General features: G+C 41.3%; 1 protein-coding gene, 1 long non-coding RNA gene, 1 other non-coding gene and 2 pseudogenes across 3 annotated transcripts; 3 read left to right on the top strand and 2 right to left on the bottom strand.

The window, feature by feature from the left end:
• Nucleotides 1–44,757: 44,757 nt before the first annotated feature.
• Nucleotides 44,758–49,533, bottom strand: LOC148927435 (uncharacterized; annotated as a pseudogene).
• LOC125197580 (small nucleolar RNA R71) lies at nucleotides 46,921–47,027 on the top strand. The gene has a single exon (XR_007172117.1). It is a non-coding gene; the product is annotated as a small nucleolar RNA R71 (small nucleolar RNA).
• Nucleotides 49,534–51,362: 1,829 nt separating the features above from the next.
• LOC125196017 (protein IRREGULAR XYLEM 15 pseudogene) lies at nucleotides 51,363–52,539 on the top strand (annotated as a pseudogene).
• Nucleotides 52,540–62,985: 10,446 nt separating this feature from the next.
• Nucleotides 62,986–64,304, top strand: LOC125198211 (uncharacterized). Its single transcript, XR_016137628.1, has 3 exons — nucleotides 62,986–63,095; nucleotides 63,188–63,345; nucleotides 64,156–64,304. It is a non-coding gene; the product is annotated as an uncharacterized LOC125198211 (long non-coding RNA).
• A 3,135-nt stretch (nucleotides 64,305–67,439) lies between these two features.
• On the bottom strand, nucleotides 67,440–69,020 carry LOC148927434 (uncharacterized). Its single transcript, XM_089056591.1, is given in 2 exon segments — nucleotides 67,440–68,928; nucleotides 68,974–69,020. A coding segment is annotated over 1 exon segment (1,392 nt). The 5' UTR covers nucleotides 68,832–68,928; nucleotides 68,974–69,020.
• Between the last annotated feature and the right edge of the window lie 3,069 nt (nucleotides 69,021–72,089).

Below are 72,089 nucleotides of genomic sequence, written 5' to 3'. Positions count from 1 at the left end.
ACCGGTCTAGGGGAATCGGAGAAGGGGAAGCGCACACTAAATGCAGAACCGTGGTTTGCTGATTTAGCCAACTACTTGGTCACGGGAGAGATGCCAAGTTCAGACGAAGTTTCCCGGGCCCAGAGGATGAAGATTAGAAGTGAAGCTAAATATTACTTTTGGGACGATCCTTACCTGTGGAAAATGTGCTCAGATGAAGTGATTAGACGCTGCATTCCTGAATGGGAACAAAGAGAGGTGTTAATTCATTGCCACACCTTAGCATGTGGAGGCCACTTTGGACCAAGGAAGACAACGAGGAAGGTCTTGGACAGCGGTTTTTATTGGCCGACGCTAAATAGGGATGCCTTTGATTTCTGCCAATGTTGCGAGAGGTGCCAGCAGACGGGGGGAATTTCAAGGAGAGACGAGATGCCTCAGGTCCCGGTGATCGTGTGCGAAATTTTTGATGTGTGGAGAATGGATTTTATGGGACCGTTCCCATCGTCTTGTGGGAACACGTATATATTGGTTGCAGTGGACTATGTGTCTAAGTGGATAGAAGCTAAGGCCACCACAACATGCGAATCGAAGGAGGTGGCAAAATTTTTGAAGGCCAATATTTTCAACAGATATGGAGTTCCTCGGGCCATCGTCTCGGATCAGGGAACTCATTTCTGTAATCGCACCATCGAGGCTTTGATGAAGAAATATGGTGTTCACCATAGAGTGTCGACTCCATACCATCCTCAGTCTAATGGCCAGGCGGAGATTTCTAATCGCGAGATCAAGGCGATATTGGAGAAAACAGTTAATCCATCAAGGAAGGACTGGAGCAAGAGGCTCGGAGACGCATTGTGGGCTTACAGAACTGCTTATAAAACGCCTATTGGAATGTCGCCTTACAGACTTGTGTTTGGCAAGATGTGTCACTTACCTGTTGGGATTGAGCACAAGGTGTACTGGGCAGTGAAAGAACTGAACATGAAACCGATAGCTTGCGAAGAAGAGCGGAAGTTACAATTGCAAGAATTTGGAGGAACTTCGGCTGGAGTCATTTGAGTCTGCCATGTTGTACAATGAAAGAACGAAGTTATGGCATGATAAGAATCTCCGGGTCAAGGAACTTCATGTGGGACAGAAGGTGCTCCTTTTCCAGTCCCGGCTCAAGCTAATGCCAGGAAAATTGAAGTCTAAATGGATCGGCCCATATACCATCTTCGGCATCCGAGCAAATGGAGCAGTGGAGATCCAGGGAAGTGCTCCGAACTCTGTCTCTTTCCTTGTTAATGGTCATAGAGTGAAAGTCTATAGGGATAATTCCGAGTTGTGTGTTGTGGACGAAGTTCCACTACATGCACTCCCTACTATTGCCTAAACAGACGAGGGGATATTCCCGATGAATTCCTGGATCAAGTAGTAGGTTAACAATTTTGAAAATACAAACTGAACCAGGGAATCTCGGGAATACTCTGAAAAATGTGTAAATAGTTTAATTACTTTTCAAACTTAGAAAATCCAAAAACATTTTCGAAGCACCAGACTCAAAAGGAAACCGATATTTTATACTCTAACCTTGACCTGGGAGTCTGGAACCTTCATTTTGTTTTTTTAGGACATGGTCAAGGGAATCAGCTAGAGAAGAACCTGAAGGGAGAAGTCAAGGGAAGCCTGGAGGAAGGGGTCAAGGAGGGAAAAAGATATTTTGAAATTCAAAATCTGGCCGATATTTATGGAAGTTGTACGGTTGCTTACATCATGCCTGCAACTGCACCATCTTTTCATCAGAAAAGCAACCGTCGTCTTTCTCTCTCCAATAATCCCGAATCGACGAAATCTGATTTACTCTACTTTCTCTCTACTTTCGTTGTGTCTCTCTAAAATAGAAACCCTAACCAAATTCGACCAGTTTTTCTCTCATTTTCAGATCTGCACCGATGGATTCAACCCAACGCACCGGAAGTTCACAAATCACGGTGTACGACCCAGCCTTGTTGGCGGAATTGACGCAGAAATTGGGGAGCGTCGAGAAAGCAAAAGAAGTGTATGTCCTGTTCGCCGCTAGCCTGATGCCGTCTGCGCCGGTCGTACCACCACTGACGATTCCGGCAGACTCGGCTGCACAACCGGCGAATCTTCATGAAGAAGGACCGCAAGATTCTACATCTCAACATGCAGAAACCGCTTCACAAAAGGCGGAGGAAGAGGAGGCAGTACACGAACGGCCGGAGGGTGACGGACCGACGAATGACGAAACCATGGTGGAGACAGAAAGGCAAGATACTGAGAATCCTAATCTTGAAAGTAGGGAAGTTTGTGAGGGGGATACCCCTGTTTTAGATGAAGTTGTGGAGAGGGTAACCCCTATTGTGGATAGTGTGATTGAGGGGGAAACCCCTGTTTTAGAGAATGTTGCTGAGGGGGAAACCCCTTTGGAAACTGGGGATGAGCCCCCAATTGATTTCAGGGGTGCAACCCCTGAGTTCGTGGAAGAGGGGGCGACCCCAAGCGGTGTCTGGGGGGAGAACCCCATCTATATTGAGGGGGCGACCCCGATAGTGGAACGCGAAGGAGAAACCTCGGAAAAGCTATTGGAAGAAGCAGATCTACTCACGACTGGAGTACCGGAGCCCGAGGGAGGACTGAAATTGATTGTGGACCTGGTGGGCGACCAGGATGAAGATGAACCTAAGATTGATGAGAAGGCAGAAAGGAGGCGCACCAGGAGGAGCCTCCTTGATGAAGTCGATGACTTAGTTCCTGATGCTGCAGAGGCAGAGGAGCGCCGCTTGGCCAAGGAAAGGGCGAGGAAAGGAAAGGCGGCGGCGACCTCATCTACCCGGTCTAGGAAAGCTCCCTTCGTCAAGGAGGTCGAGGACACCCTTTCCCCTATAACCGAGGAACCCTCTGTCGAGGAACAAGATGAGCCCATCCCTAAACCCATCTATGACTATGAAGAAGCTGAAGAGGAGCCGATTCCAGGATGTCCGGAAGTCTGGCTGACTAAAGAGTTGTTAGAAGAGATGAGGCAGTTCGACGACCAAAAGAGGATCGCAGTGTACAAGGAAAGATGTAGCGCCGGGAAGATGGCCAAATCTGGGAAGCAGTACAGCTCGAGGGAGCTTAAAATGATTGCCTGTGACAAGGAATTCCGCGCTTGTATCCATTCGATACGATTTGAGTGGTTATTACAGCACAGCCAGGAGAGGGTGCCCGTGGATCTAGCAAGGGAGTTTTTCTCCACCTTTCGTTTGAAGAACACCACTGATCTCGACGCGGATTCTATAACGTTCAGGCTTTTTAATGAAGAGTATGAGATGAGCATTCGGGAATGGTCTCTGCGGATGAGGTTGTTTACCCAAGCCGAGGATGAAGAGGGGGCGTGGAATGATAGGATGGTTGGAGTGCCGAAGAACACACCCGGTTTCAAGGTGCAAACGGCATGGGAACTGATCACGCACCCCAAGGCGGGGACGTTTAAGTCCAGCTACAACAAGGCCTCCCACATTGAAGACCGAATTCTCTGCTTTGCTCAGACGTTTGTCAGTTACAACTTGATGGGTACCACTAATTCAGCTCTCACAACTACCGACCTATACTTCACATGGTGCATGGCGAAAGGCGTGAAGGTGCACCTAGGATATTGACTGGCTCAGGCGTGCCACCAAATGACAAGCAACCCTGCGCGTCATATGTATACCTGCCACCTCATCGGCGCCTACCTCCAACGAAACATAGAGATTAAGATTGCTAAGGACGCTCCGTTGATAGTCATGTGCGAACCCCCAGAAGTGTTTAGGGTTTAGTGTTCAGTGTTGATTATTTTTTCAACAAGGGGTTTCTGTAGACTCACGGCACCAAGACTCTCTTCTACTCGTTGGGAGATAAGGTGAAAGCAGAGTCGGAGGAAGCCGAGGAAGCCATGCCAAGTGAAGAGATTGAAGAGCTACGCAAGGAAGTCCAGGACGTGAAGAAGGAAATGCAGTCAATGAGGAGGGAAATGATAAAGGAACTTGGTGGGATCAGGAAGGAGTTGAATGGGAATCGGGAGGAACTGAAGACCCTGAGGGGCAACATTGCAGATTTGGCGGTGAAGTGCGCCAAACAAAATGAGCGAATGACGGAAGCGGTAGAGCTTTCAATGAAAATGTTGAAGTGGATGCAGCAGACGCTCCCCTTGACCCAGTCGAAGGCAACTCCTGGGTCCAGCAGTGAAGTCAAGCAGCCCATTCAGAGCAGTCCCTTCGTCAGGCAACCGCAGCAATCGCTCAAGCAGTTGATCTCCCCGGCCGTTCCCAAACAAGTTCCAGCCCCATCTAAATCAAAATCTATAGTGAGGAAGCCAGTACTCGAACAAGCAGCACAGGAGGAGGAAGAGCTGGAGCAGCCAGCAAAGAAGAAAGTAAGAATGACCCGACCCGGAATTCCACCCCAGTCTGGCTCTCGAGGGAGCCAGCCCCAGAAGTGAATCACCATCCCATGACCAAGTAACTTTTAATTTTCATTCTTTTAATTTTTTTTTATTATTTATTTCTGTTACCTATGTGTGTTTTATAATTGTTTGTGTCTTCTCCCACTTAGCCCACTGCGTGGTCTAAGTGTGAGAAGATTGTATTTTCTGTTTTCTTGTGTTTTTCTCACATTTAGCCCAATGCTTGGTCTAAGTATGAGAAGTTTGTGTTTTTTGTTTTATTGTGTTTTTCTCCCACTTAGCCCAATGCTTGGTCTAAGTGTGAGAAGTTTTGTTTTGTTGTTTTGCATTGATCTCTCTGTTTCCCCCCTTCACGACGATGGCTTGGGGACAAGCTTGAGTGAAGTGGGAGGGGGAGAGGAGTCAATGCATTACTTTGTCTGCATGTTAAGAGTCTGTAGGTCTAAGTTTTGTCGCATGAGCCAGTGAATATAATACGGCATGATTCCCTTAGTGAAAGTAATTGAAGATAGGAGGCATTTCAACTTAGAAGCTTTTTCCTTAAATAAGCCAAGTCAATCTGAGTGAAGTGAGAACGATGGAGGATGCCCTTACTTACTTAGTTGTGAAGCCCTACTATAATAGTGAGTTATAAGCCTTAAATAACTTCGAGCTAACACATGATTAAGGGCCACCACTGAATGCTCAGGGAGAAGAGCTGTGAAGGAGAAAAAAATGGGAAATTGGGTTATGAAGGTATAAGCTAGACGAAGTCCAGAAGAGAGGAGGAATGGAGGAATGGAGGAATAAGCTGGACGAAGTCCAGGGAAAAAAAAAAAAAAAGAAAAATGAAAAAAGAAAAAAAAAGGGAGGAATAAGCTGGACGAAGTCCAGAGGGAAGTTGTCTAGAAGGCAGGAATGATAATAGCCTGACCCAGGAAAAAAAGGAACTCTCATAACCCGACGCTTCAGTGGTGTAGCATTAACTTAAGAGAGAATCGATCCTAACATCCCTGGTGAGGAATGAGTGATCGAGTGAATCCAACAATCGAGTAAGTAAAAGGCTATCTTGACAAGCTGACAGATTGGCTAGGTAAAGGAAGGGAAAGGGCCTATTTGGAGGAGTGCAACCTATTGAATTGACCTTAATCTTGTGGGGACGGATGCCTAAAGGTTGAAGCTAGCTCATGTATATGTGTTTATGTATTTGTATGTTTTTCTTAAACTTTTTAAGTTTTTAATTGTGTCTAGGTCTAGGAGTCGGTCAGGAGATAACCTTGCTTGAAATTCGCGTTATTATTTTTCTTTTCTTGTCTTTATACTTGAGGACAAGTATGGTTTAAGTGTGAGTAATTTGATAAGGAAATGGTCTAGCAAAGGAATGAAGTGAAGTGAGCGTTATAATTTGCTGAAAAGCGTTATATGGTGAAAAGCGTTATAATTTGCTGGGTCTAACACGTTTCCTAAGCCAGGTGTGTGAAAAAATCGCTAGATTGAGGAAATGCTGAAAGAAATGGTCTAGCAAAGGAATGAAGTGAAGTGAGCAGAATTCAAAGGAAAGAAGACGTGATGGAGGGAGTCAGTAGCTGAGGGCAACAAAGTCTATCTATACCTCGCTGGACCCCACTCCAACGCCTATAAATAGAAGAGCATGCAACGCACAAGGAGGAACTTTTTTTTACTCTCTTTTAGCTCACACACATAACACACACTTGGGAATGGGAGATCTGGGGTAGTTCGGGGTTACGAAGGGTTCATTTCTTTAGAAGGTCTCAGTTGCAACATCGTCCGCGTGTGGACGAAGATACAATCTCTTTTTAATTTCGGCTGTTTTGCACTTTTGCGTCGAACTTCACTTTCGAGAGTCGACTTGGCTGTTGATGTTACTCGTTATCTTTTCGCTTCTGTTGGTTGCGTTTAGTTGTGATATTTCGAGTTGATTTACGTAGATCTTGCTGCTGAGAGTTTATTTAAACAAGTTTTATGTCGATCTCTGTTTTATTTTGATGTTGTGGTACTCGATCTGGGAATTTGGTGATAGATCTGTGGTTTATTGACTGATTGGAGGTTATTGTTTAAATCTGAAGTGATGAAGTGTTTCTGTTGGGAGGAGTTTGCGTCGGACGCTTGGATCCGGAGTGGATTTAGCGTCTGAGGTTGGATCCGAAGTGAGAAAAGGAAATTGTTAGATGGATTTGAGTTTTCTGCTTGTTTCCAGTTGTACTTCGTCTAGCATCCGTAGATCCGTTCAGTTCTTCATTGTTATGCATCAATTTGATTTAGATTTAGTTTGCTCTGCACTGATTTCGTTCATGTTGTTTTCCTTATGAGTTTTTTTTACGCAATTTGGTTGAAGAAGATGATGTCGTTGGTATACTGAAAAGCATGTTTCGAGCAAGTTTCGCTCGAATAGAATCTTGCTTGTATACGTAAAACTCTATAATCCACTTTTAACCCGATTCAGTATTTATTCGAGCAGTCTCGCACGAATAGAATCACTATTATTATTATATTGTGTTTGCTTGTGCATTTATAAGATGTTTTACAAACATTTAAATGTATAAGAAGTAAACAAAGTCTAAGTCTTTTGCTTAGTAGACCGGTTGTGGGCGTCGTCCACTTTAAGGTAACACGGTCAGATCTATGCAATGCTTTGCAAAAGAAAAAGAAGAATTTCACAACCTAGATAGGCTTTGGCTACCTATCGTGAAAGGTTGCAATGTCAGTCCGCATATTTCTAAGCCTTACTGAAATAAGATGACATTGGTGTGGTATAGCACTGAACGGATCTAACAGCAAGACGTGTCTTTATGCTATCTACTGAAAGACTAGGTCTTGATAAAATATTATTTCTTAATCTACATATGTTAGTATTGAGCATACGGTATTGATTATGCACTACTTTGACTTATCAAATGGTGCGGGTTTTTCGCAACCCAATAATCCTGATATATTGGGTAGTGGTGATTAATATCTAGCGGTGCTAGGATTGCTATTATGTTGAATCGTGCACGAGGTGAGTCTCGTTTGATAATGTCCTCAAGAGGAGCTCAAACAAGGTTTTATTATTCAGAAAACTGGCCAGTTGGAGTTTTATCGCTCTATGAATAATAAATAAATGTTTCTTGCTAAGATATTAATTAATTAAGTCCATAGCAGGCATTAATTAATTAATGGACATTTATATCTTAAGCGCGGGAAATAAATAATAAAAGTGGAAACCCGGATTACTTGTAATTTCGGATTTGGATGGGGAGAGTTCAATATTACTTCTGTAGTGGCTGCTCGTAATATTCCAATTATAACTTATATTAAATTGTGGGTTCAATTTAATTAGTAAAAAGTAAATTGGATGAGCCCATATCCAAAACCTTCCATAGATCCCTGTTTGGGCCCAAAAGGAACTTAATATAAATAGGAGAATAAAGGAGACAGAATTATCACAATTTTCATTCTCTAATTTTTCGAAAATTTCAAACTCTCCAGCTGAGGAGAATTTCGATTTCTACTCCTTTTCCCAAAAGGATTTCTTCTGTCTTCTTTATTCGAGTCCTAGTATTTTGATAAGATCAGCCCACCCTGATATCGAGATATAGTTCGGGAACCAGAGAGAAGATCCGTGGTCTAGTATTGAAGATCATCACGTGCAGAAGGCGCGAGCAATCGTCGATTCTTTGGAGAATCAAATCGGTAACTCTAAACCGTAGAAATCATGTTTAGGATTTATTTTCTATGAGCATGAATTATTTGCGTTCTAGCATGCAATTATCTGTTTAACATGTGAATAGATTAATCACATAATCGGTCAAATAGATCCGTGTCTGATTTATTTATTTTGTACAAGTCTTCCGCTGTGCAAGGGGCTCCAAACCCCAGCAGCGACCGCTACCCAAATCTGCAGAGGCATCGGACAATGCACAGCGACCGTTGGCAAAGGTGCAGCGGTCCGCTGCGAGAAGGCACTGCACGAATTTAATTAGATTTTCTCCAGATTTTACCAAGATTAGCCAATCTTTTCCTTTCCTCCATAGGATTCGACTTACTCCCTATATATACCCCTTAAACCTCTTCATTTAAGACAACCCTTTTTTACACTAATTGTCTCACAATTCTAGAGCAAAATATTTGAGAGTTCATCACTGTGCAAGAGCTTGAAGACGAAGTCAAGTGAAGATCAAGGCTACAGGATTTTACCTTTGGGATTTATCACTTTAGTTCTTATGTTTACATTGTTTTCCCTTCAAACTATGTTTTTAGATTATTCTATCATGTGTAACTAAATTCATAGGATTCTAGGGATGTGCTAGTAATATTCTTTTTGGTTTATACGAATTATGTTTTCTGTTTAATATCCGTTTTGTTTATACTTCATTTCTTACTTAAGTTGTTCCGTAATATTGCATGTCTAAGTGACACATTGATTCACTTGGATTTTACATGATTTTAGAGGGTAGTTTTACTTGAATTTGATCGTATATTGTGTATTTTGAGACATGGTTTATAGCTAGTTCTCTATGTTATTGGTATTTTGACCATTTTGTGAAGAATGTGTAGAAAAAGGGTCGAAAATGAGCTTAAATGGAGAAAGGTGGCAAAAGGATGAAATTGCAGCACGAGGCTGGCGAACTGCCAGCTTTGCATCAGTACCAACTTGGAGACTCGCCAGGTCCTTCGCCCAGAATTGCCGAGAGCAGCTGGCGACTCGCCAGCTTCACCGTACAACGAACCTGGCGACCCGCTAGGTTCGGCCGACAGATCCAAACAAGGAAATTTCGAGCCCTATTTAACCTAATGTGCATGGGACGCCTCCTACAACATTCTACACGCCTTCAACCCCAAAAATACTACTTTTTCACCTAGGAAGAAGAGAAGAACGAGCAGAGGACGAGTATTCATCGCAAGATTGAAGACGAGACCTCCAATCCGCCCAATCCAATTCTAGGAGTTTCTACTTTTAGTTTTATTCTTATTCAAACAATGTTTTTGAATATTTCTTTGAATATTTCTTTGACTTTTGTGATGAACATGAGTAGCTAAATCCTTCGTAGAGTTCTACGGGGGAGATACAATGATTCTTATGTTTAATTGATTTTCTTTTTCTATGCCTTGGCTCATGTGGTTATTTTGATTTCTTCTGTGCTTATACATTTATTTGACTGATCACCTTATAAATGCATGTGGATTTTACTACAAGAACTGAGAAGTGAGTAGTTTAATTTGAAAGAGAAGAAATTGACGTCTTTGCCAATATAATTGAGAAATTTGAGCCTTTGAATGAAGCTAAGTATCTTAGGAGCTATTAGGAGTTGTTGCCTTAGTTCTAGGAAGGAGACTTCGGTTCTAGGTAGCAATCTACAAATTATATGCTTTGAGAAAAGATATAGTTTTACCTTAGTGATAGCTTAATAACCCTTGAGACCCTTTGTTGGCATAGTTAGGAAGTTAGTTGAGCATAGGATAGTTGTTATCGATCTCGTAGGATTTTACCTTCTCATCCCTGATCTACATCCGTTTTCTTATTTGCTTTTAGTTCTCTAGTTGTTTTTAATTGTTTTTACTTTTGATTTTAAGTAGATTTAGAAAACCCAAACTTTCCGATTCATCTAGATAGTAGTTGAGGTTGGTTCGTGGTAATTAGGTTGACACTGATTGTCTCTGTGGATACGACACTCTTCGCTTACTATTTGCTACATTAGCCCCGTACACTTGCGGGTATACTTGTGTTAAAAATAAGTTGAGTCAAGTTTTTGGCGCCGTTGCCTCTGGAGTACATCCCCTATAAAAAGTTATGACTTGGTGTCCCGGACTTAGACCATGTTGTTGGAACATATATACTAAAAAGCATTTTTCGAGTTTTTTGAATTTGATAAATTGCTTGTATATTGTAAACACTCTTCATTTAATGAGAATAATAAATGTTTTCTTCACACTGTGTATTTTACTTTAATGGGTATTGACCGTATTTAATTATATATTAAATTATATAATTAAAACGCCGGAAAGTAAAATCAGTCTAAGTCTTCTACATTGAAGGTTGGGTCGTGGAACAGGTCATCACAGTAGGTGGCCCAACCGGTACCTTGTAGAAGTAAAACTTTTTCACAACCTAGATAGGCTTTGGCTACCTATCGTGAAAGGTTGCAGTGTCCATCCGAAAGTCGTCTTTACCTTGAGAATGACTAGTGACACTGGTGTGGTATAGCATTGAATGGATCTAAAGTATAGACACGTCTTTGTTGCTATCTACTGTAAGACGATGTCTTGGAGATTTAATATTTCCTAATCTTTGTAATAATATAGGACACACGTTATTTAATCATACGCTGCTTTGACTTATCAATAGGTGCGGGTTTCTCGTAACCCAATATTCCTGATATCTTGGGTAGTAGTAATTAATAACTAGAATGGTGTCAGTTTTATTATTACATTGAATCGTGTGCCTGCGCGGTTTGACTATATCCCCAAGAGGTGTTCGAGAGAAGTTCTATTATTCGAAAACCCGGCCGGTTTGGATTTAATCCAAGAATAAATAGAAAAGGAAAAGTATATTTTTAATATACATCTCGTACTAGACAAACTCTTGGAAATAAAGATATTAATTAATTTAAAGTCTATAGCAGACTACAAATTAATTAATGGATATAGAAAGTCTTAGACACGGGAAATAATATATTAAAGAGGTTAACCTGGATTGCTTGTAATCACGGATTGGATGGGCGGTCAATATTTCTTCTATAGTGGCACAAGAAATATTCCATTGGCCTTATATTAAATTATGGGTTATAATTTAATTAGTAAAGAAGGTCCAATTGGGGAGGCCCAATCCAAGCCCCATAGATCCCTAACCTAGCCCATCATAAACTCTATAAATAAGAATGTAAGGAGGAGACACATATGTAATCACAAACCCTAGCCTCCACACTTGGCTTTCTTGTCTTCTCCTTCAAGATTCTTATAATTTCTAAGAGATTCCTCCCACAAGGAATTTAGATCTATAGAGTTAAGGGTCATAGGTTAGAAGATCTTTGGTCTTGCATTCACAATCAAGCTTCAAGATCTACACGTGGAGAAGTAGCAAGCCACTTCGATTCTTTGGAGAATCATTGTTGTAAGTATTCAACAACATAATTTAAATTAAATTTTGTGATTAATTGCGCAATTATATGTCTCTACATGTTCAAGCATGAAATTGAATCGACCCACATAATCACCTAAATAGATTCTTATGTGGATTTATTTGTTTTGCATTTTCCGCTGCGATTATCCCCAACACATGTTTGGGGCATCTTTTCAGCAGTGTCTTGAATCTAGCCCATGCTTCTCGGATTATCTCATGAGGCTTCATCTTAAACTGAATTATCTGTGCTTGCCTCCTTAGAACTTCACTGGGTGGGAAATACTTCTCCAAAAATAAGTCTACCATGGCATCCCACGTTTTAATAGATCCTGACCCCATGCTGTCGTACCAGTCTCTAGCATCATCTCTCAAGGAAAATGGAATTAGCCTTAATCTGATTTGTTCATCTCTCACCCCATTAAGCTTCACCGTGTTACTGATCTGAATAAACTTAGTAAGATGCTTGTTGGGATCTTCATTGGCCTTCCCAGCGAAAGCATTAGCCTCAACCATATTTAGCAATCCTGGCTTGAGCTCAAAATGATTGGCATCGATCCCATCGTTGCCAATTGGTGGTCCTCTACCCCTCTGTAAGCGTACATGTTTTGCACTGGCACCATGGCTTGTTGTTCATTTTTTTCTTTAACCTGTTTCACCAAATCTGCAAGTTGTAGTTGGAGTTGTTGGACTACCGGATCTGGATGTGGTGCATTGTTCTCTCCGTTGTCCGCCATTGTTACTGCAACAAGAATAGGCGGTTCTCTCTTATGAGGCGAAAGTGATCGCCTTTGGTTGAGTCTTCTCTGAGCGTTTCTCCTTCGATTGGATGCTTCGATCTCAGGATCGAATAACTCTAATGGTTGCCCCTTAGAGCGAGTGAGCATACAACCTGAAAAGAAAAACACGAAAGTGAGAATAACTCAAAAAGAAAAGAAAAATAAAGCAAGTAAAATCTAAATTAGTAATCTTAATTTTTATCACGATATTAGGCTATAGTAACACAATATTGTCCCCGGCAACGGCGCCAAAAACTTGACTCAACTTATTTTTAACACAAGTATACCCGCAAGTGTACGGGGCTAATGTAGCAAATAGTAAGCGAAGAGTATCGTATCCACAGAGACAATCAGTGTCAACCTAATTACCATGAACCAACCTCAACTACTATCTAGATGAATCGGAAAGTTTGGGTTTTCTAAATATACTTAAAAACAAAGTAAAAACAATTAAAAACAACTAGAGAACTAAAAGCAAATAAGAAAATGGATGTAGATCAGGGATGAGAAGGTAGAATCCTACGAGATCGATAACAACTATCCTATGCTCAACTAACTTCCTAACTATGCCAACAAAGGGTCTCAAGGGTTATTTAGCTATCACTAAGGTAAAACTATATCTTTTCTCAAAGCATATAATTTGTAGATTGCTACCTAGAACCGAAGTCTCCTTCCTAGAACTAAGGCAACAACTCCTAATAGCTCCTAAGATTAGCTTCATCCAAAGGCTCAAATCTCTCGATTATATTGGAAAAGACGTCAATTTCTTTTATTCCAAATTAAACTACTCACTTCTCAGTTCTTGCAGTAAAACCCACATGCATTTATAAGGTGATCAGTCAAATAAATGTATAAGCATAGAAGAAATCAAAATAACCACATGAGTCAAGGCATAGAAAAAGAAAATCAATTAAACATAAGAATCAATGTATCTCCCCCGTAGAGTTCTACGGGGGAGATACATTGATTCTTATGTTTAATTGATTTTCTTTTTCTATGCCTACGAAGGATTTAGCTACTCATATTCATCACAAAAGTCAAAGAAATATTCAAAGAAATATTCAAAAACATTGTTTGAACAAGAATTAAACTAAAAGTAGAAACTCCTAGAATTGGATTGGGCGGATTGGAGGTCTCGTCTTCAATCTTGCGATGAATACTCGTCCTCTGCTCGTTCTTCTCTTCTTCCTAGGTGTAAAAGTAGTATTTTTGGGGTTGAAGGCGTGCAGAATGTTGTAGGAGGCGTCCCATGCACATTAGGTTAAATAGGGCTCGAAATTTCCTTGTTTGGATCTGTCGGCCGAACCTGGCGGGTCGCCAGGTTGGTTGTACGGTGAAGCTGGCGAGTCGCCAGCTGCTCTCGGCAATTCTGGGCGAAGGACCTGGCGAGTCGCCAGGTTGGTACTGATGCGAAGCTGGCGGTTCGCCAGCCTCGTGCTGCAATTTCGTCCTTTTTCCACCTTTCGCCAATAACATAGAGAAGTAGCTATAAACCATGTCTCAAAATACACAATATACGATCAAATTCAAGTAAAACTACCCTCTAAAATCATGTAAAATCCAAGTGAATCACACATTCGATGCTGATCTGCTATAACTTGCTACATAATCGTGAGAGGAGGTTGACGAGTTAGATCCACTTAATAGACACTACAATTAGCTTCCCTTAAAACGGCACTGTTAATTGAGAGTGAGGAATTTTCAAGGGTCTTAGGAGCTTCTAGGAGTTACGAATCTAAGATTGATAACCCTAGTGTTAGTATTCTACGCTTGTACCGCATGGGCAGAACTTATGTGACTCGTCCTATCGAAGTATTGACTGTGCTAGGATATTGTAGAAGGAATTTGTATAACCATAGTTGTAAACGGACATCCCTAGAATTCTCTTATCTCATCTATTCGATCTCTAGTTTGTGCTGCATTCATCCGCTTTCTATTTTCAATTCAATTGTTTTCACAAAATTCTCTGGTTCTCCAAATAGTAAAAGAGGCTTAGTAGAAGGTAGCCAATTTGTGATATTATTCCCCTGTTCGAGAACACGGTACTGACCTTTAGCTATACTAGATCTATCCTGTATACTTGCAGGAATTTTTAGTGCTAATAAATAGTGCATCAATAACCTCATAACAAAAAAATGCAATCTTTGTTGAAATCGACTGAACTGTAGACTGGATCTACTTCTTTGTTTTGCCTGGATCTACTTGTCATGACGCAATACTAGATCTACCCGAATCTAGAAATATTTCAACAATTACGAAAACAAATTGTGGAAGAATAAGACATTGCAATGTGTGCAAGAGGTGGATTCGAGTGGGATAGGTGGAACGGTAAGGGAGCACGACGATTAACGGCTTGTGGATTCTTCTTCGGTGTGAAGTCTTCTTGTGACTGAGGTAGTGAGAGAGCGAGAGAGGAAGGGGACAGAGAGAGGGAGAATCGAATGACAAGAATGAGAGAGAAATTTGTGCAACGGAAGCCACGATTCAAATTTCAAGGGAAAATTAGAGAATTGGTATTGGCGACCGCCGGCGCCCTGCGTGCAGAACAATGCAGCGGTCCGCCTCGGCAAAATGTGCTTGGAAGAGAAGTCTCGTCTGGCGACCGCCGGAAGATGTGCGGCGGTCCGCCGCCGAGAGAATAGACTCTCTGGACTCAAATGCGGCGACCGCCGGGCAAGGTGCGGCGGCCCGCCGGAAAAAGGTGCCGAATCCGAGAAGCCCTAGATTTGCGCCCAGTTTTACCATATTTTGGAAAAAAATTTCCTTCTACAACAAGGCATGGTTTTTCCCCTATAAATAAGGCCCCAAGCTTCATCAAAAATGGAGAACTTCTAATTGCAAAATACTTCTTAGAGATCAAGGCCTAGAGTACTTCATTGGTGCAAGGAGTTGGAGAAAGATTTCAAGAACATCAAGAACGACAAGGATTCAACCCACGGGTTTTATTTGCTTTAGTTTTATGTTCAAATTGTCTTCCCTTCAATCTATGTTCTTAGCTTATTCAATTATGTGTAACTAAACTCACAGGATTCTAGGGATGTGTTAGTAACGACTTTGGTTATACAAATTCCTTTTTCTATTTAATATCCATTTTGTTTTTACTTTGTTTCTTCCCTAAGTAGTTTTGATGCTACATGATTGAGTGACACAATCGTGTATGATTTAATATAACTTGCTTCATAACTGTGACAGAGTTCTAGTGAGTTAGATTCACTTAGTAGACACTATAGTTAGCTTCCCTTAAAACGGCACTGTTAATTGAGAGTGAGGATTTTTCAAGGGTCTTAGGAGCTTTTTGGAGTTACGTGTTAGGATTGACAACCCTAATCTTGTAATCAACATTTGAATCGCATGAGCATAAGCTAAGTGACTCGTCCTTTCAAATTATAAACTGTGCTAGGGTATTGTAGTTGGAATTTTGTATAACCATAACTGTGAGCACACATCCCTGGGATTCCCTTATCTCTATTGTCTTCCTCTTGATTTATCTGCTTTTAGTTGATCTATGCTCTTATTGTTTTTTAGTTTTTCAAAAGTTTTCAAAACCCAATTGTTTTTCCAGATAGTATTTGAGTCTTAGTAGAGGATAGACACTTTGTGTTCGTCTTCCCCGTGTTCGATATCCGATACTAACCTTTAGCTATACTATATATACTCTGTATACTTGCAGGTTTATTTAGTGCTAATAAAAAGTGCATCAAGTTTTTGGCGCCGTTGCCGGGGAAGACAATTCACTTTGGAGTGATATCTTCAAACGAATAATTTTGCTACTTTGGATTTTAATCGCTTTTATTTTAGTTCTTTTTCTTTTATTTTTATTTTCATCTTACGATGGATTTTCCTGTAGGGATGGAGGATCCATATGGCTACGAACAGCAGTGGGGGTTAAGCAATGAATACTATAACTCCGACCATGGGGGATCATACTATGACCCAAACTGCTCTGAATTTTCCTATGATGCACAAGATTTCTGCTCTGATAACCCGTCTGAATTATGTGCAGGTATGGAAGATCAACCCCGCTCTACTTGGGAGAATCTGCATCGCAGAAGTTTTCGAACATAGAAATGTGACGAACCAGCGGTTGGAAAATCTAGAAAGAAACACAAGCACCTTGGAAAGAGGGTTGGCAACCCTAGTTGCTCAAGTTGAGATGCTGGAAATTAATCTTGGGATCATAGCCACAACCATAGGAAACAGGCACACCCCAGGTACCTTCCTAGCCTGCCAGAGGTTAATCCGAGAGGAAGATGCCACGCCGTACAGCTGCGCAGCGGAACTAAATATCAACCGCCAGAGGCAGGAGATCTAGGAATGAGAAGAAGGGAGGCAGAGAAGTCGCCTGGGGATGCATCTGACGAAGCAGTATGGTAGTCCGCCGCACCCCAACACGGCGGTCCGCCGCCTATACTTCAGCAGGTCGAGGAGAACTTAGGCTTAGCCACTGGCGGAAACCCGGTGACCGCCACACCTCATCGCGGCGGCCCGCCTGCTGGACAGCAGCAGCCAAACAGTCCCGCACAGAACAGTATCGTTGTCCCGTAACCTCAACGGCTGCAGAGCAAGAAGCTTGATGCTCAGTTTGCCAAATTCTTGGAAGCAATGAGTAAAGTCCACATCAACATCCCACTAGTAGAAGCCCTGCAACAAATGCCCAATTACGCCAAATTTCTGAAAGATGTGGTGACAAGAAAAAGGAAATGGGGGAAATACGAGACAGTAGGCCTAACAGAGAACTGCAGTGCTATCATCCAAAAGGGCTTACCCACTAAGCACAAAGATCCAGGGAGTTTTAATTTATCTTGTGTTTTGGGGAATGATGTAAAGGGTAGGGCGTTATGTGATCTAGGCTCTAGCATTAACTTGATGCCTTTGTCTTTTTACAGGAAACTTAATGTTGACAGCATTCGTCCCACCTCAATCACGCTGCAAATGGCAGATCGAAGCACAACAACACCAATGGGGATAGTAGAAGATGTCTTGGTAAGAGTAGGAGAATTTATTTTTCCAGCTGATTTTGTTGTTCTTGACATGCAGGAGGACAAGAAGGTTCCCTTGATACTTGGAAGACCGTTTTTAGCTACTGGGGGAGCCATGATAGATGTACAAAAGGGAGAGCTTACATTAAAGCTACATGATGAGAGCATTACATTCAACATCTACGATGCCCTGAAATTTCATGGAAAAGAAGGGCAGAAGGCTACCAAGAATGCAGTGTCATCCAAGTCGTCACCGATTGTGTTGGAGAAGTGGAAGTCACTTATCACCAAAACTAGGACCCTCTTGAAACTTGTCTCAAGAATTCTTTTACTCCTAACACTGATTTATTTTCTTGTGATGCTAACGTATGTGCCATCATTGCAGAATTGGAAGTGCTGCCAGAAAGAATCCCCCAAATGGGGAATGCATTCTTGCCATTACGCACTCCCGAAGAAGAGGCAGAAAGGAGAAGAACAGTGGGAAAGCCACGAGGACCGCCCAAGGTAGAGCTTAAACCTCTTCCCGACCATCTCAGGTACGTTTTCCTAGGGCCGGAAAACACTTACCTTGTTGTTGTATCCGCTGCATTAAGTGAGCAAGAGTGTGAGAAGCTTTTATGCATTTTGAACAAGTATAGGTCTGCCATAGGATGGTCTATTAGTGATCTAAAAGGAATTAGCCCTACCACATGCATGCATAGAATTTTACTTGAGGAAGGGCATGAACCTCATGTGCAAAACCAACGTAGACTTATGAAGCTACCTGGTTGGTTGTGACAGTACAAGTGTGGTGTGTGTGCAGTGTTGCGATATTCAAATAAGGCAGGTTCCTCAGATCCAGCAAGTCCACTAGATCACTTGGTCCAGGAACTCGTAGGTTGCGTGGAATCCCGGTCGTCGGACACAAGTACTTCCCCGCTTCAAAAACCCTCAACCACTTTACTAAACCTAGTATAGGGAAGTAGGGATCGATCCCACAGAGAAGGATGCGTAAGAATCGTAATCAAGGATTTGGGAGTATTTTTTGGTGTTGGCTGCTGCCACGCATTTTCTTGGGTTGAGGAAAAATTAAAATTAACTTGACTTGGGAATATTAGAAAGAAACTTAACCTAACAGCTAGACCTAGGAAATAATTCTACGATGGGACCACATCTAAGAAAAAGCAGAGTACGACTGGAAAGTGGCAGAATAACTAACTCTAGTACTAACTGGCAGTGACATCGTCTTCTACAACCAAATTCGCATAAAACTTCTTGAGAAAGACACATAAGCAAATAAAAAACAGAGCTACTAACTTGGAATCAAATCTATGCATAAATAACGAAGAACTTACAGATTTGCATACCTAGACGAAGGGAAATAGAAAACAAAGGAAATAAAACAAGTCTATCCACTACTGTTTCTTTCACACGCCAAAACCAACTTCAGACGCTAAATCCACTCCGGATCCAAGCGTCCGACACGGACTCCAAACAGAAGAAATTCTCCATCACGTCAGATTTACAAATTTAAGCTCCAAACACTCAATCAACCACAGATCTGTCACCCAATTCCACATCAAACACCTCAATAACGAAATAAACAGAGATCGACATAGCAATTTAAGAATTACGCTAACAGTAGAGAGATCTAAGCAAAAGTAACTTGAAATCAAACAGCTAAACTCAGATCCATGAGCGATAAACAGTAAAACATCATCAACATCAAAGTCGACTCCCAAAAGTGAAGTTCAACGGTGGAAACTAGCAAAAACAGCTGAAATTAAAACAAATGTATCTTCGCCCTCACTGGGACGGTGTTACCAAACTCGAGATATTTAGAAAGTACCCCCCTATTACGATTATTCCCCAGAATGTTCCCCAAGTGTGTGTAAAATGTATGAGCTAAGAAGAGTGAAAAACTATATCCATTACGCTGCATGCTCCTCTCTATTTATAGGCGCTTTAGTGGATCCAGCGAGGTATTGATAATGACTTTGTTGCCCTCAGCTGTAGACTCCCCCGTCACGCCAATTTTCCTTGTAAATCCTGCTCATTTCGTCCTTTTTCTTTCGCTAGACCATCGTCTTCCTTACTTCCTTGATCTAGCGATTTTCTTCACACACCTGGCTTAGGAAACGTGTTAGACCCAGCAATTTATAACATTTCTTTGCACATTACCGATGCATGAAATTAACCTTATCAACTTAACCCTATCATGCAAGATGTAGTAAGAAAAGAGGTGATAAAGTTACTAGACGCAGGGATTATTTATGCAATATCTGATAGTGAGTGGGTAAGTCCTACGCAAGTAGTAGCTAAAAAAGGGGGATGACAGTAGTACCCGGCCAGGATGGAGAAATGATAGCCACTAGGGTAGCCACATGATGGAGAGTATGCATTGATTATAGAATGTTAAATGCAGCCACTAGGAAAGATCATTTCTCTCTACCTTTTATTGATCAAATGCTTGATAGACTAGGGGGATACGATTATTACTGTTTTCTTGATGGCTATTCTGGGTACAATCAAATTGCAATTGCCCCGAAGACCAACATAAGTCTGCTTTTATATGTCCTTATGGTATTTATGCTTATAGAAAAATGTCTTTTGGTTTGTGTAATGCCCCTGCCACTTTCCAGAGATGTATGATGGCCATATTTCATGATTTGATTGAAAAGGTGATGGAAGTTTTTGTGGATGATTTTTCTGTGTTTGGTAAATCGTATGATCATTGTCTTGACAATCTAGCTAAGGTTTTGCAGAGATGTGTAGAAACTAACCTTGTTCTTAATTGGGAGAAGTTCCATTTTATGGTGAAAGAAGGTATAGTTCTAGGGCATAAAGTGTCTTCTGCAGGGATAGAGGTAGATAGGGCAAAGATTGCAGCCATCGAGAAACTCCCACCGCCATCCCATGAAAAGGGAGTAAGAAGTTTTCTAGGACATGCAGGCTTCTACCGAAGATTTATCAAGGATTTTTCTAAGATCTCTAAACCTTTTTGTAAATTGCTTGAGAAGGATGTGAAATTTAATTTTACTTCGATTGTTTGCAGGCTTTTGAGACTTTGAAGAAAGCTCTAGTCAGCGCTCCTATCCTCATCACGCCAGATTGGAGTCAACCATTTGAGATCATGTGCGACGCAAGTGATATTGCAGTCGGCTCAGCTTGAGGTCTAAATGGACCGGCCGTACATGATGAAGAAGATATAAGATAGTGGAACAGTGGAATTTCTAGCTCCGGATGGACAATTGTTTCAAGCCAATGGCCACTGTGTGAAAAAGTATTACAGTTCGGACAAGATAGTGGAGGAGGAGGTTGATCTAGAGGAACCACCCAAGGAGTAAAGAAGGGGGTAACGTCAAGCTAATGACTATAAAAGAGCGCTTGTTGGGAGGCAACCCAACCTTGTTTTTGACAATTTTTGGTTTTAAGTTACGTATTTTTGGTTTTAGTTTAATTTTGTGCTTTGAAATTTTTTTCGCAGGCTCGGCCCCTCTGGACTTCGTTCAGCTTATTCCTCCTCTTTTTTTTTCTTTTCTTCTCTCTTTTTTTTTTTTATTATCTGGACTTTGTCCAGCTTGTTCCTCCATTTTTTCTCCTGGACTTCGTCCAGCTTATACCGCCTTATCCTGGACTTCGTCCAGCTTATGCCTTCATAACCCAATTCCCTCTTGTTTTTTTCTTTCTCCTTCATAGCTCTTCTTCCCTAAGCATTCAGTGGTGGCCCTTAAACATTTGTTAGCTCAAAGTTATCTGAGGTTTATAACTCACTATATAGTAGGGCTTCACAACTAAGTAAGTAGATGCATTCTCCGTCATTCTCGCTTCATTCAAATTAACTAGGCTCATTTAAGGAAAAAGCTTCTAAGTTGAAATGCCTCCTATCTTCAATTACTTTCACTAAGGGAATCATGCCGTATTAAATCCACTGGCTCATGTGACAATACTTAAAACTAACAGACTCTTAACATGTAATACGGATAATGCATTGACTCTTCTCCCCCTCCCACTTCACTCAAGCTTGTCCCTAAGCCATCGTCGTGAAGGGGGGAACAGAGAGATCAATGCAAAACTAAAATCATAAAACTTCTCACAATTAGACCAAGCAATGGGCTAAGTGGGAGAAAGACACAGAAAAACGTAGAAAAACAAATAAATCAACAGAAAACACGAACTTCTCACACTTAGACCACGCAGTGGGCTAAGTGGGAGAAGATATAACAAGCGATAAACACATATATAACAGGTAGACAATAAAAAAAAGAAAAGAACGAAAAATAAAAGTTACTTGGTCAAGAGATGTTTGATCATTTCTGGGGCCGGCTCCCTCGGGAGCCAGACTGGGGTGGGACTCCGGGGCGGGTCACTTTCACCTTCTTCCTAGCTGGCTGCTCCAGCTCTTCTTCCTTCTGCTCTGGGATTTCCGGTACTGACTTTCTCACGATCAATTTTGATTTTGGTGGGGCTGGAACTTGTACGGGAATGGTCGGGGAGATCATCTGAAGCGACTGCTGTGGTCGCTTAACGGAGGGACTGCTATGGGTGGTCTGCCTGACTTCACTGCTGGACCCAGGAGTTGTCCTCAACTGGGTCAAGGGGAGCGTCTGCTGCATCCACTTCAACATTTTCATTGATAGCTCCACCGCTTCCGTCATCCTATCATTCTGTTTGGCACATTTTACTGCCAAATCAGCAATATTTCCCCTCAGGGACTGCACTGCCTCCCGATTCCCCATCAATTCGTTCCTTATCCCACCGAGTTCCTTCATCATATCCTTCCGCATTATCTGCATCTCCTTTTTCATGTCCTGGACTTCCTTCCGCAGCTCCTCGATCTCTTCACTTGGTATGGCCTCTTCTGCTTCCTCCGGCTCCGCCTTCACCTTGTCTCCTAAAGAATAGAAGAGAGTTTTGGTGCCTTGAGTCTGCAGCAACCCCTTGTTGAAGAAATAATCAACACTGAACACCTCTGGGGGGTCGCACATGACTACAAGTGGAGCAGCCTTGACAATTCTCATTTCTATATTCCTCTGGAGGTAAGCGCCGATGAGGTGGCAGGTGTACATATGACGTCCTGGGTTGCTTGTCATCTGGTGGCACGCCTGAGCCATCCAATATCCGAGGTGCACCTTAACACCCTCTGCCATGCACCAAGTGAAGTAGAGATCGGTAGTAGTGAGGGCTGAATTCGCACTGCCCATCAAATTGTAACTGATAAATGTTTGAGCAAAACGGAGGATCTGATCTTCGATGTGGGAGGCCTTGGAGTAGCTGGATTTGAACGCCCCTGATTTAGAGTGCGTGACCAGTTCCCATGCTGTCTGGACTTTGAACCCAGGTGTGTTCTTTGGCATCCCCACCATCCTGTCGTTCCAAGCCCCCTCTTCATCTTCTTCCTTAGTGAATAACCCCATCCGTAGGGACCACTCCCTAATGCTCAACTCATGTTCCTGATTGAAGAGTCTGAATGTGATGGAATCCGCGTCCAGGTCTGAGGTATTCTTCAAACGAAAAGTGGAGAAAAACTCCCTTGCAAGATCCACTGGTACCCTCTCTTGGTTGTGCTGCAACAGCCACTCAAACCATATTGCCTGGATATAGGCGCGAAATTCTTTGTCACATGCAATCATCTTGAGCTCCCTCTTGCTATACTGTTTTCCTGACTTGGCCATTTTCCCTGCGCTGCATCGTTCCTTGTACACTGCGATTCTTTTCTGGTCGTCAAACTGTCTCATTTCCTCCAGCAAGCTCTTGGTCAGCCAAATCACGGGGCGTCCGGGAATTGGCTCTTCCTCAACCTCCTCAGAGTTATAGCTTGGCTCAGGGATGGGCTCCTCGTGCTCGTCGACAAGGGTTTCCTCGGTCTCAGGAGAAAGGGTCTCCTCGACCTCCTGGACGGAGGGAGCTTTCCTTGGCCGGGTAGATGCAGTCGCCGGCGCCTTTCCTTTTCTTGCTCTTTCCTTGGCCAAGCGCGCCTCTGTCTCTGTCGCCTCAGGTATGAAGTCATCAACTTCGTCAAGGAGGCTTCTCCTGGTGCGCCTCCTTTCGGCCCTTTCATCAATCTTGGGCTCACTTGTTGCCTGGTCATCAACCAGGTCCACGATCAATTTCAGCCCTTCCTCGGGCTCCGGTACCTCCGTCGAATGTAGATCCGACTCCGCCAACAGGTTTTCTGGGGTTTCCCCTTCTCCGATCAACATTGGGGTTGCCCCCTCGATATAGATGGGGTTCTCCCCCTTGACATCTCTTGGAATAGGGGTTTCCCCCTCAGCGATTCTCTCCAAAGTAGGGGTTTCCCCCTCAGTAATTGTTTCAAACATAGGGGTCTCCCCCTCAGCAGCCTTCTCAAACACAGGGGTCTCCCCCTCAGCAATATCAACAGAAACCGGGGTTTCCCCCTCACGAACTTCAAACACAATAGGGGCTTCCCCCTCATATATTTCCACAGCAATAGGGGTTTCCCCCTCAAACATTTCCTTACCCTCAAAATTAGGGTTTTCCGGTATTTTACCTTCTGTCTCCTCCAAGGTTTCGTCATGCGTCTGTTCACCGTCCTCCGATTGCCGGTGTAAAGCCTCCTCCTTCTCCGCTACTTGCGAAACGGCCTTTGCATGCGGCGGTTCTGCGACTTGCGATTTTGTTTCAGAGAGACTTGCCGGTGTCGCGGCCGAATCCGCCGGAATTGGCAGTGGCGGTACAGTCGGCGCAGACGACATCAGACTGGCGGCGAATAGGGCGTACACCTCCTTCGCTTTCTCTACGCTTCCCACCTTCTGTGTCAATTCGGCCAACAAAGTGGGGTCATACTCAGTTCCCTTGGTAGAATCCATCGGTTTAGATCTGAAAAAGAAAACGAAAAAGAAAACGAAAAGAACTGGGCAATTTGTTGTTAGGGTTTTGTCCGTCTGCTAGAGAAAAGTGAATGAAGAGAGAAGGAAGAGCAAACTAAATTTTTTTTTTCTAATGAGGAATGATGGAGAGAGAAGGACGACGGTTGCCTTTTCTGGTGAAAAGATGGTGTGGTTGCAGGCGTGATGTAAGCAACCGTACATCTCCCATAATTATCGGCCAGAATTTGAAATTCAAAATATCCTTTCCCTCCTTGACTCCTTCCTTCAGGGTCTCTCCTGGCGAATCCCCTCGACCATGCCCTACAAAAATAAAATTTGAAGATTCCAGACCCCTGGGTCTTAGGTTAGGACATACAATACGAGTTCCCCTAGGAGTCTGGTGCTTCGAAATTATATACACATAAATACACATTTTTTTTTTTTTTAGAGAATGTTTAAACTATTTACATGTTGTATTTCCGAGATTCCCTGGGTCAGTTGTGAATTTCCAAAATTATTAACTTACCCCTTGACCCAGGAATATCATCGGAAATTACCCTCGTTCTTTTTGGGCAATAATAGGGAGTGTGTGTAGTGGAATCTTGTCCACAACACACAACTCGGAATTATCCCTATAGACTTTCACTCTATGACCATTTACAAGGAAAGGAACAGAGTTTGGAGCACTTCCCTGGATCTCTACTGCTCCATTTGCTCGGATGCCAACGATGGTGTATGGGCCAATCCATTTAGACTTCAGTTTCCCTGGCATGAGCTTAAACCGAGACTGAAAAAGGAGCACTTTCTGTCCCACATGAAGTTCCTTGACCCGAAGGTTTTTATCGTGCCATAATTTCGTTCTTTCTTTGTACCACATGGCAGATTCAAACGACTCCAGCCGAAGTTCCTCCAACTCTTGCAATTGCAACTTCCTCTCTTCTTCGCATGCTATCGGCTTCATGTTCATTTCCTTCACTGCCCAGTATGCCTTGTGTTCAATTCCTACAGGCAAGTGACACATCTTGCCAAACACAAGTCTGTAGGGTGACATTCCAATAGGTGTTTTAAAGGCAGTTCTGTAGGCCCACAATGCGTCCCCGAGTCTTTTGCTCTAGTCTTTCCTTGACGGATTAACAGTTTTCTCCAATATCGCCTTGATCTCGCGATTAGAAATCTCTGCCTGGCCATTAGACTGAGAATGGTAAGGAGTTGACACTCGATGGTATACATCATATTTCTTCATCAAAGCCTCGATTGTGCGATTACAGAAATGTGTTCCTTGGTCTGAGATGATTGCTCTAGGAACCCCGTATCTGTTGAAAATGTTATCCTTGAGAAATTTCGCCACCTCCTTTGATTCGCAAGTTGTGGTGGCCTTGGCTTCTATCCACTTAGATACATAATCCACTGCAACCAATATGTAGGTATTCCCACATGATGACGGAAATGGTCCCATAAAGTCCATTGCCCATACATCAAAAATTTCGCACACGATCACTGGCTCAGAGGCATCTCATCTCTCCTTGAAATTCCCCCTGTCTGTTGGCATCTCTCACAACACTGGCAGAATTCGAAAGCATCCTTATTCAATGTTGGCCAATAAAATTCGCTGTCTAGAACCTTCCTCGTTGTTTTCCTTGGCCCAAAGTGGCCTCCACATGCTAACGCGTGGCAATGATTTAATACATCCCTTTGTTCCCATTCGGGAATGCAGCGCCTAATCACTTGGTCTGAGCACATCTTCCACAGGTAAGGATCATCCCAAAAAAAAAATTTGGATTCGCTTCTAATCTTCATCCTCTGGGCCCGGGAAATTTCCTCTGAAACCGGCATTTCTCCTGTGACCAAGTAATTGGCTAGATCAGCAAACCATGGTTCTGCATTCAGCGTGCGCTTCCCTTTATCTGATTCCCCTAGACCGGTCAGAGCCAAAACTGCTTCCCAGTTAGGTGGTCTAGGAAATTTCTCCAAAAGGTACAAATGTTCCTCGGGAAAGGCATCGAGTATAGCCTCTTCTGTCTATCCTTGGAAGATTTTGCTTAAATGATCTGCTACCCTATTCTCCGTTCCTCTTTTATCTCGTACTTCCCAATTGAATTCTTGTAGAAGTAACACCCAACGGATTAACCTTGGCTTCGACTCCTTCTTAGCCAGTAAGTATTTTATTGCTGCGTGATCCGTGAAGACTATAACCCTTGACCCAAGAAGGTAAGGTCAGAATTTTTCAAAGGCATACACGATGGCTAACATTTCCTTCTCCGTGGTGTCATAATTCTTCTGAGCTTGATTTAGTGTTTTGGAAGCATAGAAGATCACATAGCTTTTTCCATCAATTTTTTGTCCTAAGACAGCTCCCACAACGAAATCGCTCGCATCACACATTATCTCGAAAGGATGGTTCCAGTCTGGTGCCCTGATTATTGGTGCTGATACTAACCTGTCCTTAAGCAGCTGGAATGCCCTCTCACATCCTTCGTCAAAGACGAATTCAACATCATTTTGTAACAACCGAGTGAGTGGTTGCGCGATTTTTGCAAAATCCCTTATGAACCTCCTATAGAACCCTGCATGGCCTAGGAAACCTCTCACCTCTTTTTGATTCGTAGGGTATGGTAATTTTGATATCACATCCACCTTCGCCTTGTCTACCTGGATACCCCTCTCAGAAACCATGTGACCTAGGACAATGCCTTCAGTTACCATGAAGTGGCACTTCTCGAAGTTCAACACTAAATGCTTTTCCTGACATCTCTGCAACACTAGATCTAGGCTGGCTAAACAAACATCAAATGAGTTCCCATAGACGGTGAAATCGTCCATGAATATCTCAATGCATACTTCCAACAGATCCGAAAAAATGCTCATCATACATCGTTGAAAAGTCCCCGGTGCATTACACAATCCAAACGGCATTCTTCGGTATGCATATGTACCAAAAGGGCACGTAAAAGTGGTCTTCTCTTGATCCTCCGGATTAACGTAGATTTGGAAATATTCGCTGTATCCGTCAAGGAAACAAAAATACTGTTTGCCTGCCAATCTTTCCAGCATCTGATCAATGAAAGGCAAAGGAAAATGATCCTTCTTTGTGGCTTCATTCAACTTCCTGTAGTCGATGCACATCCTCCACCCTGTCACTAATCTGGTGGGTACCAATTCATTCTTCTCATTTTTGACGACTTGTATCCCAGACTTCTTTGGCACCATATGGACAGGACTGACCCACTCACTATCAGGAATGGAATAAATGATTCCTAGAGCAAGCAACTTCAATACCTCCTTCAAGACTTCCTCTCGCATGTTTGGGTTCAGCTTCCGTTGTGCATCTCGATGAGCCTTTGCACTTTCTTCCAGACGGATGTGGTGCATGCAAAGATCTGGACTTATTCCCACCAAATCTGAGAGAGTCCATCCTATTGCCTTCTTGTTCCTTTTAATGACCTCTAGCAACTCCTTCTCCTGTTCCTTGGTCAAGTTGCTGTTGACTATTACTGGAAATGTCTCGTCCTTCTCCAAGTAAGCGTACTTAAGGCCTGGTGGGAGTGTTTTCAGCTATTTTTTCGTTCCATTTGTCTCCTGGGGCAAGGGATTTTTTTCTGAATTTTCTGGTGAAGTCTCTGTCCCTAACCCAGGGGATTTTTCCAAACTGGCCACATAAGCCGATCCCTTGGACCTAGCTGATTCCGGGTTCCTGCAGAATTCCATTATGGCCTCCATGAGCTCTTCATCTGTTAATTCCTCTGTGTTTACTGCTGCACACCATCCCACAACTTCTTTGTCAATCGAATGGCTCAACTCCGAGTTATCAATCTGTTCCTGTATCAATTCTGTCTCAAGATATTCTTGGTCTAAAGGGTTAATAACATCAATAGCATAGATATTCTCAACATCCAAAGGTCTTTTCATCCCCTCATCTATGCTAAAGGTGTATTTTTCCCCATTATAGTCCAAGCAAATTGTTCCATCAAACACATCGATAATGGTCTTAGCCGTACGCAAAAATGGCCTCCCCAAAAGTACCCCACTGGACTCAGCAGACTCATTATCATTCATCTTGATCACGTAAAAATCAGCCGGATATAGAAACTCATGCACCCTGACTATAATATTTTCCAACACTCCATCAGGGCAAATGCAAGTTCTATCTGCTAGCTGGATTACTACTTTGGTATCAACCATTCTTACCCCAGTTAACCTTTTATAGATTGAAAGAGGCAAAACATTTATTGACGCCCCTAGATCACACATGGCATGCTCAACCTTGATATCCCCTAACGAAATGGGTAATGTAAACATACCTGGGTCCGTGCATTTTGAGGGCATCCTTCTTTTTTGTATCACAGCAGACACAGTTTCTCCAATCACAATTTTCCCATCTAGTTTGGTTTTCCCTGCAATAAACTCCTTGATGAACTTACTGAAGGTGGGCATTTTCAAGGCTTGCAAGAATGGCAAGTTGATTTCCAACTTGCTGAAAATCTCCATGAGATCCTCTGTATCATCCTTTTTCTTCTTCGCCTCCCCACGATATGGAAATGGTTTCATCAACTCCCTTGTTTCCTTCCTCAGGTTCGGGGTCTAGGAAGAATGGGTCCCTTGGTCGAGGTAGAGATCCCCCTAAATCTTCCTTCTGGGGGTCTCTCTGAACAATGATCTCCCTTGGTTCAGCGCCTCCTTCATGTTGTTTCTGACTTTGTTTCCCTTCTTTGGCTTGCATAGGCGCTTCCTCATCGGCTTCCAACGTTGGCCCTTCATAACCCCGCCCAGATCTCATAGTAATTTGACTAATATTTGCCCGATCTGGCTGTTTGACGGTAGCAGGAAGTTTACCTTCATTCCCTCGAATCTCGTTCAAAGATACTGCGATCTGGAAAAGTTGTTTTGCCATCATGTCCAGGGCGGCTTTTTGCTCTGACTGAGCATCTTGTAACTTGTGCACCATGTCATTGTTGGAATGTAGGTTACCTTGCATGAACTGCTGTGAATTTACCAAATCATGGACCATGTCATCCAAACTCCGTTGTGGTCTGAAGTTGGATTGACCAAAATTTTGTCCTTGACCTTGGTTCTGTCGAAAATTTCCTTGATGATTGTTGTATTGGTTACTCGACCCTTGATTCCCTTGATGGTTCTGTTGGGAATTCTGAAAATTGCCTTGGTTATTCCTTTGGTGGGGTGGCACATAGGAGTTTCCTGGGTTGTTTTGATTTTTGTTTCCCCAATTAGCTTGATCCTGATTCCTGTATCCCAGCTGCAATTGTCCTTCTTGTCCCTTCCCTGGCCAATTGGACTGCCTCTCCGGAGGGTGTGCAAAATTCGTGAGCTGCAAGGGAGGTGGCTGGCTTTGATCATGGTCAGTCCATCTGAAGTTTGGGTGAGTCCTCCATGGAGCGTCCCTCTGTCTCCCTTGATTCCAACTTCCATCGGGATTCCAACTTCCCATCGAACTTGCTTGATCGTGGCATTCTCCTTCGTAAGGTTGGCTGTAGTATTGTTGCAATTGCCTTTCCTCTTGACCAAGGGATTTCTCATTTTCCACTGGGGCATGCGGATTGCATTTCTCGATCGCACTTAGCAAGGCCTTTTCCAGTTTATCGATCCTATCTTCCACCTTCTTGTCTTCTTGATCCATCACTGCATTAGCTGATCCTCTCCTCAATATGCTTCGCGGGTTATCATAGGCCTTCTTTGCCTCAATCAATCTCCCCAGCGTTTCCCTAGCTTCACTTGCTTTGTTCTTAGTAAAATTTCCCCCGCTCGAGGAGTTCATCAAGTCCTTTGATTCAGGGTTTGCACCTTCATAGAACAAATAGTAAGTCTCCGCTTCTATCATCATGTGGTTTGGACAAGCATCCAGCAGCCCCTTGAAGCGGGACCAATAAGAACTTAGGGACTCATCGTTTTCTTGTTTGCACTCCTGAATCTCCTTCTTCAAGGCATTCGTCTTGTTAGATGGAAAAAAGTAATATAAAAATTCCAGTTTAAAATCCTTCCACGTGTTGATCGAGTCCGGTGGAAGCCTCAGCAGCCAAGTGTTCGCCTCCCCTTTTAGAGCAAACGGAATTGCTCGAAGACGGTAGTCCTCTTCTGTTGCCTCGTTAGGTCGCTTCTGAATGCTGCATAGTTTACTGAACTCGTTCAGAAATTCATAAGGGCATTCATTCCTACGCCCAGAGAAAGTAGGTAGAACTCTAAGCACATTTGTTTTGATGTCGATCGACCTCCGTCGTGGATTCGAAACTATAGCATGAGCGGGTTCACCGTCAAGATGTGCGGTGAGCGACCCTATTTCCGGATCGGGGTCTAGTAGATGAGCCATATGTGGGTCCTTCTCCTCCTCGGTCTCGGATTGCTCTGGTTCTGTTGATGTCCCTGGATTCTCCTCTGTCGATGAATTCCACTCCTTTTCACTTTCTGACTCGAACGGGAATGGATCTTCCGTTCTCAATCCTGATCTAGTAGTGATGGTAAATGTAGATTGCTTGATTCGCCACTCGTATTGGCCACTCCCTGCTCCAGATGAACTTGCCCAACTTCCAGATTGGAAGCCCGCTTTCATAAACTGTCAGGGAGAAAAAAAATAACAAAAATTAGAATATTTACAACAAATCCTTAATAACAGCAAACGCCATCCATCACCGGCAACGGCGCCATTTGAAGCTACCTGGTTGGTTGTGACAGTACAATTGTGGTGTGTGTGCAGTGTTGCGATATTCAAATAAGGCAGGTTCCCCAGATCCAGCAAGTCCACTAGATCACTTGGTCTAGGAACTCGTAGGTTGCGTGGAATCCCGGTCGTCGGACACACAAGTACTTCCCCGCTTCAAAAACCCTCAACCACTTTACTAAACCTAGTATAGGGAAGTAGGGATCGATCCCACAGAGAAGGATGCGTAAGAATCGTAATCAAGGATTTGGGAGTATTTTTTGGTGTTGGCTGCTGCCACGCATTTTCTTGGGTTGAGGAAAAATTAAAATTAACTTGACTTGGGAATATTAGAAAGAAACTTAACCTAACAGCTAGACCTAGGAAATAATTCTACGATGGGACCACATCTAAGAAAAAGCAGAGTACGACTGGAAAGTGGCAGAATAACTAACTCTAGTACTAACTGGCAGTGACATCGTCTTCTACAACAAAATTCGCATAAAACTTCTTGAGAAAGACACATAAGCAAATAAAAAACAGAGCTACTAACTTGGAATCAAATCTATGCATAAATAACGAAGAACTTACAGATTTGCATACCTAGACGAAGGGAAATAGAAAACAAAGGAAATAAAACAAGTCTATCCACTACTGTTTCTTTCACACGCCAAAACCAACTTCAGACGCTAAATCCACTCCGGATCCAAGCGTCCGACACGGACTCCAAACAGAAGAAATTCTCCATCACGTCAGATTTACAAATTTAAGCTCCAAACACTCAATCAACCACAGATCTGTCACCCAATTCCACATCAAACACCTCAATAACGAAATAAACAGAGATCGACATAGCAATTTAAGAATTACGCTAACAGTAGAGAGATCTAAGCAAAAGTAACTTGAAATCAAACAGCTAAACTCAGATCCATGAGCGATAAACAGTAAAACATCATCAACATCAAAGTCGACTCCCAAAAGTGAAGTTCAACGGTGGAAACTAGCAAAAACAGCTGAAATTAAAACAAATGTATCTTCGCCCTCACTGGGACGGTGTTACCAAACTCGAGATATTTAGAAAGTACCCCCCTATTACGATTATTCCCCAGAATGTTCCCCAAGTGTGTGTAAAATGTATGAGCTAAGAAGAGTGAAAAACTATATCCATTACGCTGCATGCTCCTCTCTATTTATAGGCGCTTTAGTGGATCCAGCGAGGTATTGATAATGACTTTGTTGCCCTCAGCTGTAGACTCCCCCGTCACGCCAATTTTCCTTGTAAATCCTGCTCATTTCGTCCTTTTTCTTTCGCTAGACCATCGCCTTCCTTACTTCCTTTTAGAATGGAGAGTATGCATTGATTATAGAATGTTAAATGCAGCCACTAGGAAAGATCATTTCTCTCTACCTTTTATTGATCAAATGCTTGATAGACTAGGGGGATACGATTATTACTGTTTTCTTGATGGCTATTCTGGGTACAATCAAATTGCAATTGCCCCGAAGACCAACATAAGTCTGCTTTTATATGTCCTTATGGTATTTATGCTTATAGAAAAATGTCTTTTGGTTTGTGTAATGCCCCTGCCACTTTCCAGAGATGTATGATGGCCATATTTCATGATTTGATTGAAAAGGTGATGGAAGTTTTTGTGGATGATTTTTCTGTGTTTGGTAAATCGTATGATCATTGTCTTGACAATCTAGCTAAGGTTTTGCAGAGATGTGTAGAAACTAACCTTGTTCTTAATTGGGAGAAGTTCCATTTTATGGTGAAAGAAGGTATAGTTCTAGGGCATAAAGTGTCTTCTGCAGGGATAGAGGTAGATAGGGCAAAGATTGCAGCCATCGAGAAACTCCCACCGCCATCCAATGAAAAGGGAGTAAGAAGTTTTCTAGGACATGCAGGCTTCTACCGAAGATTTATCAAGGATTTTTCTAAGATCTCTAAACCTTTTTGTAAATTGCTTGAGAAGGATGTGAAATTTAATTTTACTTCGATTGTTTGCAGGCTTTTGAGACTTTGAAGAAAGCTCTAGTCAGCGCTCCTATCATCATCACGCCAGATCGGAGTCAACCATTTGAGATCATGTGCGACGCAAGTGATATTGCAGTCGGCTCAGCTTTAGGGCAGAAGAAGGGAAAGATTTTTAGAGTCATATATTATGCTAGTAGAACTTTAGATTCTGCCCAAGCGAATTACATGACTACTGAAAGGGAGATGCTTGCTATTGTCTATTCCTTTGATAAATTTAGGGCCTATCTTGTTGAAACTAAGACTATTGTTTACACTGACCATGCAACTATTAGGCATTTGTTTGGAAAGAAGGATGCAAAACCAAGACTTATCCGATGGATCTTGCTACTCCAGGAGTTTGACGTGGAAATCAAGGACAGAAAAGGGTGCGAGAATGTGGTAGCAGACCACTTGTCAAGGTTGGAACACCCGGTGGAGGGAGAAGACTTGTCTCAAGAAATCAACGAGGACTTCCCAGATGAGCACCTGTTTTTCACTCAAGCCACTTTTCCTTGGTACGCCGATATTGTCAATTATTTGGCGGCAAAGGTGCATTCTCCCGATCTTACTCCTTATCAGAAAAAGAAATTTTATAGAGATGCACGATCTTACTTTTGGGATGAGCCCTACTTGTTCAAAAGATGTGCAGATACTATACTTAGGAGATGTGTCCCTCAAGAAGATTAGGTGGCTATAGTCGAAAGGTGCCATTCGTCCCCCACTGGATGTCACTTTGGTGTACAAAGAACCGCGATAAAGGTCTTGTAAAGTGGATTCTATTGGCCTACCTTTTTTGCGACTCCGCTAGTTTTGTTCTCCAATGCAATGAATGTCAACGGACGGGTGGAATTTCTAAGGAGAAGGAGATGCCGATGAATACCATCATTGAGGTAGAATTGTTTGATGTATGGGGGATAGATTTTATGGGACCGTTCCCGAAATCAGGAGAGTACCAATATATCTTACTTGCAGTAGAATATGTTTCTAGATGGGTGGAAGCAATTCCAACCAAAACGAACGATTCTAAAGTTGTCATTGCTTTTGTTAGGAAAAACATATTTTGCAGGTTTGGTACGCCCCGCGCCCTTATTAGTGATGGAGGATCTCACTTCAACAATAGATGGCTGGACAGCGTGTTGGACAAATATGGAGTCAAGCATAGAGTAACTTCGCCCTATCATCCTCAAGCAAATGGGCAAACTGAGTTAGCAAATAGGGAAATCAAGTCGGTCCTTCAAAAGACGGTGAGTGTGAATCGTAAAGATTGGGCACTCCGGTTAGATAACGCATTGTGGGCATATCGTACCACCTACAAAGGCCCCATAGGTATGTCTCCTTATCAACTTGTGTTTGTAAAGTCTTGTCATTTGCCTCTTGAGATGGAATGCAGGTCATATTGGGCGATTAAAAAGTTGAACCATGACTTTCGCAAAGCCGGTGAAGAAAGACGTCTTTTTCTAAATGAGATGGACGAATTTAGGATGGAGGCTTACGATAGTTCATCAATTTATAAGGAGCGAATGAAGGCTTACCATGATCGTATGATCAGCCCGCGAGAGCTCACACTGGGGGATGTAGTTCTGTTGCACAATTCGAGACTTTCTCTATTCCCCAGAAAGTTGAGGTCTAAATGGACCGGCCGTACATGATGAAGAAGATATAAGATAGTGGAACAGTGGAATTTCTAGCTCCGGATGGACAATTGTTTCAAGCCAATGGCCACCGTGTGAAAAAGTATTACAGTTCGGACAAGATAGTGGAGGAGGAGGTTGATCTAGAGGAACCACCCAAGGAGTAAAGAAGGGGGTAACGTCAAGCTAATGACTATAAAAGAGCGCTTGTTGGGAGGCAACCCAACCTTGTTTTTGACAATTTTTGGTTTAAGTTACGTATTTTTGGTTTTAGTTTAATTTTGTGCTTTGAAATTTTTTTCGCAGGCTCGGCCCTCTACGCGGCGACCGTTGCATGTGCTGCGGCGGTCCGCCACCTGCTCGCTGGAACAATCTGTTGTCGCGCGGCGACCGCCGGACTTACTGCGGCGGGCTGCCGCCTGGGCGTATTTTTCCAGCGTGATTTTTTTCAAAGTTTCTCAACTTTCGCCGGGTCAAGCCTCGACACAAGAATTTTCAAGGTACATTTTTTTTCAGTAGTTCACTCACGTCCCTACCGACTCTGCAAACTTATTTTACACTTTGTTGTAAATAAGTTTGGGGGGGATGAAGTGGTGGACCGTGAGTTTAGGTTTTTGTTTTAAAGCTTTAAGTTTTTGTTTTTGTTTCAATAACCCCGTAGGTGAATTTTGTGTTCTAAAAATGTTTTCTTGAATCCATGTCGTGAACTCAACATGAAAAACTTAGAAACACGCATGCTTAGGGACACACTTTAGATTGAGTTGCCGATGATATTACATTCCATCTATGTTTAAGTGTGGCTTAACGTTTTGATTTGATGGTTTGATGAAAAGGTGCATAATTAGTGAATTGCTTGTTCGCCTTGAATCATGCTTATACCTTGTGAGGATTTGAGCCTATTATTTCATTCTTGTGTGATTTATCTGCATTCATGTATTTGTTTCTAGAACTTGCTCCTAGTCTTGCCTAAGTTTACATAGTGTTTAAGTTGATTTAGGAGGATGATTGGCTATTTTTTCTTAGCCTACTTTTATCCAAAATTTTGACCCTCTCAAAAATTCAAAATTTTTCCCTTTGAAGCCAAGTTTGAGCCTTTAAGCCTTTTCTTTGGAAGCCAAAATAATGGGGACAATTCCTTGGGTTAGTTAGTTTTTGCTATCTTATTGGTAAAGGAATTGGAGAGATAAGGGGAAAGTATAAAAGTAGTGTGCTTAGTATAAAGAAAGTACAAGTTGTGAAATTGAGAAAAATTCCAAATATGTGCTTGATCTTAGAAAAAAAAAGAAAGGATGTGTAAGAAAGAAAAAGAAAAAAAAAGAGAAAAAAAATGTGTGAAAGGTTGTGAAAAGAAAAGAAAATAAAAGGATTGGAAAGTGAGTTGAAGGAGAAATAAATAAAATGTTAAAAGTGTCTTGGGTTTAGAAAAGTGGAGTTATCCTTACTCCACTTGGGATATTTTTATTTTTAAGTCACTTTTTAGCCAAATATTCCTCACCTACCAAACATCCTACATTACAACCAAAGATAAAGACCTTTCGGATTTTTGAAGCTTAATCACATTTAGTAGAAGAGGGAGTAGACTTTGAGCAAGCCTATGGTAAACTTAGCATGATGTATGATTTGAGTGTTTATATATACATTACCCTTATACACTTTGAGAGTGGGAGAACACTTCTCATCTTTGGAAGTTTGTCACATGCGAGGGCTTGAATTCAAGGTATTTCACGAGTTAGTAATGAAAGTGCACTAATGAGCCTTGCTTGATTCGATTGCATTAATACATGCTTAATCTATTCTTCCATCTTTTGAGGCAATTATGACATCTAGTCCTTGTGCATTCCGTGCGTCTATTCTTGTGTCTTTCTTGTTTTGTTCGAGGACAAACAAAAATGTAAGTTTGGGGGAGTTGATACGCTCGGATTTTGCACTGTTTTAAGGCCATTATTTGGTCTGTTTTTTATGTCAAAGTCAATCCACACGTCCATTATTTGCATATTTTGTCTATTTTGGTATTTTGACGTGTTTTGTGAGAAATGTGCATAAATGAGCCGAATAAGGGAGCCAAAACGCCATGTTTCGGAATCTGGAGTCAGACAGCGACCGGCGACCGGCGACCGCCGCGGATGTGTGCGGCGACCGCCGGCGCCCTGCGGGCAGATCAATGCAGCGGTCCGCCTCGGAAAAATGTTCTTGGAAGAGAAGTCTCGTCCGGCGACCGCCGGAAGATGTGCGGCGGTCCGCCGCCGAGAGAACGGACTCTCTAGACTCCAATGCGGCGACCGCCGGCCAAGGTGCGGCGGCCCGCCGGAAAAAGACGGCGAATCCGAGAAGCCCTAGATTTGCGCCCAGTTTTACCATATTTTGGAGATTTTTTTCCTTCTGCAACAAGGCATGGTTTTACCCTATAAATAAGGCCCCAAGCTTCATAAAAAATGGAGAACTTCTAATTGCAAAATACTTCATAGAGATCAAGGCCTAGAGTACTTCATTGGTGCAAGGAGTTGGAGAAGGATTTCAAGAACATCAAGAACGACAAGGATTCAACCCACGGGTTTTATTTGCTATAGTTTTATGTTCAAATTGTCTTCCCTTCAATCTATGTTTTTAGCTTATTCAATTATGTGTAACTAAACTCATAGGATTCTAGGGATGTGTTAGTAACGACTTTGGTTATACAAATTCCTTTTTCTATTTAATATCCGTTTTGTTTTTACTTTGTTTCTTCCCTAAGTAGTTTTGATGTTGCATGATTGAGTGACACAATCGGGTATGATTTAATATAACTTGCTTCATAACTGTGACAGAGTTCTAGCGAGTTAGATTCACTTAGTAGACACTACAGTTAGCTTCAATTAAAACGGCACCGTTAATTGAGAGTGAGGACTTTTCAAGGGTCTTAGGAGCTTTTTGGAGTTACGTGTTAGGATTGACAACCCTAATCTTGTAATCAACATTTGTATCGCATGAGCATAAGCTAGGTGACTCGTCCTTTCAAAGTATAAACTGTGCTAGGGTATTGTAGTTGGAATTTTGTATAACCATAACTGTGAACACACATCCCTGGGATTCCCTTATTTCTATTGTCTTCCTCTTGATTTATCTACTTTTAGTTGATCTATGCTCTTATTGTTTTTTAGTTTTTCAAAAGTTTTCAAAACCCAATTGTTTTTCCAGATAGTATTTGAGTCTTAGTAGAGGATAGACACTTTGTGTTCGTCTTCCCCGTGTTCGATATCCGGTACTAACCTTTAGCTATATTATATATATTCTGTATACTTGCAGGTTTATTTAGTGCTAATAAAAAGTGCATCAGTTAACTGACTCCCATTTTTTCCAAAATCTAGAATTGAAACTGAACTTTTAGTTGGTTCGGTTCCGCAAGGAACTAATTGGTTCTGACCTATAGGTTCTTTGGTTACACCGAATGAACCGAAATCGGAAACTTCATTGCAACTTCCATTTTAGTTATCAACAACAAAATTTACAGAGAATAATTAGCAACATCAAATGACAAATATGTATATTGTTCTTATTGTACTTTGTTACCTCAGCAACATCAAATAATGAGTCTGTATTTAGGGCTGACAATTTTTGGCACGATACGATAACCCTACACGAATCTGCACGTAATTAATGGGTGTGTGTCAAAAAGTTTATTGGATTCGTGTCCTTATTGGGTCCACCCATTAAAAAAATATTATTATCATATTATTAACATTTATTATTTTAAAATTTAAGTTAGGGTACACAGTGTGAGTGAAATGTGAATTTAGATTTTTGAAGTTTGAATTTGTTAATACTTAAATTACTTATCGTGTTGTGTTGACCCAAGGTGGTTCATGTCGTTAATAGGTTCGTGTCGTGTTCGGGTTTGGGCTTTTCTTAACAAGTCGTGTTCTTGTTTGCCCTTATTGAGTCGGGTAGTTAAGGTTGATTCGGTAACGACCCAACACGCATGATTTGCCACCCCTACTTGTACTTCAAAGAGTTATACTCATACTCATTGTCTAAATGAGTAATACTCTCTCCGTCCGCCATTAGGAGTCCCGGTCACTTTTGCACATTCATTTTATAAAAATGATAATAAATAGTTAAAGTGGAGAAATGGTAAAGTAAGAGAGGGAATGATATTGAGAAGAGTCTTGTCAACATTATTTTCTTTCTTACTTTACCATTTATCCACTTTAACTATTTATTAGCAATTTAATAAAACGGGTGCGCAAAAGTGACCGGGACTCCTAATGGCGGACGGATGGAGTAGAATGTTAAACAAAGCTTAAGAATACAAAAAAGCTTCAGAATTCTTCAACGACAGTCGAAGAAGCAGCGGCCGTCGGCGCAGCTGCTGCTTCGGAGCAGCAGCAACAAAAGGAGTCGAGGAGGAGAAAGCAAGCTGGTTCTTTTTTGGAGAGAAAAGTGACAGTCCTTCTTAGTCACTTGCGGTTTTATACAATTTCACTTTTAACTTTTAAGTTTTTGATAAATTATAATTACTACAATGAATATAGGAAAATATTAAAATTCAATCCACTAATTGCTCTAACCCTTTGATTCTAGGTTATAAACGAGTATCGCCTGAACCTAAAATCCACTGACCGAAACTGAACCTTAAGAAATAAGGCTCGGTTCTCGGTTAAACCGAGAACTACCGAGAACTGAGAATTGTTTCTCTACCCTTACCCTACTTTCATTTCATTTTTCCACACCCAATTTTCTCTCTTCCCTCCTCCCTCCTACATACCCAATTTTCTCTCTTGTAAACATTGTTTTCTCTAAAAAATGGATTCTGGTGATGAGGGCCCATTAGATGAGATCATTTTGCAAGCCTTGTGGGACGAGACAATGCACTAATTGGAACAAAGCGTGATGCGAATCAAATTGTACATTTTTATTCCCATAACTTTACATGATTTATATAGTTTGATACTTGCAAAAGTATGTTTTATGCGCTAAGGAAATGCCCGAGTCATGGATTAGCTCCAGGGCATGGTGTCTTTAAATTCTACAAAGGACTTAGTCATGAAGGAACATGGTTAGTGACTGCAGGTTCAAGTGGAAATTTGGATGGTTTGACTCATGATGAAGTGAGAGCTTTATTCCAGAGATTGGCTGACAATCAGAGAAATTGGCATAACCCAAGAAGGGCAGCTGAGAAGGCAGAAGATACATTTGGTGCTACTAAGGATGCAACGTTTGGTGCTACTAGGGATGCAGAGAGAGTGATAGCAATAGAGGCCCAATTGCATATATAAGCACCCAAATGTCTTGAATGACAAAAGCTGTCAAATCTCTTCAATTGACTCCTCAACCTCAAGCAGTGGTTGTGGTGGGGGTTGTGGCAAGGTGGACATCCACTGATCAATGTCCAAGTCTTCAAGGACCGCCAATAGAGGATGTGAGTTATATTGGTAACAACCGTCAAGGTTTCAAGCACGGTAATCAATATAGCAATCAGCAGAATTGGAGGTCTCTACATGGGAATTGGAATTAAGTTGGTCCTAGCAACACTTCGGGTAATCAATGGAGGAACAACACTCAACCTCCAGGTTTTAAGAAGAAACTATCTAGTGATGATCAAGTTGCGCAGATTTACTCCTCCATGACAAAGAATCGAAAGGAGAATTATCAGTTTAAAGAAAAAGTGAATTCAAAGTTTGGTCATATTGATGCTACAATGAAGTATTTAGAGAGGATTATAGACCAAATTGCATCAGCTGCGCAAACAAGGACTCAAGGATCTATCCCGAGCACCATAGTCACAAATCCAAATGTTAATGAGCAATTTAAAGCGGTTACTCTTAAAAGTGGAAAGAATTTAAATTTTATGCTATTAATGGATGACCAAGGGTCTTCCAACATCTCACATGCAGTGATGGATGCGGTGTTAGGCTTGCACTTCGCACACAGGGGCGGACAAGGTGTGTAAGGGAAGTCCCGAGTTAGTGCAGAAGGCTTGTAACATGGTCAAGAAGGGGCTGCATCCGACTACAAGGTAATTGGTATGGAATCTGAATTCTTTCTACTTCTAAGAGTAACCACTTTACATTGCTCATTGACATTTGAAATTGTGACTGTGGTGCTCGGGATAGATCCTTGAGTCCTTGTTTGTGCAGCTGATGCAATTTGGCCTATCATCCTCTCTGAATTCTTCATTGTAGCATCAATATGGCCAAACTTCTCATTCACTTTTTCTTTAAACGCGTTATTCTCCTTTTGATTTGTTGTTATGAAGGAGTAAATCTGCACAACTTGATCATCACTAGATAGTTTCTTCTCAAAACCCGGAGGTTGAGTGTTGTTCCTCAATTGATTACACGAAGTGTTGTTGGGACCAGCTTGATTCCAATTTCCTTGTTGAGGCCTCCAATTCTGCTGATTGCTATATTGATTACCTTGGTTGAAACCTTGACTTGTTACCAATGTAATTCACATCCTCTATCGGCAGTCCTTGAAGACTTGGACATTGATCGGTATGATGTCCACCTTGGCACAACCCACACCATAGCCACTGCTTGAGGTTGAGGAGTCAATTGAAGAAATTTAATAGCTTTTGTCATTGAAGACATTTGGGTGCTTATATCCGCCAATTGAACCTCTATTGCTGTCACTCTCTCTGCATCCTTGGTAGTACCAAATGTAGCGTTGCCTTCTCAGGTGCCCTTCTTGGGTTATGCCAATTTCTCTGATTGTCTACCAATCTCTGGAATAAAGCTCTCACTTCATCATGAGTCAAATCATCCAAATTTCCAATTGAACCTGCAGTCACCAACCATGTTTCCTTCATGACTAAGTCCTTTGTAGAATTTCAAGATATCATGCCCCAGAGCTAATCCATGACTGGGATATTTCTTTAGCATTTATGTGAATCTCTTCCAAGCTTCCACAAAAGACTTTTCAATCTTCATTGGAGAGTTGCTTTATCATTGTTTTCTCTAAAGACTTTCCAATTGAACCTGCAGTCACCAACCATGTTTCCTTCATCATATTTTGTTGGAATGATGTGGTTGCTTCTCTCAACTTTTCAATCTTCATTGGAGAGTTGTATTCCAAAAGGAACTTCGACTTCAACTCTTCAATTATTGCTATGTTGTAGCCCGGTAGTGAGTCATACCATTCTCTTGCTTTCTCTCTCAATGAGAAAGGGAATAAAGCCCTCTTGATCAGATGATGGTCTACGTTTGGAGGTCTATGAGAGTTTGTTAATTCATAAAAGAAATTCAAATGACTCGTCGGATTTTCATCATCACAACCATAGAAAAGATTTCCTCCATTCACCAAACTAATGTAGTGAGGTGGAATGTTTGCATTGTCATTTGCATAGGCAAACTCTCCGGGGTGATCAACTACTGATCTAAGGATGTCTCAAACTTTCCCATGGTTGGTGGAGCATCATTGTACTCATTCCCAGCCATCGATTATGCTTCTGATTTTGTCCAACTATTACTTTCAGAACTTGAGCTGAATACGGAATTCTCCAATCCCTTTTCTGATACTTTATGACCCAGCACGATTCCTTCATTCACTATAAATTGACATTTTTCCCAATTCAAAACAAGGTTTGACTCTTCACATCTTTGCAAAATCCGGCCTAAATTGTGCAGGCAGCGGTCAAAAGAAGAGCCAAACACGGAGAAATCATCCATGAATATTTCCATTATGTCCACATTCATGTCAATGAAACTAGCCATTATACACCGCTGAAAAGTAGCCGGCGCATTACAAATGCCAAAGGGCATCCTACGGAATGCATAGGTGCCAATAAGACAAGTGAAGGTTGTCTTGTACTATCTTCTGGGGAAATTGTGATTTGATTAAAACCTGAGTAACCATCAAGAGAACAGTAGTGAGAATATCCAGCAATCATATCCAACAATTGATCCATAAAGGGCAATGGAAAATGGTCATTCCTTGTAGCCTTATTTAATTTTCGGTAATCTACGCAAACTCGCCATGAATTTACCAACCTCGTCGCGATGACCTCATTTTTCTCATTGATATTTACAGTTATGTCTCCCTTCTTGGGTACACATTGAACAGGACTCACCCAACGACTGTTAGAAATTGCATAGATCATCTCGAAATCTAACAACTTCTTCACCTCTTTCACAACAACTGCTTGCGTGATAGGACTTAGCCTCCTTTGTTTGTCTTTCATTAGTTTAGCTTCATCTTCCATGAGAATTTTGTGCACGCAGACTGCAAGGCTAAATCCTTTAATGTCGGGAGGGAATAATGTAACCTGACCCTAAGAAAAGAGTTAGATAAATAAGGCCAAAATGGCCATGGGTATTTCCAAGATTGGGGAAGTTTTGAATTGTAGACAGGGAGACTGCTCTAGTGTTGTCCCTAAGTTCACATGTCCTTAATACTTTTATAAAAACTCTGGACTTAGAACCCATAGGACCCTCACCTATACACACTATAACCCTTACCGCATTATAACCTAAAGAAAGACCTTAAGGAGTTAGGATCTGTCAACAGACTTCGAGGAATGAGTGACTGAGAGAATCCAACAGTTGGAAGGATAGAAGCTATCTTAACAACTGACAAGCAGATTAGGTAGACGAGAGGAGGGAAAGCAATCTGAGACTGTAGACAATTGGATTGACCTTACCTTGTGGGGATGATTTCCAATGATGTAAACCAATTCTGTTTTTCTTTTTATATAATGATGTGTTGCAGTTGCCTTTGTGTCTTTTTAAGAATTTTTACTTTGTTGAGTTTTTATAGTATCTTTGAATAAGAACCATGCATTGAAACTTGCTTTTTTCCTTTTTATTTACTTTCATACTTGAGGACAAGTATGATTTAAGTGTGAGCAGTTTGAAAAGGCTTGTTTCATGCATGTGTTCTATGATAAAAAATACACTCAAATTCTGTAATCTGACATGCAAATGTGAGCCAGGTGTGTGTGAAGTCAGCCATATTTAGATAATGAACAAATCAGCCAGTCGGATGAACGGATCAAGGAATGAAGTCGAAAACTACAGTGCTGAGTTTATCAAGTCATAATCAAACGGAACTAGAAGAAGTTTCCCACATAGAAGCTGGAGCTAAAGATCCCACCCCAAAAGCCAATGGCAGAAATGACTATTCGAGAGGACGGTACCCTAGGGATCAGAGCCCTACGTCTCTCTATAAATAGGAAGCCCAACGCGAGTAAGAGGGGGGACGCACATACACATACAGTGACACATTTAGGAATTCAGCTCTCTTCTAGGGCTGAAATGGAAACTCGTTTTACTTCATGTTCCTAATTTCCATCATACTCAATTGGGTTCTAGTCTAGTTTTAGTTGGGTGGTAGTTTTATCAAAATTTGATGTTGTGTAACACCGTCCCTAGAAGGGAGCGAAGATACAATCTTTCTTTTCTGTTGTTTTGTTGCTACATTTGCCTTGGGTTGTTTGATGTTTATCAACTTGGTAGCTTTTGGAAGCTTTTGAAGTTATGAATTCTGTTTTACTCAGCGTGTTTAGTGTTTTTTATGCATGATCTCGCTTATTTTGAATGTGAGTAGTTGTTTACGATCTGTTGTTTGATTGTTGAGAATTTCTGAGTGGAAAGTGTTAGGATGTTTAGATCTGGTCGTTTATAGTATGGTAAAGTAGATCTAGGTAGGTTTATGTTGATTGAAGGTGTGATCATGTTTGATTTAACTTCGGAGGTGGTAGATCTGATAGTTGATTGTGATTTGTGCATGATTACGGCTTAGTTGTCTATTTAAGTAGATGCAGTTGATTTCTTAGGCCAGATTTTAAATTACAAGTTTATTATGTTAAGTTTGCTTGATCACGAGTTGTTTGATAGGAAGAAATGTTCGAGATCTGATTATACTCTGTTTTCCTTTTGATTCTAATAGGAAGATGAAGTTGTTAGAAAAGGTTTACTTTACCAGGAAACTGATACTCGTTCGCTTTACTTTGTTTGGTCATTTTTGGAAATTACAGCATGAGTTGATCAATTAGAGTTTAGTTTCATTTTAGTGAATAGATTAGTTTTGTTAGTTTAGTCTCCCAATTCATTAAATCAAGTAGTTTAACTTAACCCACCATGTGAAGCGTGGTAGCAGCCATTCCATTTTGTCCTCAACAAATGTAGAACACATTGTCTCTGTAGGATCAATCCTTACTTCCCTTTACTAGTTTATGGTATTGTGGGTTAAGGTTTTGAAAGCCTTTAGTTCCTCCATTTGCGCATGAGATAAGTTGGGATTAAGTCATGTTGATCTGTTTAAATTTTCGCTGGATCCATTCACAGGCATCTGCAGGTGAATACATCCATCAATCAACTGGATCAGTTTGACCTTCCGATTTGATCAGTCCAAAACGACAGGAGAACTCAGAAAACAACTACGAAAGAAAATAAAAATAATCATGAAACAGAGCTTTCACCATCCTAGAGCTTGCTTATGAAGCTTCAATAACTCTATCAATTTCGACTCCTCTTTATTATTAAACAAACCCGACACGACAACCGGGAGTTTCTCATTCTCATCTAAAAATGCATACTTAAGATTTTATGTGAGAGCTTTTAATTCAAGCTTGGGTGGGACATCAATAGAAGGTCTCAAATCTACCACGCAAGCGTGTACAACCTTGCTTATTTCCTCTTCATAATTCTCCTCTTCTTTGAAGTGAACTTTCATTAGGGAACCAAAATCTTGTTTCAAACTCCCTTCATCAAACACACTATCTTCCTTTGGCACCGAACAACAACTCTTCTCAAAGTTGCATCAATCAAGAACATCAACTCTAAAGCATGCCTTAGCATCACATAGATGCTTCATCACTTTATCTACATTGATAGTCACTTGTTCACCATTAATTCTAAAAGTGGTAGAGTTATCTTTTATGCCAAGTAGCACATCACCAGAAGCAAGAAAAGGTCGCCCAAAAAGAATGGGAACTTCTTTATCTTCAGGCATGTCTAAGACAATGAAGTCAACAAGAATGATGAACTTGTCAACTTTCACTAGCACATCCTCTACAATCCCAGTTGGCTTCACAATTGAGTGATCAGCCAATTGAAGAGAAATGTCTATAGGTTCAATTCTCTTCTCCAATCTATGACACGAGCAGTTTTCAGTGCCATGAGAGAAATTCCTGACCCTTGGTCTAAAAGGCATTTTGTGAAGATGGTATCCCCTATTTCACAAAGAATCACACATCCCCCTAGATCACTCTTCTTTCTTGGCATCATTCCCGAGATTAATTGTGAACAATTCATGTTTAATGGCACAATTCCCTCATCTTGAAGCTTCTCCTTATTTGCCATCATGTCTTTGAAGAACTTGGAGAATGTAGAGAAATTGGTGAAGAGATCAACCAAAGAGACATCCACATTTATCTTTCTAATTACATTCATCATATATTCGAAGCTCTTCTCTCTGGGACTCTTTTTCTCCTCTTTGGTGGATATGGTAGAGGTGGAATGTGATCGGGAAAATTGAACATGCTCTTAGGATCTTGTGCTGGGCTTAAAGTAACCTTCTTCTCTGAACTCATATCTGCTTCTTCTATCTTCTTGCATTTTTCTTCAACTGACAATCTTCCATTAGATTCAGATTCCATACCCGTTACCTTGCCGCCGGATGCAGCCCATTCTTGACCATGTTGTGCCTTCTGCACTAACTCGGGACTTCTCTTGCACACCTCGTCCACCCCTGCGTGCAAGAAGTGCAGGCCTAACACCTCATCCGCCCATGTGTGTGAGATGCCGGAACACCCTTGGTCGTCCATTAATGGCATAAAATCTAAATCCTTTCCACTTCTAAGAGTAACAACTTTACATTGCTCATTAACATTTGGGTTTGTGACTGTGGTGCTTGGTATAAATCCTTGAGTCCTTGTTTACGCAGCTGATGCAAGTTGGCCTTCTTCATTGTGGCATCAATATGGCCAAACTTCTCATTCACTTTTTCCTTGAATTGTTCTCCCTTTTATTCTTGGTCATGAAGGAGTAGATCTGCGCAACTTGATCATCACAAGATGACTTCTTCTCAAAACCCGGAGGTTGAGTGTTGTTTCTCCATTAGTTGCCAGAAGCATTACTAGGACCAGCTTGATTCCAATTTCCTTGTTGAGGCCTGCAGTTTTGTTGATTGGTATATTTAGGTCATTGGTTGAAACCTTGACGATTGTTTCCAATGTAGTTCACATCCTCCAATGGTAATCCTTGCACACTTGGGCATTGATCTGTATAATGACCACCTTGACATACCCCACACTTAATCGCGGTTGCAGCTTGGGATTGAGGAGTCAATTGCAAGGACTTGACAGCTTTTGTCATTGACAAAATTTGAGTACAAAAATCAGCCATTTGAGCCTCTATTGTTGTCACTCTTTCAGCTTCCTTAGCACCAAATGTATCTCCCGCAGCCAACTTTCTTGGATTATGCCAATTCCTTTGATTGTTCGCCAATCTCTGAAATAATGCTCTCACTTCATCATGGGTCAAATCATCCAAGTTCCCACTTGAACCTGCAGTAACCAACCTTGTGCCTTCATGATTAAGCCCCTTATAGAACTTCAATAGATCATGCCACGGAGTTAGTTCATGACTTGGGCATTCCCTTAGCAAATCTGTAAATCTCTTCCAAGCTTCAGCAAATGACTCAATATATTTTTGCCGGAATGAAGTGATCTCTTCTCTCAACTTTTCTATCTTCATTGGAGAATTGTACTCCAAGAGAAACTTCAACTTCAACTCTTCAAAAATTGCAATGTTGTAGTTCGGTAGTGAGTCATATCATTCCCTTGCTTTCTCTCTCAATGAGAAAGGGAATAAAGCTCTCTTGATTCGATGATGCTCCACATTTGGCGGTATGTGAGAATTTGTCAACTCATAGAAGGCATTCAAATGGCTCATTGGATCTTCATCATCACGACCATGGAAAAGATTTCCTCCATTCACCAAACTGAGGTGGAATGTTGACATTGTCATTTGCGTGTAGGCAAACTCCCCCGAGTATTCAACTCCCGATCTAAGGATATCTCCAAACCTTTCCACAGGTGGTGGGGCACCATTGTACTCATTCCTAGCCATTGATTCTGCTTTTGATTTTGTCCAACTATTACTCTCTGAACTTGAGCTAAATACAAGATTCTCTCTAACTGGACTTTGATAACCCGGATAATTCTCTACTTCTAGACCTCTCGGTACTCTTCTATGATATGCAAGCTAATTAAACGGCGGTCTACCCCTTGATCTAGTGTGCATTCACTATTCTTTTTTTATGACACCTACACAACAGAAAAGAAACCATGCACAAACACAAAATATATTTCACTACTACCAAAAGCGAGACCTCTCGACAACTCCTGGGAAGTCCTATAAAACATGTGTGCTTGAGTGTAAACTATAATAGTAAACTACTAAACTAAAAGTTAGAAAAATATCACCTAAGATATACACTCCTTCGTCTTCAAGTCCGGGCGTGGTATATGGCTATCACCCCCAACAACATGAAGTATGTACCTAAACAAAATAAAAGAAAGATCAAACAAAATAAAACTACTAAGTATTAAACAACCTATTGCCTCCTTGGCAATGACGCCAAAACTTGATGTGTATTTTAGAGTATCTAATCTAGTTTTCACAATAAATTGGTTTTCACAATAAATCAAGTTTAACTAATTAACTCTAATAATACAATACTGCAAGATTACAGTGTCGCAGTAGTATTTCAAGGGTCGATCCAAAGGGAGGTGAAAGATTGTTTATACTTAAAAGCATACAAAAACATGTAAAGGTTTGATTTTTTATTTTGAAAGTTGTTGACAAAGTAAAGCTACAAATTAACTGAAGAAAGACTTTTCAAACGGGAAAACATGCCACTCCAAGTTGCTCACTAGACTTGTATTGTTCTACACCTTTAACAATGAAACATATGAAGGGATTAAAACATCAACCTAATCACATTCACTAAACATGTACACGATGAGTAGTTCACAATTAGCTGAACACATAACCTATGAACCAATTTTCAATGTGTATACATTCCTGCGGAAGCGCGGGAGAAATAAACATCTACTCTAATCACCTACTTAATCCACTATCAAATTATCCTATGAACAATTCTAATTCAATAGCATACCAACAATCAAACATTCCTAAACTATGTTAAAGAGATAATAGCAAAGGAAAGAACAACACTACATTATTAGCCAAAAACATAGTGTATAAACATTGAGCACATTGTTGGTAACAAAACACATGAATTCAATGGTGTAGAAACATCCATACAAAGCCTAGATTATAACTTGGAGCGGCATAGAGAGTTTAGCCTAAACACATGGTGGAATTTGCAACAAAAACCATATGAATCATGTTCTCATTGAGTGGCCTATTTTATAGTTTGTTTATCGTTGTATTTTTTTTAAAAGCATAATACAACAAAGATTTTCGTAATAGTAGTAAAGTAATGTGAAGCCACAATCCAGTTTTTTTTTTCCATTTTTATTTCATTTTTGTTGTTTTAATATTTGATAAATACCAACAATTAAAATGAACTATTCAAAGATGGTGTGATAGGATAAGGATAAGCTAAGACAGGCTAAAGATGGGTTGATAGGTTTATGACATGACAGGAGGAAATTGGAGGTGGATTGTGAAATGAGCTCTCCTTACTATGAATGCTCTTAGCAACCTGTATTAACTTTGTACTAAATCTAAAAACAGTTCAATCACGATAGAGTATGGGTTTGGAATATCAATATGTTTCTCAATTGGACAAAAAAAAATGGTGACAACATTGGAAATTTAAACGTTTGATATTTTGAAAGGTGAACACTGAACTTGAATTCAATTTAATAAATAAATTTTAATCGTCTTGTTGGGCATCTTGGTCCTATTTCCACTCATGTGGGGATTGTTAGAATCGTATCAAATCAACGCAGTTTGATCAAATCATATAAATGATATAATGTCTAATTGATACGCTCGGATTTTGCACTGTTCTAAAACCATTATTATTTGATCAAAGTTGCATTACATGTCCATTTTTGCATATTTTATCTATTTTTGTATTTTGACATGTTTTGTGAGAAATGTGCATATTTGAGCCTAAAAGGGGGTCAAAATGCGAAATCTGGAAATCTGGAGTTTCAGGTGGCGACCGCCGACCGCCACAACACTTACGGTGACCTATAAGTAGTGTAGTCATTGGTTGAGCTATGGTGGAGACAGGGTGGGCCCTTGGGCCCCTACCCAATTGAATTTTGCTTATATATATTGTACTCCCTCCGTCCGCTATTAGGAGTCCCGGTCACTTTTGCGCATTCGTTTTATAAAAATATTAATAAAAAATTAAAGTGGAGAAATGGTAAAGTAAGAGAGAGAATAATGTTGTTAAGAGTCTTCTTTACATTATTCTCTCTTTTACTTTACCATTTCTCCACTTTAACTATTTATTATGATTTTTTATCAAAACGAGTGCGCAAAAGTGACCGGGACTCCTAATGGCGGACGGAGGGAGTATGTATTAATGATTAACATATGATGTGATTGCGCAGTTGGTTTGGATAAATAGATAATTATATTCCCTCCGTCCTAAGGAAGATAACCCCTTCCTTGGGCGGCACAAGATTTTATGCAGTTTTATTTGGTGTGTTGGTGAAGAGAGTAAAATAAGAGAGAGAATAAAGTAGAAATAAAATGTATTTCCAATTTTAATAATGAGTCATCTTGATTGCGACAAACCAAAAAGGAAAGTGAGTCATCTTCAGTGGGACGAAGTGAATATAATATCTGTAAAATCAATTTCAATACTATGCGCGTTATTATTAAAAGTTCTCTAATGATTTTGACGATATCTCTAATTTCTATTACTCATCCTTTAATTATTTATATCACTATCCATCTCTTACGCACGCAGCTTTCTATTACTCATGTTCGAGTTATTTTCACGTAGTTGATACTGAAAACACTCAACAAATTTTAACAGTAACTGGGCCATGGATTAAAATCCTGGCTCTGCCCCTAAGTGTTTTCACACCATGCATTCTACGCACTACTTAACTCATTTTATTTTCTTCTTTCTCATACTTTATCAATTTTGCATTAAAACTCGTATCGTCCAACTTTTTCTACCTCTTAAATTTAAAATGCGGTGAAACAGAGAATTCCGCGTTATATAACCGTTAATCTTGGATCTTTCACGTTCCTTGCACATTTTGCAAATTACACTGAAGATTATTTTTTTAATGAATAACAATCGGACAATTTTACATACTACTTTAATAATCGATTAATAAATTATACTGAAGTTCATTTTTAATGAAAAAAATCGGACAATTTTATAAATTACTTTAAAAATTGATTCATAAATAATAGCCGAGCTTTAAAAAGAAAAACAACACACATCAAGTACCGTTATATGAAAAATATTGACCACAAGGACAGTATAATTGATTTCGGAGGGACAGAATTGCTGGAGATATATGGAAATATCACACCATTGATTTTGAATGGACGAATAATGAATTTCCTTGTATGTTACAAGTATAATAGTGGTCAACCACTACATCAAGTAACATTATATGAAAAATATTAACACGAAAGCGCAATTGATTTCGAAGTGACAGAATTACAAGAGTGATATGGAAAATATCATACCATTGATTTTGTCTAGATGGCTTTCCTTATATGTTACACGTATAATCGTGGCCAATTTTGTTTTTACCATAATCACCCACTATTATACCATATTGTAATATACGAATTCGATATTAGGTGGTGCTGCAAATTCATATTAGAAAATAGTTATATTTTGAATAATCTTTTTTATAATTGCCTGGCAAATCATGATTAGTTATACCTTAATTTCTTTATTTTTATTTTTTGGCGGAAGTTCAAAACTACGCCAATCGGTGGGTGGGTATATTTGTTATCTTTTTCTCCAAAATCTTCATAAAATCCAAATATCAAATTAATTTTAAAAATGAAAAAGTTAAAAAGAAAAGTTTGTAAAGAAAACCCTGATTATAAAATTAAAAGCAGTGCCATTCATTCATCAATTCTTACATCTCAAATTTAAAAAAGGAAAAGGAAGAGGAAGAACAAGTAGGAGGAGGAAACCCAAACCTCAGCCGCATTTCATCAAACACCTTGCGTTCGTAAACATGAAGGCGGGCGCCAAGTTCATCGTTCTCCACCACAAGCCCGCCGGTGGAGCGCCGCCGCCTAGCCCTTCCCTCCGCGCGTGGCTATTGATCTTCGTCCTCTTCTTCGTCTTCACTTTCGCCTTCACCCTCTTCACCGCCAGGGACGCCGCCAGGCCACCCGCCGTCGCGAATTCCAATTCCCAGCTCCCGAAGCCCGTCTTCGACGCCCTCGTCCACTACGCCGCCCTGAACGCCTCATCCGCCTCCCGCATGACCGCCGAGGAACTGAGCGCCGTCGCCGCCGTCCTCCGCCGCTGCGCCCCCCCGTGCAACCTCCTCGTCTTCGGGATCACACACGAAACCCTACTGTGGAGCTCTCTCAACCGCAACGGGCGCACCGTCTTCGTAGGCGACAGCGCTTACATGATCTCGAAATTGGAGGAGAGGCATCCGTCGATCGAGGCGTACGACGTCCAATTCACGACGAAATTGAGCGAATTGTACGATCTGATGGAGTACTGCAAAGGGGAAATTAGGGGGGAGTGCAGGCCGGTGCAGAATCTGCTATTCTCGGACTGCAAATTGGCGGTGAACGACATGCCTAACGACCTATACGACGTCGCTTGGGACGTGATAGTGGTGGACGGGCCGAGGGGGTGCTTCGGGGCGGCGCCGGGGAGGATGTCGGTGATTTTCACGGCGGGGGTGCTGGCGCGGAGCAAGAGGGGCGGGGCGGCGGAGACGCACGTGTTCGTCCACGAATTTGATGGGGAAGCAGAGAGGGTTTGCAGCGAGGAATTCCTGTGTGTGGAGAATTTGGTGGAAACCAAAGGTATTTTGGGGCATTTCGTCATCGGAAAAATGGATGATAATAGTAATGGCTTTGGATTTTGCTCCGTTTCTGCTTCTTCCACTTTTCCTCGCAATTCGATTTGATCTTTTTTTTATTTTATTTTACTTTACATTGGAATGTAACTTTTGAGTTTAATATAGGAGTATTTATATAGTACTAGGGTTTTCAAATGCTTAATTGAATTTGGAAATGAAATATTAAAGTACCACATTAATACTTACTCTTTCATTCGTCCACTTGCCCAATTAATACATAATACTCCCTCTGTTCCATTAAAAATGCAACATTTTCCTTTTTTGGTTGTCCCATTAAAAATGAAACGTTTCCTTAAATGGAAACAACTCTATCTCTACTTTTTCATCTCTTTTATTTTACTCTCTCCTCATTAACTCACAAAACAACACTGCATAAAATCCCGTGCCGATTCTCAAATGTTGCATTTTAAGTGGGATGGAGGGAGTATAATATAACATGAGTTTTAATACGAAATTAATACTAAAACTAATATTTCATTTGTTCTATTAAAAAATAAAGAGGAGTGTTTGTTTTCAATTTAAGAAACACTTTATTTTTAATGAAATATTTTTAAAAAAAATGTTTTATATTTAATGCGAAATTAATACTAAAACTAATATTTCATTTGTTCTATTAAAAAAATAAAGAGGAGTGTTTGTTTTCAATTTAAGAAACACTTTATTTTTAATGATATTTTTTAAAAAAATATTTTATATTTAATGGAACATAATAAGTATTATAATTAACGGATGACACGAGTTCTAATTGAAATTGATAATTGATAGTATTGGTAATTGGTAAAATATAATAAAAGGAGAAGAAAAGTGGGTAAGTAATTAGTATTTGTTAAAGTGATAATTACATAATTAGTACTCCCTCGTTTTCTAATAATTTGTCACCAAAACTGATAAAAATGAAAGCTAACAAATTTTACGGGATGGACGAAAATCGAAATAAGTGACATTTTTAAGGAATTCCTATGAGACTAATTTTAGTAGAAAGAATTAAATAATACTTCCTCCGTCCTAGATTTATAGTCACATTTAGTTATGACACGAGTTTTAAGGAATTGGTGGAGTGTGTAACTAATGAAGTGAGATGGTGCAGTGTGTTATAAATGAAGTAAGATTGAGGAGTGAGTAATAAATGAAGTGAGATGATAGAGTATGTAATAAATGAAGTGGGTTTGTTGAAGGTGAGTCCCTTTTTTACTTTTTGATTTTTTATTTTTATTTTGGTTTATTTTTGTGTTGATAATGATATTTGGGTGTAATTTTAGTGAATAATGAGGTAAAATTTTATGTCCAAATATGGATAATTCTAAATGTGACTATAAATATGTGACGTATTTTTATTCTAAATGTGACTATAAAACTGGGACGGAGGGAATAGAATATTTGTTGTAAATTGATGAAATGTTAGAATAATGGACTATTTGAATACCGAAAATTTGATATTTTTGTATTTTTTTTTTCTTTACAATAAGTTTAGCATAGTGGTATTTCTGTACTCCATTTTTTTCCATTCCTAAATAACACAGCAAGGGTTACAGTTATTGCGAAGTTCATCACTCCAATTTTGATTTTTTTCTTCTTGCTTTTATTTTGGTTCAAGGATAATTTACGAGCATAGGAAATTGGATATGATGTGGCATTTGTTTTAATTTAGGACATAATTGAGAGAATGATACGAGTTACGACTGTATACAAGTTTTATAACCAACCTAATGTCGTTTATAGAATTCGCAGCTAATTTCTGCGCAAATTAAGAATAGAAGCCTGCGAATGGTCCAAAATTAATTTGTTTGTTTAATAGTGGCCATTATCTGAAAAATCTTTATATAACGAAGGTAGGATCATTAATTATTACACGTGTTAGTGTGCCTAAAATCACACCTAATATTATTTGTGATCCTTTTTCACGTTCCATGGATCAATTAGTTAGTTTAATTAGAACTGTAATGAACCATTCAATTTTGAATATTTATTTTATCTTTGTTCAGGATGTACTTTATAAAATACCACTACCAATATTTCCTTTACATTCTCTAGTTTTCTTGGCAAAAAAAAAAAAGTGAAGAAGTTTTTTTTTTTGGTTTTGGCAGAATCCAAATTTAGCTAAACTCTTTTATGCTCGTGTTGAAACTGAAGGATTGTACTTCCTTCGTCCCGACTAAGATGATACATTACTTAGCCGGTACGAGATTTTAGGAGTTATTGTTTAAAGTGTTTAATTTGAGAGAGAGTTGGTGGGTGTTAGTATTAAAGTAGAGAGACAAAGAAAGATAAATATTTTAATAGTAGTGAGAAAAAGTGATTGAGTGTATTAATTGGAGAGAGAAAGTTATCAAAAAAGGTAATGTATCATTTAAGTTGGGACAAACTAAAAAGGAAAACGTGTCATCTTAAGCGGGACGGAAGGAGTATTTCAATTTCGCGGAGAAAATGAGCAAAGAAATAGAGTGTCGGTGGGATAGATTTGTGGCGCACACTTCATAGAATCATATTCTATGTTATCTGTCTCTTATCATCTTTTGTAGTAGTACTACTAATTGGTTGATGTCGGGTATAGAATAATGTTAAATGTCCTAATTTTTTAATGAGTTTTTAGTAAAATAACTTATTTTCATAATTTCTCTAGTAATTTAAATTTAAAATATAGTCTGATAATTCAGAGATTCTAACGGTATATATCCAATATGGGACATGTTCAACCGTACAAAATGTAATCCAATCTACTTGAATATGTATAGTATTGGAAATCAGTACTCCTCCGTCCCACAAAAGATGTCACACTTTCCTTTTTAATTTGTCCCACAAAAGATGTCATATTTCTCTTTTTGGAAAAAATTCTCTCTCACATGAATATAAAAATTATATTTTCTTTCTACATTTAACACACAAAACAAAATCTCCTAAAATCCCGTGCCGTCCCACAAGTGTAACATTTTTTGTGGAACGGAGGGAGTATATAGTACTCCATATACAAACTGAACTAGATTTTGAAGTTCATGGAAATATTCCACTACGGCTATTTTCTAACTATACTAATACACAACAAGCATTATACATATAAATTTATGTCCATGTCTTGTGCAGTACTCGTGATACCCTTATAATTAACTATTTGCTCTTAGCTAATAGAATCTCTTTTTTTGAGTGGTTGTATATGGAATAGTAAATAATACGATCAATAAGTCAAGACATGAATTTTCTTTTATATGTTGATATATGCTGATTGCTGAGGACATCTAATTTGTTTGAGTAACTTCAAACAATCGAAAAAATTTAAAATCTAATCATAAATTTGTAGCTTATGGATACTTGTTGGATGTAGTTATTGCTCGTTCCTAATATTTTTTATTTTTTTCGATTAATCTACTTATATTTATTGTACTGTTTCATTATTGTGTTTCCTCGCTATTTTATTTTTTCTAAATTAGGCATTATTACTTGATTTATTTTAGCATTTTGAGATTATGTCGGACGGCCAGTTATACCCTAATGCTTCTAACACAAAGAAGACATTAATTTAGTTTAGTAAGTCATCAAATTGGTTTGATAAATTACTTCTTTAGGAGAAATGAAGATATTTCTATCTATGTAGATTTGATTAATTATACATGTAGGTTAACAGAAGTGCTCTGTATATTTTATTTTAAGAGCATTCGTAATGGTCGGCTAGCGATCGGCTAGCCGATTCGTCGCGCTAGCCGATCGGCTAGCCGAACCATTGCAATCGGCGAGGGCGATTTCGGCGAGTGGATCGGCGTGGGCTGGCCGATCGCTCGTTGCTGGCCGAAGCGCTGGCCGATCGGCTAGCCGCCATTGTGGCGGCCAGCGATCGGCCAGCGATCGGCCAGCGCTGATTTTTGATTTTTTTAAAATCATATATAAACGCGATTTTCGTTTCATTTTCATTTGCACCACTTGTTTTAACGAGTTTTCTCTCTCTCTAACTTTATGTACAAGAGCATCATCAAGCGATGGATCACAACAACGAGTCCAGTCCAGCGACGAGTGGATCTCAGACTCCCACGGTACCTGTGGGATCTGGATGGGGGCAGATGGGCCCGGGGTTTAACATCCCTTGGAATCAGATGATGGGGATGATGGCTGGGGGGGGGGGGCGATGATGGGGATGATGTGGCGGGGGGGGATGCCGGGGGGGGGGTGATATGGGGATCAATCTCGGGGACGATGATACTCCCGTTCCAGCGACGCCGGCCGCGCCGAAGATGAAGACGAGGGGGAGGGGGAAGGGCAAGGCGGTCGGCGAGTCATCGCAGCCCGCTGCCACTGGCCGGAGGAAGTGGACGGAGGATGAGTACGCCGGGGTGGCCAAGGGGTGGTTGGAGGTGTGCGACGATCCGCTGGTTGCGAACAACCAGCGGGTCGTCAACATGTGGGCGAAGATCAGAGCTGCCTATAAGAGGCACTGCCCGCACGGGAAGGACTTCAGCAACGAGGAGGTCCGGAAGGGGTGGGAGCGCACCAGTGCCGCGGTGGGCCGTTTTGCGAATTTGTACGCCAACGCCCTCCGTCAGCTCAGAAGTGGGCAGACTGAGGACGACGCCCGGAGGATAGCCGCGAGTCAGTTCCCCTTGGAGGGGAAGTATAAGGAGTTCACCTTCTGGGAGTGCTTCTTGTTGTTGAAGGACTCCGAGAAGTTCCGGGCGGGGTGCGACGCTGGGTGGCCGAAGAAGCAGCGACTTAACTATAGCGGCGACTACAGCGGCAGCAGCGGCGGATCCCACGACCTCCCCCCGGATGCTGAGGAGTTTCCATCCCCTCCTTCATTTACTGGTCGCCCCCGCCCGGTTGGACAGAAGCGGGCGCAGCGGGCTGCGAGGGGCGGATCCCCCCTATCGCCCCGCGAGGTCCAGTCCTCCGCCCTCCCAGCCGCCCCACTCGAGTACACTCTCCATTCGCGTAACCAAACGCGGGCTCAGATGTTACAGGTCTTCCGAGAGTGGAAAAACGCCACTGACCCCACGGAGAAGAGGTTTCTTTACGAGATGCTCGAGAGCATGCGTGCTGATTTAGAGATCGCGAGGTCACGGCTTGGGGGTTCCGACGTGGGCACAGATACCACCGGTGGCGGCAATGGCGGCGGCGACGAAGAGGACGACGGCGATGAGGAGTAGAGAGTGGCGGGGCTCGTGTGTTGAAGCCCTTTTTTTAAAAAAAAAATCATGTACTTTTTTTTTAAAATCTTTGTACTTTTTTTTAATGGAATGGATTATTTTTCCCGTATATGTGTCGTAAATTTAATTCCGTATTTTAATCGTAATTTTAATTCCGTAAATGTAGTATATTTTGAATTATTTTTATTGCGGCTGGCCTATGGCTGGCCTAAATCTGATGTGGCAGGTGTTTTTTTAGTGTTGCTGACGTGGCAGGGGAGAGAATAGCTGGCGTATGGCTGGCCTAAGCACCATTGCGGATGCTCTAAGAAAGAAACTCATAGACGTCATTACACGCTACACGTGGAATAGTGTCAGAGAATGTCACGTGAGGGGTTTGGTCCTTTACCTTTGTCACCCAAATCACGTTACACACGTGACATAAGATAGTTAGTATGTGGCCCTTTGCCATTGGAACTTTTACCATAGTTCTTTCATCCATGAATATGAATCTCATTTGTTTTCGGCATAAATTTTAAAAAGTGTGAAAAAAAATTGATGAAAAAATGTTATTGGTATATGAGTTTCACTTGTATTTATTAGTTTTAAATTAAATATGAGACCTTTACCATTTATAGTACTATAAATGAACCGAGACTCCTATTCGCGAACGAACTAAAATAAAAATAGACGGAACTCCTATTCACGGACGGAGAGAGTACTAACTAAGTCTTCGCAATTCATTTCGGCCATAACACTTACTCTATTTTGAATTACAGTAACTTAAGTTACTAAATTTATCATTTTAAAATTTACTTTTTAATTAAAATTTAGAAATGAAAATTAATAAAATTGAAGTTACAATTAGAACAACATGGATTAAATAACACCATTTAAATTTAAAACACTACACGTCAAAAATAAAATACTCCTAATAAGTCCTCAATTTGTTCAGAGCACCTTGATCAAGTTAAGATGCATCCATTTAAATTTAAAACACTACACGTCAAAAATAAAATACTCCTAATAAGTCCCCAATTTGTTCAGAGCACCTTGATCAAGTTATGATGCATCTGTCCCTCTTTGCCAGTCATTGACTCATTCTATAGTATCATCTTTAACTTCTATATCTTCATCATCGACACAATGGTCATGGCTCAAACGGTGGAATCCAATTTGACTTGGGTTACTCGGTCAGAGTACTTGACGTTTGGCTTTTCCCCTTCGCCTTTTCTCTTGGCACCTTTGTAACCCATGGGATGAGTGTTGGCGGTGTGTGTGCCAAAACTCTCCTCCATAAGGCCATCCACTATGGGGCGGAGGATAGCCCGGAGGATGCATCCTCCGCCATTGCAGGGGTCCGGACTATGCATACATTATCCTTCGCGGAGGATGCATCCTCCGCGGACTATGCCACGAAGGATGCATCCTCCGGCCTATCCTCCGCCCCATTGCAGGGGGTGCGGAGGATAGTCCGGACTATGCACACATTTTTCATTCATTTTTTTGTATTTTCTTCTATATATATCACCATTTTTTTACTTCATTTCACACCTTTCACTCCACTCTCTTCCCCATCTCAATTTCTCTCTAAATTCAATAATGAATTCCGAAGATTTTCATATTTGCAAGCATAAAATATAAAAAATTAAAAATAAATACTGACAATAAGATGTGCCTTTAATTTGTGGTGTTTTTATATTTTTATTCTTGCTAATGATATATTTGCAAACATAAAAAATAGGATTAATGAATTTTTGTAGTGTTTAAATATTCAAATAATAAATAAAATGCTTAGGGCGGACTATAGGGCAGGCTATAGTCTGTCCCATTGCAGGTGGAAGGGTAGGAGGATAGAATGCTGATGTGGCGGAGCATAGTGTGGGGTTTAGGGCGGGCTATCCTCCGCCCCATTGTGGATGCCCTAAGAGGGTTCAAGTTAAAGGCGGTGTCACCACTGCTAGTGTAGTTTCATGAGGCGGTGGTCTTCATTCTCTTTGGTTTGTTGTCGGACTCAACACCACCTGCAAACTTCGAATGATCTTTGACATGGTCGGAGAACTTCTCGTACTTGATTTTTGTCCTTCCTAGAAGAAAGTCTTAAAAGAATTATGTCGAATGTTGTCTGGACTCCAATGTTTGCGCAAATGGTTTCACTTGCGCTCACATGTCAATATGGGATTGACTGGTTGTATCTCTCGGTAATTCACGTCCATAACTGACGCACTTTCTATTAGTTGCCTATCATCGGGTCCTCGAACGCGTCAACATAGCAGCGGGCCACCACAATCATCTACTCTGGGATATTTTCCCCTTCCATGGGACGCTTTGCCTTGTGTTTTTCGTTCCCATTCCTGAAGGAACTTGGCAGCGGAAGCATGCGTCGGATTATCATAATTTAATAATTATTAATCACACAAATAAATCATATAATAATCAGATCTATTTAGCAGATTATTTAGACAAAATCTATTCGCGTAATTCTCACATGTATCATGCTCATAACTTGAATTAATCATGCTTTAAGAATATTGAAACCTAAAACACGCTTTTCTACGGAGCAGAAATAATACCTAATTAATTCTCCAAAGAATTGATGATGGCTAGCAACTTCTCCACGTGACGCTTTGAATACTAGACCGCGGATCTTCTATCTGGTTCCCGAACTGTACTCCAATATTAGTGTGGGCTGATCTCACCGGAATACTAGGACTTAAATAAAGAAGACAAAAATTCTACTCCTAAGAGGAGAGGAAAAATTCGAACCCTTCTTGTAGAGGTTGATGAAATTTTAAGCTTTTTTTAAAATTAATTATTTTTTGTCTCCTTTATTCTCCTTTTTATATTAAGTTCCTTTTGGGCCCAGAAAGAGATCTATGGAAGGTTTTGGATATGGGCTAATCCAATTTACTTTTTAATAATTAAATTGAACCCACAATTCAATATAAGCTTTAATTGAAATATTACGAGCAGCCACTGCAGAAGTAATATTGAACTCTCCCCATCCAAATCTGAAATTATAAGTAATCCGGGTATTCGTTTTAACTTTCATTTCCCGCGCTTAAGATAAAAATGTTCATTAATTAATTAATGTCTGCTATGGACTTAATTAATTAATTTCTTATTAATTCCAAGAGTGGACTTAGCATGAAACACTTATTTATTATTCATAGAGTGATCAAACTCCAACTAGCTAGGTTCCGAAGAATAAAACCTTGTTTCGCGCTCCTCTTGAGGACATTATCAAACGAGACTCACCTCGCGCACGATTCGATATAATAGCAATCCTAGCACCGCTAGATATTAATCACCACTACTCAATATATCAGGATTATTGGGTTACGGAAAACCCGCACCATTTGATAAGTCAAAAAAAGTAATACATAATCAATACTGTATGCTTAATGCTAACCTACATTGATTAAGAAACAAATATTTATCAAGACCTCGCCTTTCAGTAGATAGCCCAAGGACAAGTCTTGCTGTTAGATCCGTTCAGTGCTTTACCATACCAATGTCATCTTATTTCAGTAAGGCTTAGAAATATGCAGACTGACATTGCAACCTTTCACGATGGATAGTCTAATTCCATCTAGGTTGTGAAATTCTTCTTTTTCTTTGTTTAGGACTGACCGTGTTACCTTAAAGTGGACGCCGCCCACAACCGGTCTACTAAAACAAAGACTTAGACTTTGTTAAGTTAACTTATACATTTAAACAATCATTAACATCCATTAAATGTAAAACATAACAACATTATGACAAAAATAATATGTTTTATTCCTTGGAAAATAAAATAAGAGTTTTACAGTATTCAATCACTCGAAACGTGATTTCTAGTATACAAACTCTAACAATCTCCCACTTATACTCAAAGCACTTTTGTCACGACCGCGCCTTGCTAAGGATAGCATTGCTCAGTTAATCATGACCAGGGGAGGAAATTAAGAAGAGGGAATAGAAAGGGGATGAAAGAATTAATGATAAGACACAAATATTTCTTCATAAGATGAGAGATGTTCACGAGACAACAAAGATCATGAGAATTTGAAAGAGTGTTTATCACAGATCACTCGTTACTGATCGTTTTTCCTATGACCCATCTACTACAAAATACTACGACAAAAGCACAGCGGAAGGAGTTGTAACCACATGGTCATGCGTATGAAGACACATGCCACGAAAATCCTACAAAAGAGATGAGACGACCTCCAACTCCACTCAGCCACCATTTCATCACTTGCTCAACCTGCACATTTAGAAATACATGCAGGGCTGAGTACGGGGTACTCAGTGAACACATTGCCGAAAGATACACATATAAGAAAAGGTTATTATCATGCCATCACAGTAACACACGGGGGTTTTTCTTAAAGGCCCGAGCTTACTAAGTTCATTTTCTAAAAGTTCGCTTGATCAAGCTAAGTTCATTCCATCAATCCGCCATATCTGATAGTTCATTGTGTGTCGGGAAGGTGGCCACCTTCCACGATCACATTGACCGGCCAACCCTTACGATGACTCACGGTCCATTCCTTTGTGTACACTAACTCGAATAGGAACTTGGTCCTATTGGAGCCGAATTCGATTCATTCATTCATTCATTTGGCATCGCCAAACAGATAGGCATCATAAAACAAATCATTTATGGCACGATAACATTTGAAAAAAAAATAAGTGCGATTTTATCAAACAAAAATCATTTCATATATTTGATAATTTTATCCACACTTAATGTGTTGGATATAAAGCCCACCTCAATGCTTCCATGTAAAACTCTACAAAAGCTTGACCTTGGGTAATCAAACTCCGCGAACACGCCCTTCTTGAAAGAGTATAATGATTTAAATTAGTTTTATGAACATACATAAGGTGCATGACATGAAATGATCCTACATGGAGTATGCGTCCTATGTTCGTGGTGCGATCAAGATCACTTCATTCCACTTAAGAAAAGTGGATCTCTATTTTATAAGAAACCTTAAAGTAATTAAATAATTATTTGGGAGAGGGTTCATTAAATCCATACATTCTTATCTTCAAGAAATTTAATTAATTAATTAAGTAGGGCAAGACATTAATTTATCATAAGTTTAATTATTTAAAAGCTTCAATCAATTTAAGAACTATTAAACCAAAATTAAGAGATAAGGATTCATTTCATCACTTAGACTTAAAAGCCCAACTTCCACCTTTCTTCTAAAAAAAAACGGCCCACACTTAGTAAGTTTAAAAGACCATACTTCACTAAAATTATTCGGCCCAAAGGGGAGGCCCAAAAGTGTGTTGCCCTAAATGCACTAAAAGAAATTAGCCTCCCTTCTTTCTTCTATTTCAAAATAACATTTCTCCCCTTCCCCAACATCTCACTCTCTCGCCACTTCTCTGTCGGCGGTTTTGGCGTCGCCGGCGAGCGACGCCGGCCACCGGTTACGTCTCCCCTCTTTCTCTATCTCGGTCTCTCTCTCTCTCTCTCTCTCGGCCTCTCTCTCTCTTTCGGCCTCTCTCTCTCTGCCGCCACGAACCGCCACTTCCGCCGTCGCCGCCGGGCCGCTGCTGCCGTCGCTGGTGGGCCGCTGCCGCCGTCGCCGCCGGGTACACGGCGGTCTCATCGCCGTTGACCGAGAGAGGTAGGAATTTCCCCCATTTCCCTTCTTTCTCTTCTTCTTTGTTTTCTTAAATTGAAGGCTTAGGACTAACAATTAAGTCTTGAAATGTGAAGATTTGGATAGATCGTGAAAAAGGGATTAATTTCGTTGTGAAAAGTCGGACAACCGCCGAAATGTTGCCGGACTGCCGCCGGTCGCCGGATTGCCGCCGCCGCCGGTGGGCCACTGCCGGGCAGTATCCCCGGGGTCCGGCAGCTTCTTCACTCACGAGGTAACTTTCCAAGATCGGTATTATTGTGCGATGAAGTTCTCTAAGAGTTTAGGCATTGCTTAATTGTTTTCATTGTCTATGTTTTTTCTATAGTTAAGGCAATTCTATTCTAGGAAGTCATATGCATAATTGGTATGAAAACCATTAGGGGAGAGGCATAATAATATGGTTTGAGTATTAAGCACTTTATTCCTCAATGATCAAGCTCTAGTTGTGGTTTTAAGTTCGATGAAAAGTTCTAAATGTTAAAGAGGGTGAAGGAAGTGGTATAGAATTGGTATTTGACATGGGAGGCTTCAAATGTTCATGCTTTACTAATTGTAATATGAAAATGACAATGTAGTAAGAAAAACAATTATTAGGAGAATTTATCTTGAGAAAAAGGAGAAGAAGAAGAAGAAGAATGGTAGTGTGTAGGAAATTTGACTCCTCTTCTTCAAACACTTATATGCATCCTCATCTTGATAGAATTTTGCTTAGAGAACTTTTATGGTTGAACAAAAGGATCAAGAGGGGAGATGGAGTGGTATTTATAAGGAAAATGGGTGCATAGGAATGCTTGGTCATAAGCTTGATTTCAAGAGGAAATGTATTGTCCAAAGGGTAGGGACTTTTTGCCAAATGAGGCAAGTTGTCTTGTCAAACACCTATTTTTCCTAAAATGGCAAGAATATTATGTCTCGTCACTTAAAAAGGCGTGAGCCGTCAGTTGGAAAACGTGAGCCGCCGTTTGGTTTGCGTGTTTGATGTGATTTGATTTTTGTCGATTGTCTCGTCTTGATTTAACGTGCTTCTTATCCATTCGTGCAGGTATCGGGGTTCAAGACGTGGCTATTGCGCAAGATCCGGAGGGCATGGAGAGTATTTTATTTTTAATTAATATTTACTTAAACGTTGAACTCGTGTACGGACTTTTATTTGAAACTCGGTCTTCACAAACGGACTTTTATTAGAGAAAACATTTATATTGACTATTACTATTTTTGTTCACTACTCAAAATATACTTCACAACGATTAATCATAACAAGAAGTAATAACAAGAAAATTTAGACGCGAAACTTATATATATATATATAGATCGATGTTCTAAGCCTTAGGGTAAAAAGTCGGGGTGTTACATTCTTTCCCCCTTACAAAAATTTAGTCCCGAAATTTGTAAGGGTCTATTCAAACAGTTCCGTGTATTTTTCTTTCATCTCGTCTTCCAGCTCCCATGTAGCTTCTTCATATCCATGATGCTTCCACAAGACCTTCACTTCGCGATAGATTTTGTCCTTAGTTGTTGCACCTTCCGGTCTAAGATTGCTTCTGGCTTCTCCTCGTAACTCAAGTCCGGGTTTAACATCATCTCTTCATGGTGGATCACATGTTTTGGGTCGTACACATATTTCCGCAGCTGCGAAACATGGAAGACGTTGTGCACGCTTCCGAAACTTGGTGGCAGCGCCAAACGATATGCGACGGGTCCAATTTCCTCCAGGATTTCGTAGGGGCCAATGAAACGAGGCCTAAGCTTCCCCTTCACTCCAAAACGTAGTATCCCTTTAGAAGGAGACACCTTCAAGAAGACCTTGTCTCCTACCTTGAACTGCAGGTCGGTCCGTCGAGCATCTGCATAGGACTTTTGTCTGTCTTGTGCTTCCTTGATTCTTCCTTTGATCTGCCGGACGATTTCAACCATTTCGTTGACTACTTCGGGGCCCAGCATCTTCATTTCGCCAACCTCGTCCCAGTATAGTGGTGATCTGCACTTCCTCCCATATAGCGCTTCGTAGGGTGCCATATCAATGGTCGCCTGGTAGCTATTGTTGTAGGCGAATTCTATCAAGGGTAGAATTGTCTCCCAACTTCCTCCCCTGTCAAGTATGACGGCTCGGAGCATATCCTCCAGCGTTTGGATCGTTCTTTCCGATTGCCCATCAGACTGTGGGTGGAACGCGGTACTGAAATTTAATTTCGTACCAAGTTCTGCTTGCAGGCTCTTCCAGAAATTTGAAGTGAATTTTGCATCTCGATCTGACGTGATTGAGGCTGGGATACCATGTAAGCGTACGATTTCTCGCACATAAAGTTGAGACAGCTTTTCAGATCCATAAGTGATTGGAATTGGCAGGAAGTGGGCACTTTTAGTGAGGCGATCCACGATCACCCAGATGGCAGTGTTTCCTCGCTTGGTCTTTGGCAAGCCCGTCACAAAATCCATGGTTATGTGTTCCCATTTCCATTCAGGAATTGCTAAGGGTTGCAATTTCCCGTACGGTCGCTGATGTAGAGCCTTGACTTGTTGACAAGCCAAACATTTTTCCACGAATGATACTATACTTCTTTTCATGCCATCCCACCAAAATTTCCGCTTTAAGTCTTGATACATCTTGGTACTTCCAGGGTGTGCGGTGTAAGGTGTGTCATGAGCTTCGCTCAAGATCTCATCTCTCAGTTTCTCATCCTGGGGCACACACAGCCTCCCTCCGAAAGTGAGGGCGTTGTCCGCCTCCTCGTGATAGGTCACATGTCCGTCAGTCCTCACCTTTGCTCGTATCTTTTCCAGACCTTCGTCCTGTCTCTGTGCAGCGATGATACGCTCCCTCAAATCTGGCTCCACCACTAGAGTGGCTATCCTTGCTTCTACCGTTTCTGGGGCACTTATCATTTCCATGTTGAGCTTGCCAAATTCTCGTAGTAGTTTCTCCTCGTGGGTGAACATGGCTGTCAAGTGCTGAGTCCTTCGGCTTAGAGCATCGGCCACCACATTGGCCTTGCCGGGATGGTAGTTGATGCCGCAATCATAATCTTTCACTAGCTCCAACCATCTCCTCTGTCTCATGTTCAAGTCCTTTTGTTCGAAGAAATACTTGAGGCTTTTATGGTCCGTGAAAATCTCACACCGAACTCCGTAGAGATGGTGCCTCCAAATCTTTAGTGCGTGGATTACTGCGGCTAACTCCAAATCATGGGTAGGATAATTAAGCTCGTGCGGTCTGAGCTGTCGTGATGCATAAGCTATCACCCTACCATTTTGCATGAGGACGCAGCCCAAACCACTTTTTGATGCGTCAGTGTACACCACATAGTCTACCGTTGGATCTGGGACGGCCAGAACTGGCGCGGTGGTCAATTTCTTCTTTAGTAACTCAAAACTTTCTGCACATTCTGGGGTCCATGAAACTTTGGTGCCCTTTTTGAGTTGTTGCGTCATCGGTCTTGCAATCTTTGAGAAGCCCTCGATGAATCTTCTATAATAACCTGCCAATCCCAGGAAGCTTCGTATCTCGTTGGGTGTTCCAGGAGGTTTCCAATTTTGCACGGCCTCCACCTTTGCTGGATCTACTTGAATTCCTTCGGCAGTCACCACATGACCGAGGAAATTCACCTCGTTGAGCCAAAATTCACACTTGCTGAATTTGGCATATAGCTTCTCGGCCCTTAGCGTTTCCAGAGTGATCCGCAAGTGTTCCTCATGTTCCTTCTTGTCCTTTGAGTAGATGAGCACGTCGTCTATAAATACCAACACGAACTTGTCAAGATAGGGGTGGAAGACTCGATTCATGAGATCCATGAAAACCGCAGGTGCATTTGTCAAGCCGAAGGGCATCACCACAAACTCGTAGTGGCCATACCGCGTTCGAAAAGCCGTCTTTGGAATGTCATCTTGTCGAATCTTCAGTTGGTGGTAGCCTGACTTTAAATCCATCTTTGAGAAGACACTAGCTCCTCGGAGCTGGTCGAACAAGTCATCAATTCTTGGCAACGGATATTTGTTCTTCAAAGTTAGCTTGTTCAACTCTCGGTAGTCAATGCACATTCTTAGCGTCCCATCTTTCTTCTTCACAAAAAGTACTGGTGCTCCCCACGGTGAGACACTGGGTCTGATGAAACCCAAGTCCATCAGTTCTTGAAGTTGCATCTTCAATTCCTCCAATTCCTTCGGGGTCATTCGGTATGGGGCTTTCGATACTGGCGCGGACCCGGGTTCGAGATCGATGGTGAATTCCAATTGCCTATCCGGGGGTAAACCAGGTAGATTGTCGGGAAACACATCTGGGAACTCTCGCACTATTTCTACATCTTCAATTTTCCTCTCTTCTTTTCTCTCTTAGTTCAGGTAGACAAGATAGGTCGGGTGGCCTTTTCGTACAAGCGTTGCGGCTTGTAGCGCGAAGATTATGGATTTCCGCTTACCCAAGGTAACCCCATGAAAGTTAGTGGCGTCCTTCCCGGGAGGGTGAAAAGAGATTTTTCGTTGGTTGCACAGGATAGTGGCATAGTTTTCAGCTAGCCAATCCATTCCAAGGATTATATCGACGTCGGACATGGACATAACACTCAAGTTGTTGACTAATAACTGATGTCCTCCAAAAGAAACCTCTAGGTTTGAGCAGAAGCACTTAATTTCAATTATTCCTCCGACAGGCGAAGACACCCTAAGTCTATGTTCAACTTGATTCGTTGGGATGTCTAAGGTATCTACGCAAGATGCTGATATGAAGGAGTGCGATGCACCAGTATCAAATAAGAGAATGACAGGTACACCGAGGAGCATAGCCATACCTGCTAGATTTCCTTGGTCCCCTTCTGGCTTCTTCTGTCTGAGAGCATAGGCACGTGCCTGTGATGGGAGACTCGGCCTCCGAGGATGTTGCTGCTTTGGTGGAGGAGGTAATTGTGGTGGTTGCCAAGGTTGCATCTGGACTGCTTGCAACTGTGTGCGATGTACTGGCTGGTTCGACCTTGCCCCTACTCCAGAAGTCTTGTTCGGACAGTTCCTAGCAAAGTGGCCATTCCTTCCACACAAGAAGCAAATGTCTGTCCCTGCTCTGCAGATTCCCGTGTGCACCTTGTTGCATTTGGGGCACGGTCTCAGATTTGATTGATAGCCCCCAGTTGGATTTGGGGCATTTTGTCTTCCAACGTCATGGTGGTGAGGTTGTGGTTGCCATGGCCGTTTCTGTTGTTGAGGACCTCAGGTACCTTCCCATTTTCATTTTTCTTTGGACCCTTGGGGGTGGTTCTGAGGAGGTACCGGAGCTACAGTCTGAGTGCTCCGTTCAGTGGGCATTGCCGCCTCTATATCCAAAGCTCGGCTCAGGGACTCCAGATAGGTCAATCCCCCGTGGCTAGCTAGCGCCATCCTAATCTCGTGCCTCAGACCGGCACAAAATTTCTCCGCCATCCTTTCATCAGTGTCGACTTGTTCTGGAGCATATCGGGACATCTCGCAGAAAACCCTATCATACTCTGTTACTGACATCCTTCCCTGCTTAAGGTGATAGAATTCCACTTCCTTCTTCTTTCGGTAACTCTTAGGGATGTACTTATCATACATTTCTGCCTTGAACTGCTCCCAAGTTAGGTTTGCAATCTGGCCTGGGGTCATGGTCTTCTTACGTGCCTCCCACCAGAAATCGGCCGATCCGGCCAATTGGAAGGTCACACACGTCATACGTTCTCCATCTGTGCATTGCAAGAAGTTGAATATCCGTTCCATTGCACGCACCCAAGTTTCAGCCTCGACTGGGTCGCCTAGTCCGTTAAAGGTTGGTGGATTCTGTCGAAGAAAGACTTCTTCAATCCTGCGTTCAATCCTCAGAATTTGCATAAGTGGTGGCGGGGGAGGTGAAGGTGGAGGCGGAGGTGGAGATGGAGGTGGTGGCGTAACTTCGCGCCAATCTTCATGATTTCCTTCGACAATCTGGGGCATTCTTCCACCGCGCCCCCTTCCCCGTCCTCTAGGACGTCCTACCCTCCTAGGTGGCATTCTATAAACGAAATTATTATTGAGACAGTAAATAAAAAAAACAAAACACGTGTTGGTCTCTTGTACATAATTTTAAGTGAAGGCAACCAACAAGAGGCATAATAACATCACATATAAACAAGATACGATCGTAAGCATAGAACATCTGCATATATATATATCAAGCCAAAATTGCCTCTAGAGAGGACTTTTTGTACATAACTGATCCTTCTACAAAACATATGAAAGTCCCAAATCTAAGCGACCAACAGCCAAAGATCGTGAAACCGTAGGAAGAAATAGTTTTCACGTCACAAGGGGACTAGAAATAAGATAAAACAACTAGCATCAGGACGGCCTCATAAAGGGTCCGTTGCTGATGGTACATAACTAACACTACTCTACCAGTCGCCATCCGAGTCTAGAGAGCTCAGCCCCGAGCTCCCCTCAAAGCCATCGTCGCTACTGATCTCAATCGGGTCATCTGCGGCCCCTCCTGGTAACACCTCCGGCACGAGATGAGGTATCGCAGCGTCCGAAACTGCCCAAACCTCACGGTGTATCTCATCCCTAACGATAGTGAGGCCGTCCTCAAAGTATGCCAACCATCGTCTCATGTCAGCTGCCCATCGATCCCATTCAGTGTCCAACTCATCGGGTGGGGGTAGTCCACCAGGCAACCCCAAGAACTGTCTGTGCTCAAACAGACTCCTCATCAGCGGAGCTGCTTCATCATCTTCCTGATACTCGATCGGTTACTCATCGTTGTCAGGGGCAGCAATCATGGGGGCCTCGCCCCACCATGTCGGGTCATGCCCTGGGTGGGAAAACTGGTGCACCCCCTGAGGTATGTCATAGCCCGGGAGTAGGTCCCTCTCATGTCCGTGTGAGGGTCTAGCCTCATGATCGTGCTGGCCCTGAGGCGCGTCATCGGGGATAATCGATCCACACCATTGGAGCGGAGGGGGCGGCAGGTCGCCCAGACAGAATGTCGGCGTGTCCCGATAGTGCACATACTGAAGGAAAATGAAAGTAATGAAACCTCGAAAGTCTCCCTCCAACTCTGGATTATTGAACACACGGTAAATGTAGCTGCTCGACAACCATATGGCCCATGGCACCCAATCCATAGGTAGTAGGGAAATCAGGTGATGTATGCCATCCAGTCCTGAAATGCCATGCTCGTGAGCTGCCTCCCACAACTCAAAGAACTCGTAGAGGATCCGTATCACCCTGTCCGTTGGGCGTGGCCGATAAGACCGATAAGCAAGGATGGCGTTGTCCGCCACCATCTGCGGGGTGTTCTGATCGTGCGAGGTGGTTTTACCGTTCATCTACAAAAGGAGTTTCATTGTAACCATTAGCAAGAGAGAGATAATGGGGGTAAGCATTCGTGCGATACTTCTTTTGGTGAAACGTAAAGGGTGTACTTGGCCAAAGCCGCACGCATCGGGATAGGCGTTCATTATTAAGGGAATTGGTGTGTTGGGTTTGTAAGCGTAAGATCAATTTGTCATAATATAAGCATCGGGAAATGCTTTGTTAGAACGGAGGTATTTCAAATTCGTTCATCGAGGCATAGGAAATTTTCGAAAGGGCGGCAAGGTTCATGGTGGTACTAATCAACGTTTGTTATCATCTTACGTATCTCTCTGTACTTCTAACTAGAATCTCATAACATTGGCACAAAGATTACATCGCTCGGGAAAGCGAGAATCACACATATACTTATTTCTTCTAAGTTCTCATTTCAGGGGTGCTCATTTTATCAGCTTGATTAAATTTTTTTTTTTTTTTAAAAGACATCTTACAAGAAGAATAAATTACCTTCATTCAGGTTGAGGGCGATGAAATTGGTGCTGAGTTGTGGTCGATCTCGCAACTTAGTCTAGAGAGTCAAGTCTAGACTTTTCTTTTCAAAGAAGGACTCACGGTTACAGAGCAGAAAACCTAGGCTCTGATATCATTCTGTCACGACCGCGCCTTGCTAAGGATAGCATTGCTCAGTTAATCATGACCAGGGGAGGAAATTAAGAAGAGGGAATAGAAAGGGGATGAAAGAATTAATGATAAGACACAAATATTTCTTCATAAGATGAGAGATGTTCACGAGACAACAAAGATCATGAGAATTTGAAAGAGTGTTTATCACAGATCACTCGTTACTGATCGTTTTTCCTATGACCCATCTACTACAAAATACTACGACAAAAGCACAGCGGAAGGAGTTGTAACCACATGGTCATGTGTATGAAGACACATGCCACGAAAATCCTACAAAAGAGATGAGACGACCTCCAACTCCACTCAGCCACCATTTCATCACTTGCTCAACCTGCACATTTAGAAATACATGCAGGGCTGAGTACGGGGTACTCAGTGAACACATTGCCGAAAGATACACATATAAGAAAAGGTTATTATCATGCCATCACAGTAACACACGGGGGTTTTTCTTAAAGGCCCGAGCTTACTAAGTTCATTTTCAAAAAGTTCGCTTGATCAAGCTAAGTTCATTCCATCAATCCGTCATATCTGATAGTTCATTGTGTGTCGGGAAGGTGGCCACCTTCCACGATCACATTGACCGGCCAACCCTTACGATGACTCACGTTCCATTCCTTTGTGTACACTAACTCGAATAGGAACTTGGTCCTATTGGAGCCGAATTCGATTCATTCATTCATTCATTTGGCATTGCCAAACAGATAGGCATCATAACACAAATCATTTATGACACGATAACATTTGAAAAAAAAAAAAAGTGCGATTTTATCAAACAAAAATCATTTCATATATTTGATAATTTTATCCACACTTAATGTGTTGGATATAAAGCCCACCTCAAAGCTTCCAAGTAAAACTCTACAAAAGCTCGACCTTGGGTAATTAAACTCCGCGAACACGTCCTTCTTGAAAGAGTATAATGATTTAAATTAGTTTTATGAACATACATAAGGTGCATGACATGAAATGATCCTACATGGAGTATGCGTCCTATGTTCGTGG

Source organism: Salvia hispanica, chromosome 4 (assembly GCF_029641045.1).
Source record: "Salvia hispanica isolate PSC_SH4W2 chromosome 4, Shi_PSC_v1, whole genome shotgun sequence".
NCBI classification, from domain to species: Eukaryota; Viridiplantae; Streptophyta; class Magnoliopsida; order Lamiales; family Lamiaceae; genus Salvia; species Salvia hispanica.
The sequence above is the reverse complement of the archived record's forward strand: the minus strand, read 5'-3'. Positions and strand labels throughout refer to the sequence as shown.